The sequence below is a fragment of the Hippopotamus amphibius genome, chromosome 15 (assembly GCF_030028045.1).
Source record: "Hippopotamus amphibius kiboko isolate mHipAmp2 chromosome 15, mHipAmp2.hap2, whole genome shotgun sequence".
NCBI classification, from domain to species: Eukaryota; Metazoa; Chordata; class Mammalia; order Artiodactyla; family Hippopotamidae; genus Hippopotamus; species Hippopotamus amphibius.
This window is the reverse complement of record NC_080200.1, coordinates 13,613,693-13,685,781: the sequence shown is the minus strand read 5'-3', so window position 1 is coordinate 13,685,781 and position 72,089 is coordinate 13,613,693. Positions and strand designations below refer to the sequence as shown.

Below are 72,089 nucleotides of genomic sequence, written 5' to 3'. Positions count from 1 at the left end.
AGAGGTGTGGATGAGTGACTCCCTTTGTCTTCAACTGAAACCAACAATGAGGCCACCTATTTCTTCAAAATTTCCTGACACCATCTCTGATCACTCTCTCTCTCTTGCTTAATCCTCTTCCAACACTTACTTCCATTTTTGGACTTGAATAGCTGAAAGTACTGTAATCCTACAGGTCTTTGAAATCGTCATTCCCTCTGCCTTCCCAGATATGCTTGAGGCTCCTACTCTCTCTTCCTTGAGGTCTATGTTCAAACATCACATTAATTTCTTGCCTTTACGAAACACCAATTAAAAAACTAACATTCCTGTGCACTCTCTCCTTTGCACCTGTGTTTACTTTCTTCATTGCAGTTGTCACCATCTGACATATCATGTAATATGGTAATTTGCTTATATTCTTTCCCCATCATTGGACTGTAGTTGCTTTTGGTTTTCAATGCCCTATACTCTTTGTCTAGATAGTGCCTGGAACATGTTCAATGCTCAGTACAAATTCCTCAAATGGGTGAAAGATATTCTCAATAATGTAGTAGAGTGCATGACTTCCTGGGGAAAATGCTGAGAACTGGATACAAATGCTTAATCAGAGATGAAATGGGGAATCTCTTAAAGGGAACTTATCCATACACAAAATACTGAAATAAATTTCTTGAAGGCAAAATAAAAATTGTAATAGTTCACTTATGTGAGTGATGCCATATGTGTGAAGTTTAGTGATATTTATTTTCTCTTTCCTGGTAGTTAATACAAACACATGGAACCAAGCAATGATACAGGAATTTCAGGATTTCTTCTTCTGGGACTTTCAGAGGAACCAGAAATGCAGTCCCTCATATTTGGACTTTTCCTCTCCTTGTACCTGGTCACTGTGTTTGGAAACCTGCTCATCATCCTGGCCACAATCTCAGACTCCCACCTCCACACCCGCATGTACTTCTTCCTCTCCAACCTGTCCTTTGTAGACACCTGTTTCACCTCCACCACCATCCCAAAGATGCTGCAGAACATCCAGATGCAGAGCAAAGTCATAACCTATGAAGGCTGCATCACCCAGATGTGCTTTTTCATAATCTTTTCAGGGTTGGACATCTATCTCCTGGCAGTGATGGCCTGTGACCGGTTTGTGGCCATCTGCCACCCCCTGAAATACATGGTCATCATGAATCCCCGGCTCTGTGGACTCTTACTTTTGGTGTCCTGGCTCACAAGTATCTTACATTCCTTGTTGCAAAGTTTAATGGTTTTGCGACTTTCCTTCTGTACAGAAGTAGAAATCCCTCACTTTTTCTGCGAACTCAATCAGGTGGTTCAACTTGCCTGTTCTGACACCTTTCTCAATAACATGCTGATGTATTTTATGGCTATGCTTCTGGCTGGTGGGCCTCTGGCTGGTATCCTTTACTCTTACTCTAAGATAGTTTCCTCTATACGTGGAATCTCATCAGCTCAAGGGAAGTATAAAGCGTTTTCCACCTGTGCATCTCATCTCTCAGTTGTCTCCTTATTTTTTTTGTACAAGCCTAGGAGTGTACCTTAGCTCTGCTGCTACACGCAGCTCATACTCAACTGCAACAGCCTCTGTGATGTACACTGTAGTCACACCCATGCTGAACCCTTTCATCTACAGTCTGAGGAATAAAGACATAAAGAGGGCTCTGGAAAGATTGTTTGTAATGGAAGCTATAAAAAGGCCAGTTGTCCTGGGGCTGCAGAGGTTCCCATGATTGCAGGACTCAAAGCCTCAGAGACAGAATTCATGATTCTTCATTCAGATTTTGGAATTAGAACTTTCTCCTTTTATTTATTTCTTGGAATTTCGGTTTTTTCAACTTTTCTATATAATTAACTGACTCACTTTATTAACCTTTCCTCGTTCTCAGGTAACCAACATTGTTTCTCTTCATTTTCTTTCTTCCCATTTTTCTCCTAATTTATTCCTAACATTTAATGTGAAAAAATAGGAAATTCCCATTTATCTCATGCAACTGTGTGGGTTTCTTGATAATAATTTCTTCTCAGATGACAAATATCACCCCATGTAATACGTCTTTAGTTTTACTAAAACAATAGTCATGGCTTATTACTCCAATGGAAAAAAAAAAAAAAAAAACTTGGCAACGAGGACATTTTTTTAATTTATAGGAGAGGAAACTCAGAGACCATGGTTTTCCACTTTTATGCCCATCATTCTTTTTTACATCACTTCCTTAACTGGACTTCCTCATAATGCTGGTTTCAACACACTAGTGTGTTTTATAACAGGTCATGGGTTTTATTCTTCTAATTAGGTTTCTGTTCTCTTCTCAGGATGTGTCCACATTGCCTACCATAATCACTGGCAAAACTGATTATCAAATGCAAGTCTACCAGCGTAGTCTACACAGAAACAGAAACTGGAATAAATATGTTGAGTAATATGACCTTAGGCTCAGAGATAACCTTGAATATGATGAAATAAGTTTTAAATTATACTTGGTACTCCTATGCATGACATTTCTTCTCAAGTTGTATACCTACTCATTGACCTGTGGCAAACTAGCATCAATGTATAAAGGGATTTATTCATTGGGGTGAAGGATTGATTAGCCTGTTTTATGTTTTTTATTGAATTATCTTACTGTTCCTGCTTGAAAACTTCCAATGATGCTCACAAATATGACATGATCCATTGTTCTAAATAAAAGATCTCATCCATTCTAAATACTGTCATAAACAAAATGAGCAGTGAATTAATAATATCACCCACTGTATAGCTCCCATATTCAAAGGAATTTCTTCCATTTTAATGATTATACTGACTCATAAAAGAACTTGAAATCCTGCCTAGTCATATGATTCAGGGTCAACAGTTTCTGTACACAAACACGCATTTTCTTGTTAGTTGCCCTCAGTACCTGGAGGAACATAGGTGAAGACTTTTTCATGTGCTTATGTGAAGAAAAAACTAACAGAGTAATCAGAAATGCTGCCTTCAAATATCAAAACACAGTCAAACATAAGATGTAGTAGTTTATTATCTTTGCCCTCAGTTCTAACATTTTGATTACTACATGTGCTAACATCCTAAAATAAAATGGTTTAACATAAAGCATATATTATTAAAAGGGGTAGTATAGTTTGCAGTTGTTCTGAGCTCATGAATCTGTGATTAGCTGTCAGTCTCTACATTGTGTCTCTAGGTTTCATTCGTGAATCTGTGCATATCTATATTGTTCTTCTGTCTTAAACCAAATTATAGTCAGTTCATTCATTTCTATATCTAGATTAATCTAATTTACAGAGGAAAACATGAGCTTATCAAATGTAAATTGCCTTTATTTATCCCACTGCTCCTATAATCATATATAACACTTTGCTTTCTTACCAGTTAGAAGACATACCACCCACACCTGTTCAGTGTGACTCAGCCACCTGTACTTTAGATCTGACCCTGAGTCATGCATCATTAAGTTTTATTCCTTTTAATCAATTTATTAGAGTATGACATGTGATGTACTGCACATATTTAAAAGGTATAGGCAATAGATGGAGTAGAGGGACTTTCCCAGGGTGATGTCAACAAGATGGCAGTATTGGAGTGTCTAAGCCTGCCGCCTCCCAGAAACATCAAATTGAGGAATTATTCATTGGTCAAAATACCTTCACTGAAGTGAAGGATTCCAGGTGAGGCATTACAGCTTCTTGACGAAGCAAAATAAATTTTAAGAGACACATTGAATAGGGTAGGAAGAACAATTTCACATTAATTCTGTCACCTCTGGCCCAAGCCCGGGCATCCCAGGATGACAAGAGACACCTCTAAGTAGGAAAAGTAGAGTGAGGTGAGCACAGATTCACCTCAGACTCTGGTGCCAGGCCCACAGTAGAGCCAGGCTAACTCCTGTGGGTCTAGACTTCACACCAGTTCCTTCACACTTAAGCTCCTGGCTCACCCCAGGAACAAGTTGAACCTCATGGTCTCAGGGTTCAGGCAGACACATGCTCACCTCCCCCACCCCCGGCCAAGCACCAGGCTGGTCCTGAGACCTAACCTCCAGCCCTGGCACCAACCCAGCATATTGGTCCCCAGCCTCTAGGCCATCTCTCTTGAACCAAATATCCCAGCCTTCACCAGGACCAGGCAAGCCTCCGAGGACTGAGATGTCAAGCCCATCCCAGGTGTTTCTGGCACCTGGATAGCAACCCTGGACGAAGGATGCATGCCCGACCACACAGAACCAGCCCTCATGCCCATCACCACAGACTCAAGTGCCAGGACTACCCCCGTGATTCCAGGATCCAGCCCCTTCTCCTTGTGGCCTCAGACACTAGGCCAGACCCCAGGGACCCAAGAACCAGGCTACTGGCTGGGCCAGGCACCAGTCCTTCCCACTCAAGGACTCCAGAATCACCTCCACCTATGGACAGCACCAGTGTATTTTTGATAGGCTGAATGCTGAAGGGCTTTACCTACAAAAGTTGAATCATGATGAAAGAAAAAATTTGAACCGAAAAATAAAGACTAAGGAGAATGAATCAGTTACCATGAGCTCCCCTTGCCACAAAAACAAAAGCAAACAACGACAACAAAAATAAAATAATAAAAAAATGAAACTGATCATTTTACTGGTGAATTCTACCAAGAATTTAAAGAATTATCACCAACTCTTCTCAAACTCTATCAAATTATATAAGATGGTTAACAACACAATAAAATAACCATACATCATGATCTAGTGGAATGTTTTTCCCAGAGTTCAAGGATGGCTCCCTATAAGCAAAAATAACAAATAATTAAATAAATAAATGTGATAAACCACATTGATAGAAATAAAGATAAAATAAACAGAACAATCTCAATAACTGCAGAAAACAGTTTTGAAAATTTAACTTCCTTTCATGATACAAACTACTGAGTCCAACATTTGACCTCCTAATGTCAGATGTGAGATGTGTGAGAGTTTTCTTGGTGGAGAAGACCTCAAAATACTTACATCTAACTTTAACACTGGATCACATCATTGATACTCAGAGTAATCCACACACCAGGGCCTGTAGCATCAACAGATACCACCAGCTAGTTACAAGTGCAGAATCTCTGACACCATCCTAGACCTGCCAAATCAGAACCTGCATCTAAATAAGATCCCCAAATGGTTCATGTAGACATTGATGCTAGAGAAATTCTGGTCTAGAATAGTGTTTCTCACTCTTCCTATGATTGACATTTGGGTAATTCTTTCTGGCAGGGACATCCTGTGCATTGCAGGATGTGGAGCAGCATCCCTGACCTCAACCCATTAAGTGGCAGCAGAACTTTCCCAGATGTGACAACCAAAAATTTCTCCAGACAATGCTAAGTGTCCCTGCAGGCAAAATCATACTTGATGTAGAATCATTGGCCTAGAGTGTGAGATCTGGACATAGCTTGGAGTTTCAATAGAAGTCATCCCTTAGTAATAACTTTAGAAAGATCACTTAACCCTTCTGAGCCCTGTTTCTGCAAATGTAGAATGAGGTTCACAGTAGTGACTATATAGATCAGACTTTTGTAGAAATTAAATGACACAATCCATGTAAGAATCTAAGTTTGTCAATGGTGCATAAAAAGATCTAAATATATCTTATAATTAAGTGACATTTTTCAAATGGAGGAATAAATGGCAGCTTTTAATTTGAGTTAAAAGCACAAAATTTTATTTGACTTGTCAAAAATATCATCAAGCCAAAAGTTATAGTATACATGATTTTGTAGCAGAGAAGCACACCTCTCCCCCTTGTTGAAGAGGGGAATACTAAGTTTGTAGAAATATTGAGAGTTATTTCCTGCCAAAAGTCAATACTGTGGAGGTCCATGGGACTTAGTCAACATGGGTTATTGGTATTAGATTTGGAAATAACATTAAATCAAGGTTGGGATTAGGTGTAAGGGGTTGAGACCTCTGAAAGTTCATGGAGAAAGTGGAATAAAGACTGGATTCACCTGACTTCTAATCTGGTCCTTGGTAACAGAAAATCAACAGAAATAATTTCCTTTGTGTCCAGACCAGTGTCCCACCAGGATATCATGTGCTCAGAGGTGGAGGTAACAATGGAAACAGTGCTTAATGAGCCGCCTAGAGAGCTATAACTACCTCTTCTGCTACAGTCCCACAGTGTGTGCATCCCTGGTGCTGGACAGGGCTTGGTTGTTCCACCTGGAATCCTTATCATAGCTCAGGAATCAGTGTTTTACTCCTCCTTACTGGCCTGTCCAGGAACAGAACTTCAGACTTAATTAACCTTCCAGGGAAAATTCAGACTTCCACACATAGAATTTCCTCTCAGAGACTGAAATCTCAATAGGTACGTAAGGAAAGGTTCAGAGAGAAATGAACCTGAGAGTTTTTACCTAAGGTCACCTAAAAGCCAAACAACCCTAGCCCCAATAAAAGAAATTGTCATGTTTGTTTGCTAGGTACACTAATTAATCTATAATTAATTTATAATACAATAAAAAGAGAAGTGTCCTTTGAACTCAGAAATACAAGGATCAGGGACTTCCTTGGTAGTGCACTGGTTAAGACTCCGTGCTCTCAATGGAGGGGCCCCAAGTTCAATCACTTGTCAGGCAACTAGATCCCACATGCATGCCACAACTAAGAGTTTGAATGCCACAACTAGGGAGCCGGTGAGCTGCAACTAAGGAGCTCTCCAGGCACAACTAAATGAGCCTGCCTTCTGCAACTGAGGAGCCCATGTGCCGCAAACTAAGGAGCTAGCGAGCCACAACTAAGGGGCCCGCCTGCCGTAACTAAGAACCGGCACAACCAAAATAAAATAAAATTAAATAAATATTTTTTAAAAAGATGAGAGCCCTCTTAAAAATTCTTTTTAAAAAAAGGAAATACGAGGATCATTGTTACAACTAAGTGATGGGAAATATAGTCCAGTGCAATGAGAATGAAGAACAACTGTGTTCCAGTAAAAGTAGAACATAAATGAAGAGTTTTATAACTAACAGGAATGATAAACTAGAGTATTACATTAGGAAGTGTGAGCAGTAAAGTGAGGGCATTTTTTAAGTGTTTAAGGTAGAATGTACTTAACCATGTTTTTGTATTTACTACAAAGATCCAGATCAAAGGAGGTAGATATTACATCGCAAGAGCAATTACTGAGAATATATTTCACAGTTGTCTAACATGTTGGGTATTCACAAGGGGAAAAAATGTATTTAATATTGCAAAAAGGGGTACTATAACAACCTTCGCAATTGGTTCATTACCTAGAGGCGGGGAAGCAATGGAGACATTTGAAATGTAGAAGAAGAAAAAAAATAGCCATGTCTTATCACAAGTGATAACTATTCATTTACTACAGGAAGAAACTATGCTGTGCTTTCTACATATATTGACTAAATCTGTTGCATCACCAGGCAATGAATACCACTGTTCCCACTATTTGAATGTGGATATTAATGGTTCTGTTGACTCTCCATGGACAAACAGCTAATATGTGATAGATCCAAGGTTCAAAACTGTTTTCTCAGAATCAGGGACATACAGAATATCCTGGTGGTTGCCAAGTGGGAGGGAGGTGGGAGAGGGTTGGATTGGGAGTTTGGGATTGGCAGATACAAGCTGGGGTATATATATATGTATGTGTGTGTATATATATATATATATATAATATATAATATATCATTAGAATGGATAAAAAAGGTCCTACTGTATAGCCCAGGGAATTGTATTCAATATCCTGTGATAAACCATAATGGAAAAGAATATGAAAAAGAATATGTACAACTGAGTCACTTTGCTGTACAACAGTAATTACCACAACATTGTAATTCAACTATACTTCAATAAAAGTAAATATAAAAAATAATTTTAAAAAGTGAAATATACTACACATGTAATAAAACAAAGAATGCAATAAAATAATCATTGTAACATTTAGGGATTGACTTTTTTACTTAGCATAATTTTCTGGAGATTAGTCCAAGTTTATATATTAATAATTCATTCCTTGTTATTGATAAATAACATTCCTTGGTATGGATGCCCACGTTTGTATAACCATTCACCTGCTGAAGAGAATTTGAGTTGTTTCCTATTTCTGATTCTTATAAGTAAAGCTGCTTTTAATATTTGTGTAAAAAAAAACTCAGTTTTCTTACTTTTCCTATGCTAAACACACATACATATGCTTTTATACATGATTAGCACAAAAACAGAATTGTGCCCATCGTAAATGCTCTTTATGTTTTAGTGCAGTCTTTTTTCCTAGCAGTTTCCACCCTTCCTTCTTACTCAGTAATACCTCATGGCCTCACCTCCAATCCACTAGTGTAATGCTGATTCATTATTTCATTGACTGCATAAAAGTTCATGGTGTAGCTATGCTAGCCAAACTTTGAAAGTTTTATATATTATTTCTCAATACATTGCTATTATAACAACTATACAATTCTTTTTGAGATTGTTTTGTTAAAATTCTGCTTCTCAACCAAAGGCAATATTGTACGCCAAGGGGACATTGAGCAAAGTCCAGAGTCATTTTTGTCTGTCAGCTGGGGAGCTGTCGGTAGAGGCCAGAGATGCTCTAAACCTCCTAAAATGCACAGGACTGACCCTACCACAAAGAATGATCACCTGGCACAGAATGTCAATAGTGCTGACATTTAGAAATTCTGATTATAAATATCTGTATTTTAATGCTTATAGCTGTCTTCAAGTCGTTTCCCCAACATGTAACACTTCACATTTCTGCCACCAAAATTAGAAAATCCTATTTTACTACCTGTTTAAAAAGTCCAACCCCAATCAATGTGAGAGATTTTTTTAAAAAATTTTATTGGAGTATAGTTGATTTACAATGTTGTGTTAGTTTCAGGAGCTCAGAAAAGTGTAAAAACAGGATACAAATATGAGACATCTCTAAGTTATCTCACAGTCTGTTGAATGTGAAAGAGATTTCTTGTTGTTTTCTTAAAGTATTAATCAACTTGAGTAAATACTCATACAGTTGATCACCATGTTCATTATTATATACCCATTATTATTATACATCCATGAATTACAGGCCTTCCACAGTTAGCAGAATTTCAAATGATTTTTACAGATATGATTTATTGACTTTTAGTTGGATATATTGTCCATAAAAAAGTTTTAAGTTTTAAATAGTCGAATATATCTATCTTCTTACATGTAATTTTCTTATCTTAATTATGATGGTTTTGCCCACCTGTAGCTTCTATGTGTACTTCTTTACATACACACCTAACATGTCTTTTTCCATTTACATTGAGGTCTTTAATCCTTCCAAATTTTTAAAACATGTGTGAGGTAGGGAACCACATAATTTCCTTCTAGATGGATAGCTTTATGTGCCAGCTTTTATGAAACAATCGATCTTTACCAACTAAACTGAAATACAACATTGTCATATGTTAAACGTCCATATGTACTGAAAACGAATTCCTGGTTCATTCAACAAATAATAACAGAACATATGCTACATGCCAAAGAGTTCTAGGTACACTTTATGTTATGTTCTCTTACATCAAAGTGTTTGCTTATTTAATTATTAATCCAAGTTGATATTGTTCAATTACTGCTATTGTGCATCATATTCCAGTTAGTTTTTCAAGCTCCTTTCATTTGTTGAATACAGTTGTATGAAACCACTCTACTTGATTTCACTATCTCTGCCAATCATTTTATTTCGTAACTTTTCATTTTCTAATATTTGTTTCCATATAAGTGCACATATATTCACATACCACTATGAAAAATTACAGCAAACAATGCAAGTGAAAGCCCTGCTCCCCTGGAACTTACATTACAATGGTGAAGTCACAACACAATAAAATAAATATGCATATGACATATATTTTCAGACATGAATCTTGTGAAGAAGGTTATTTAGAGTTAGAAAATAGACCACTACGGTGTATGCAAAAGTTCATAGTGTGGTTGAAGGGGGCCTTGGTACAAAGGCCAGAAATAGGACTGGAGTGTGCTCACTGACTGTTTTTTCAAAAAAGATCAAAATACAAAGTCCAGGGGAAAAAGAGAAAAGATGACATATAAGAAAAATAAAAGGGACTTGTCTCACCTCCTATAATGTCATATAAAATCCAATTGGTCAAATAAATATGGAATAGGCACAGAAAAAGCAAACTTTCTACTGCTTCATATGTAACATGCCCAAGTTGGTTGTACTTTGCATATTTCCTTTGGTGACCTGTTGGTTTATTCCCTTGGTATGTTTTTCTGTTGGAGCTTTGAATCTGCAAGTGATTGACACCATAAAGATATCATTATTTTATTCTACTGGCCAAATTTATTTTGCTCCTTTATTTTCTTTCTATGTATCAAGGAGCTACAACAAGAGTTGGAATAACAAGGATTTTTTTTTCTTTCTTGCTATCTCTAAGGGCCCACTTGAGCTCTGAGATCTTTTTCCCTGTTCATTCATGTCTAACTTCTCTCTCTTTCTCTTCCTCGATCTCTCTCTGTCTCTCTCTCTCTCTCTATCTTTCTGTTTGTTGAGCAGAATCTTTATGTTGCTTTAAATACAGGACATAAAATGAGTATGCCAATCTGGATCCTCAATTTTCTTCATCCATGAGAAGCTTACTCATTGGAATTTCAGATAACATTTCTACATTCTTCGGGGAAATGATAATTGATCTTGCCAGCTTGTGTTATATCCACTCATAGGTTAACCACTGGGGTTAGATCTGAGAAAGGTACAGTAAGAACACAGCCCAGCACCTTATCTTTGACAAAGGAGGCAAGAATATACAATGGAAAAAAGACAGCCTCTTCAATAAGTGGTTCTGAGAAAATTGGGCAGCAGCATGTAAAAGAATGAAATTAGTAGACTTCCTAACACCATACACAAAAATAAACTCAAAATGGATTAAAGACCTACATGTAAGGCCAGACACTATAAAACTCCTCGAGGAAAACATAGGCAGAACACTCTATGACATCCATCAAAGCAAGATCCTTTTTGACCCACCTCCTAGAATAATGGAAGTAAAATCTAGAATAAACAAATGGGACCTAATGAAATTTAAAAGCTTTTGCACAGCAAAAGAAACCATAAACAAGACAAGAAGACAACACTCAGAATGGGAAAAAATACTTGCCAACAAAGCAACAGATAAAGGATTAATCTCCAAAATATACAAGCAGCTCATGCAGCTTAATACCAAAAAAGCAAATAACCCAATCTACAAATGGGCGGAAGACCTAAATAGACATTTCTGCAAAGAAGACGTACAGATGGCCAACAAACACATAAAAAGATGCTCCACATCCCTAATCATTAGAGAAATGCAAGTCAAAGTGACAATAAGGTATCACCTCACACCAGTCACAATGGCCATCATCAAAACATATAGAAACAATAAATGTTGGAGAGAGTGTGGAGAAAAGGGAACTCTCCTGCACTGTTGGTGGGGATGTAAATTGGTACAGCCACTATGGAAAACAGTTTGGAGTTTCCTTAAAAAACTAAAAATACAACTACCATATGACCCAGCAATCCCACTCCTTGGGCATATACCCAGAGAAAACCATAATCCAAAAAGAAACATGTACCGTAATGTTCGTTGTAGTACTATTTACAATAGCCAGGAAGTGGAAGCAACCTAAATGCCCATCAACAGGTGAATGGATAAAGAAGATGTGGCACATATATAAAATGGAATATTACTCAGCCATAAAAAAGAATGAAATGGAGCTATATGTAATGAGGTGGATAGACCTAGAGACTGTCATACAGAGTGAAGTAAGCCAGAAAGAGAAAAACAAATACTGTATGCTAACTCATATATACGGAAACAAACAAACAAAAAAAGGTACTGATGAACCCAGTGACAGGGCAGGAATAAGGATGCAGATGCAGAGAATGGACTGGAGGACACGTGGTTGGGGGGATTGGGGGGGCAAATGGGAAGTTGGGACGAAGTGAGAGAGTAGCATAGACTTATATACACTATCAACTGTAAAATAGATAGCTAGTGGGAAGTTGCTGTATAACAAAGGGAGATCAACTCCATGATGGGTGATGCCTTAGAGGGCCAGGACAGGGAGAGCGGGCAGGAGTCGCAGGAGGGAGGGGACATATGTATAAATACAGCTGATTCATTTTGGCGTACCTCAAAAGCTGGTACAAGAGTGTAAAGCAATTGTATTCCACTAAAGACCTTAAAAAAAAAAAAAGGACAAAAAAAGTACTTCTTCTTAGATCTAACTTTTGTAAAAAAAAAAATTAAATCCTAGAAACCCTTTAGGATACTAAGCTAGGATTTTGTGCATAAAATCTTGTAATCAGTAAGTATTTTATAATGAAGGACTAATGATATCTGTGAACTTGTGACAAGTTTGAAATTCATAATTGTTTTGGGAAAAGTATCACATAGCCAAGGAGTTTAGTGCCCAAGGGTTTTTTTAATTAAATAAACAAGGTTATCCTCCTTTTTTAATGCGGAGAATAGTAATTTTCTATATATATTTAGGCTTGTGTCCCCACTAAATGTCAATGCTTTGTATATCCAAAGGGTTAGTGAAGACAAATTCCTCAATATTAGACTTTGCAAAAACTTTAATTCAAGGTTGTGATGAGGTGCTAGAATGTTTGCAGCTCTTGATGACAGAAAGATAATATAGGAGGAGTAATAAAACCTGAATTTCCTGGCTTATCACATAGTGTCCTAGAATCAGAAAATCACCTGGAAACTTTCCTTTGTGTCAAGACGAGTGTCCCAGAGGAAAATATTGTGCTTGGAGTTTAGAGTAACAAAAGGGAAACGTTCTTAATGAGCAGATTAAGGGAGCTGCAGTCCCTGGGCATGCGTGACCTTAATCTGCACAGGACATAGTTGTTTCTTTCGGACTCTTAAATCTTCCTGCGAGATCAGTGCTTGACCCCTTCCTGCTGCCTTGTCTGGGAATCGAGCTTCAGTCTCCATCATCAACCAGCCAGGAAGGAATCTGGACTTCCACACAGACATCTTCTTCTCAGAGTTACTGTCAAGGTGAGTGTGAGATTTCAGTAGATACTGCAGGAAAAGGTCAAAATAAATGGAAGCCTAGAAAGTGAACTGAGGTCACCCCAGAGCCAATTCAGCCTAGTTCTGGGCCCAAAGATCACTGTGGTTGTTTCTTACCTTACTTAATAAATTAATGTATTTATTGACGATGTTAAAAGAAGAGAACTTGAACTCTACAAAGTAATTGTCATTTTTGACACTTAAATGATAGTAGAATATAAGCCTGAGAATCTTTTTAATTAAGGGGAGTAGAACAGTAGAATATTGGTGGGGAAAGATACACAGTGAAATGATGACATTTGTTTTTAAAATGGGGTATAATTGACTATGTTTCCATATTGATGAGACAGATCCAGACTAGGAAATGCTTGCAAATATATCACTGCAGTAACAGTTAAGTGAGACACATTTCAATAGTATCTTCTCTCACTCTGGGTATTCACATGAGAAAAAAAAACATTTTAATAGATTAAAAAGGGGTATGTAAATGAACATTATAATTATTTCATTACTTGTGAGGCAGTATATTTTTATGAGTTAGTTAGCCATTTACTTTCTCTGTTGCTAATTGTATGCATCCTTTGCTTTTGCAAAGGGAGGTCAGAGCATTTTTATTCCACATTTTGGTTGCATTCTTTAAAAAAAGAGTTGTTATTTTGGTCAGCAGTCTGATAGTGTTAGTTCTTTTATGTATGTGTCGAAGTACTTGTGGGGATGGTATGAGAGTTTATAAATTGTGTGGTCAATCAATCAGTCAATTTTACTGTGTTCTATCTATTGCTTTTTTACTGACATATATGAGCTATTGTTTCCATTTTTTTCACCTGTGAAACTTTGTTTTAAATAAAAATGACAGTGAAAGTTCTTTGCAACCTTGAGGGTGATAAATCACTCTTTATACATATTTCCACCTGGCTTTCATATCTCTGTTATTCCTTATTTTTTTTCTTGGCATCTTGGTATTAGATCTATTTCTAAAAATTACAGTAATTTAGGCATTTGGAAGGCGTTCAACCATAGAAAGACTTTTTTTTACCATATGCTAAAGATAACCAATACCTCAATAAACATGTTTGAGTCTTTATATAAATAACCCCCCCACTTGAAAAGCTTTTGTTATATTATGTCCACATCTATGATAATTTAGTCTTGAATTAGTGACCTTCATTGATGTTATTAAATTATTACCATTTTATGTCTTTATATAAATTATATGTAGATTTTCATTTGATTTGTTACAATTGTTTTTATTTTTTAAATTTTTTATTGGAGTTTACTTGCTTTACAATGTTGTGTTAGTTTCTGTTGTAGAGAAAAATGAATCAGCTATATGTATACATATATACCCTCTTTTTTGGACTTCCTTCCCAATGCTAGAATTCCCTGTGCTATGCAGTAGGTTCTCATTAGTTATCTATTTTACACATAGTAGTGTATATATGTTTTAAATGAAAGTAATAACATGGAAAAATGTCAGTGAGAAAGAAATTAGGTTAAGTATACTGGGTTAAAACAGTTGTTTGGGAGATTGGGATTGGCAAACAATTGTTTTAAAACCACTCTGCTTAACCTAATCTCATTCTCACTGACATTTTTTTTCATAAGTTATTCTTTTCATTTAAAACTCCTGTTTCTATACCAGGCACACATACTCATTCATACAGTTTTCTACAAATGCATGAATAGGATCCTATGCACATCATAGATGCTCTTTATGTTTTCAGGAATTTTTTCACCTTGTCTACATTTCCTTCTTGCTGAAACCTTACAAACTTTCCTCTGATCAACTAGAGTAATGATGATTCAGTATTTCAATGACTGCATATGTCATGGTGGGACTCTGCTACTCATAGTTTTGAAAGTCTTTTATATTCTCTCTTATTACATTGCTATTATAACAAGGCTACAAAAATATTGTGGGATATCAAATTCAAACTGTGGTTCTAACCAAATGCAATTTTCCCCCAGGAGACATTGAGCAATGTTTGGAGAACTTTGTCTGTCACACTAAAAAGGGGTGAGTGAAGGCCAGGGATGTTCTAAACATCCTACAATGTACAGGACAGACACACCACAGAGAATGATCTGCCCTAGAAGGTCAATAGTGCTGAGATTGAGAAACCTTGAGTTAAAGAACATCTGTATTTTAATATCTATACCATTCTTCAGTTTGTTTCCCCAAACTGGTAAAACTTTTTAGTTCTGCCAGAAAAAAAGAGAGTACCCCATTGCTACTTGTTTAAAAGTTCCAACCCCAATCAATGTCACAGCTCTTTAAATTTTTTCCCAGGCTATGAGTGTGAAAGAGATTTTTGTTGTTTTCCAAACTATCACTGAGTTTGAGCACAGATCCATATATTTGATCACGATTTTCATTTGCCTGTTATTATTATATGCCCATATATTATATGCCTATTATTCAATTATTATCAGCCTTTCAAATTATTTTTTTAATTATTGTTTTTCTCAACTGACTTTTGGGGGATGATTTGACCATAAAAATATTTTACATTGTATTTAATTAAACATGTCAATCTTCTAACTTCAAAGTTTCTTGCCTTAGTTAAAATAGTTTTGCCCTTCCATAGATTTTAACGTGTAGTTTTCTAGATGTTTACCTAAAAATATTGGTTACTTTTACAGTGAATAGGTAATCCCTCTGATTCATTGTAATAGAATGGTTACATGGTTTTTATGGTTACATAAAAAGCAACTGATCAAATAAATAATGGATAGGCACAGGGAAAACAAGTCTGCTTCTTTTCGATAGTAAGAACAGCCAATGCATGTTGTATTTTGTATGTTACCTTGTGAGAATTATTGGTTTATTTTCTTTGATCAATTTTCACTTCAGGCGTTCAATCTGTAAGGTGTTTTACATCATAAAATTATCACCACTTTTGTCTTTTAGACCAATGTTTTTTCTCTATCATTATTTTTGCTTAGCATCAGATGGAGAAAATCAGGGTTGGAATGCTGCCAAAACCAATGAAGCTTTAACTTCCTAAAAGTCTTTCAGGGGCCACTTGAGCATAGGAGATATTTTCTTTCTCTTGTCCATTTCAGTCCTCGCTCTATACATATGTTTATGGAACAGATTGCTTGTGTTTATTTAAATACAAAGCAGAAAAATAGACATACCAATACATAGCCCCAAGTTTATTTGTCCGTGGGTGATTTAAGATAGGACTTTCTGTGTAACATTTCTAAGTTCTTTAGAGAAGGAATACTTAATCTGGACAATTTGAGTTGTATCATCTACACACAGCTTAAACAGTGAAACAGTGTGGGAGGGAGTGAAAAAGATATGGACATAACGCTGATGAGGAGGCCTGGGAATGCTGTGTGTGTGTGTGTGTGTGTGTGTGTGTGTGTGTGTGTGCGCGCACGCGCGCGCGCCTCGTGAACTTAAAGCAGTCCTCAGAGTACCTGGAATTATATACTCCAAGGTGATTCATGATAAAGGGTCCATAACTCAACCAAATAAAATACTAAGGAAGCGATCATTTTCAATTCACTGGATGTCTTTGCAATGAGATTAATAAAGTGCAATATGTACATAGTGTGGACAATCGATTCCCTGTATCTTGAAGTCTGAACAGCAGTAGGCAGGCCACCTCTTTCCTCAGCATTCTCTATCATCATCTCTTTTCATTCTAGGCCTTGTTCATTTCCCTCCACTCACTGGCTCATTCTGAGCCTTGGTTTTCTAAAACAGACATCTTCCCCAGGGCCTTTGCACTGGCTGTTCCTTCTGCCAGGCACATATTTCCCCAATAACCTTGTGTCTCTCTCTCATTTTTCTTTGAGGTGTCTTTTAAAGTGTCACCTTGTTTGCATGTCTTATTTGACCTCCCAATAGAACAAACACCTTCTGTTCAGTATCCTTTATACATACTTTTTCTTCATTGCATCTGAGCTATCAGATGTTATATTCTTTTTATTTGATTGTATTCTTTCTTCACCATTAGATTGTATAGACATTTTTAACTATCCCTATGCTCTGGCCATGCCTGGAACATGGTCTATATTCAATATATATTCCTCAACTGCATAAAAGATTTTCTCAAAAAACAGTAGTATACATTGTGCTTGGATAACAGGTTGACAGTGGAAAGGAATTTCTGTAACAATGGACTAGGGATGCTCTTAACAGGAACCAGACTATACACTGAATATGGAAATTGATATTGAATCTAAAAAATAAACAGAGGCTTTATTCTAGGTTATTAATGCTTACTTATGTGAAAATTAATTTTTCTGGTAGTTACCTCCAAAATATGGAACTGGGGAATAATACACAAATTTCAGAATTTATTCTTCTGGGATTCTCAGAGAAACCAGGACTGCAATCCCTCATGTTTGGACTTTTCCTCTCCATGTACCTGATCACTGTGTTTGGAAACCTGCTCATCATCCTGGCTGTAAGCTCAGACTCCCATCTCCACACACCCATGTACTTCTTCCTCTCCAACCTGTCCTTTGTAGACATCTGTTTCACCTCCACCACCATCCCAAAGATGCTGTGGAACATCCAGACACAGAGCAAAGGTATAACCTATGAAGGCTGCATCACCCAGATGTATTTTTATATACTCTTTGCAGTAGTCGATGACTTCCTCCTGACAGTGATGGCCTATGACCGGTTTGTGGCCATCTGCCACCCCCTGCACTACACTATCATCATGAACCCCCAACTCTGTAGACTGCTGGTTCTGGTGTCCTGGATCATGAGTGTCCTGAATTCCTTGTTTCAGAGTTTAATGGTGTTGGATCTGCCCTTCTGTGAAGACTTAGAAATCCCCCAATTTTTCTGTGAACTCAATCAGGTGGTCCAACTTGCGTGTTCTGATGCCTTTCTTAACAAAATGATGATATATTTTACATCCCTGCTTCTGGCTGGTGGTCCCCTCACTGGGATCCTTTATTCTTACTCTAAGATAGTTTCCTCCATACATAGAATTGCATCAGCTCAGGGGAAGTATAAAGCATTTTCCACCTGTGCATCTCACCTCTCAGTTATCTCCTTATTTTATTGTACGTGCTTAGGAGTGTCCCTTAGCCCTTCTCTTACCCACAGCTCAAGCACAAATGCAGTTGCCTCGGTGATGTACACCGTGGTCACACCTATGCTGAACCCCTTCATCTACAGTCTGAGGAATAAAGACATCAAGAGGGCTCTGAAAGCATTCTTTGGGACAGCAGCTATAAATGGGATACTTGTCCTGAGTCTGAAGATGTGCCCTTAATAAGCAACTCAGCCAGAAATTGCTTTTCCTAGATCCCATTGTGGAAGTAGAACTTGTTCTTTCTATTGATTTCCATGAGTGTCCATTTTCTTTGACTTCAACATCTGTATACAATCTAAGTAACTCAATTTGTTATGATGCCTCCTCAGCCTGAAAAATAAACAGTTTTCCTGTTTATTCTTTTTGCTACCCCACAAAGATTTTTCCCCATATTTTGATGAGAAATACTCATAAATTTTCATTTCTTTCATTGGGCAGCAACGAGTTCTTAAGAATAATTTCTTATCAAATGATATACATTATCTCAAGTAACTTTCCTGTTGTTTTCCTGAAAGGGTAGTCATGATTTCTGTTACTCATATGAAAAAAGAAACTACATTTGATCACCAAGGAAATTCATGTAATTTAACAGTAGGGGGAAATCTAAGACCACATTTTTTCACATTTGTGTAAATCATTCATTGTGTGTCACTACCTTAACTGCTCTTCCTGATAATGTAGAATTTCATAGTGTGCCCTATGGCTTGTTGTTGAGTTTTATTTCCTCCTTATGGTTATGTTTTCCTATTCAGCTCTGTGCCCACAATGCCTACCATAGTGACTGGCAAAATGATTACTAAGTACATGTCTGCAAGTGGATCCTACAGAGAAACACAAATTAGAATGAATAGATTGAATTTATATTGCCTCTGTTAGAGAACTTAAATACAATGAAATGAAATTTTAAATTATATTTTATATTACTAATTAAAATATTTATTTTCCTGCTATACTCTACTCTTTAAGTATAGAAGACATATTCATGTGTAAGGGAGCTTTTCATTGAGTAAGCATTGATTGACATGTTTATGCTGTTTTAATTGAATTATCATTTTGTTTCTGCTTGAAAACTTTCAGTGCTACCTACAAATATCATCCTTTCATTGCTCTAAGTGGATTATTTCCCCTTTTCTAATTTTGTGATAACCACCCAGTTGGCAGTGAATAAACAATATAAATATGGTCGTATACTACATATACCATATGTATAAGATATCATAGATAATGATGATATTGATTTATATTATATTATATCCTCATGACCAAAGGATTACTTAATAGAGAGCTTAAATTCTTGTCCAGTCATGTGATTCAGGGTCACAGGGTTTGCTCAAACATGCATCTTTTTCCAACCTCTCCTGTTTACCTAGAAGGCACCTCAGTGGAGTCAGTTTTAAAACAGATATCTGAAGAACACTTCAATAACAGAGTTCTATTTTCAAAAGTCAGAACAAGAGCAAAATGGTAGTTATGCCGCCTTCATCATCAAATGGGATTCTACAGTGAGGAATGGTTCTGATCTCTACTGGACTCCTCACCTGTGTATATTCAGCTGTGATTTCCGACCTTGTGCTTTTTAATCTCATCCATGATGTGTGAATCTATGATGCACTTCTCTTCAACCAATGGATGGTAAGTTTACTTCATCTGTATATGTAGCTCAATCTTCTAGTTTACATAAGAAATTATTTGTCAAATGTGAATTGCCTTAATTTCACTGTTTCTAAATACATAAATAACATTTTGCTTTATTTTCAGTGGTAAGATGTGTCATCTCCCCACCCCTGTCAATGGTGACTCAGCTACCTGTGTTCTAGTTCCAACCCTGAGTCATGCACCACTAGAATTCGTAAATTCTAATTAACTAATTGGAGTACAATTGCATACAATAAACTTTACATTTTAAAAGTGTCCAATTTTCTGAACTTCTGAGCTATACAAAATTATGACACTTTTCCAAAGAAGACATACAGTGAGCAACAGGTATATGAAAAGGTGTTCAACATCACTCATCATCAGGGTAATGCAAATCAAAACCACATTGAGGATAGGATGGAATAGCCCTGAAGTATTAAAATTTAACCTTAGCAGTCTTCACCTTGAACTAGTAGCTGAGAAACACTGTCCAATTTAAACCCTAGAATTGTTCCTTGAAATATTTTGTAATGAAATTATGTATGTATATTTCATAATCCAAGGTTGATAATACACAGGTATTATTATCAGATATTATTATATCTATTTTGAAGTTATAAAAGTTATTGAAAATTTAGTCTTTAACACTGAACAAATGTACTAGAACATTCAGATTGTCACCTAGTGTCCAGACCAATGGAAATAGGATTATTCTCTCAATTTCTCCATATCCTAAAATCTAAGCTTATAAGAAGCTTAGAATTTCCAGCCAAAGAATTAGAAACAAAAAAGATACTTCCTCCAAGGATTTCACTTCGATTTTTAAAAATTGACTTAACCTTATCAAAAAAGTTTAAAAACCTCATAAATGATAGCAAAGACTGGAATAACTTTAATGAAACATAATTACATTTTTTTCACATGGTTATGAGTATTTTGATTTTTCTTATTTTTGGTTATCTGAATTGCTTAAATTTTCTGCAATAAATGTATATTACCTTTTAAAAAATGTAAAAACAAAAGTTCTGAGAAAAGGGCTTCCTAGGTGGTGCAGCAGTTAAGAATCCGCCTGCCAATGCAGGGGACACAGGTTTGATCCCTGCTCCAGGAAGATCCCACATGCCATGGAACAACTAAGCCCATGCACCACAACTACTGAGCCTGCGCTTTAGAGGCCATGAGCCACAACAGTTGAGCCCATGTGCTGCAACTACTGAAGCCCATGTGCCTAGAGCCTGTGCTCTGCAACAAGAGAAGCCACAGCAATGAGGAGCCCGCACACCACAATGAAGAGAAGCCCCCACTCACTGCAACAAAAAGAAAGCCCACGCACAGCAAAAAAGACCCAACACAGCCAATAAATAAATAAATTTAAAAGTATGTAAATATTAAAAAAAAAGTTCTGAGAAAAAAACAAACAAAAAAACCATATTGAGATATCACCTCACACCTGTTCAAATGATTTTATCAAAAAAAGAAATAACAAATACTGGCAAGGATGTGGAGCAAAGGAAACACTTGTGCATGGTTAGTGGGAATGTAAATAGGTGCAGCCACTATGGAAAAAAACAGTATTGTGGTTCCTCCAAAAAAAATAAAAATAGAACTACTGGAAGTTGAGGAGCTGTCAAGATGGCAAAATTAGAGGACCTGGGTTTCACTTTTCCCCACAAGCACATCAAGAATACATCTACAAATTGAACAATTTGCACAGACCACTTGCTGAACACAGCACAGGACCTTGGACACCTAGAAGGACAAGAAGGGATGCCTGCATAACTGGGTAGGAAAAAGGAGAGAAAAGGAAGAAAAAGAACAGAGGAAACAGGATGAGACCCATACCCCTTGGGGCAGGGGAGCTGAAGGAAAGGAGAGGTACCGCACCTGCCCCCTCACCGGTGGCAAAATATTCTGAAATTGGCAGGGGTGGGGGGATGGAGAGACTTCACTTACCGGCACTGGGAGGAATTCCCAACAGAGCAAGCACCCAGGTCATATCTGCTTTATCCCCCTCCGAAGGGAGGCCCACATGCAGAAGTGGGGCCAAAACAAGACTGAGCCCCAGGTGCTGTGCAACTAAGGAAGAGAAACTCAAATCTCTCAGTGCAACTGCTCAGATTAAACCCTCATGATCTGCCTGGTATATCCAACACCTGTGGAACATCTAAATGGATGAGTGCTCCCACAACTGAGACTAGTTTAGTTTTAGCAGCTGTGGACTTTGGGGTCATATGCACGCAGGCGTTGGGCCAGGTCAGAGTCTGAGCTGCACCCACGGTGCCTACACTGTGTCCAGAGACCTATCTAGAGGTATTGGAGGGCCTCCTGGGTAGGTGGGGGTTGGTTTTGGCTCACAGTAGGGGCAAAGACACTGAGAGTGGAGGCCCCAGGAAATTTTTTTGTCTTGTTTTGTTTTGCTGTTGTTTTTTTTTTTACTTCTTTAAAATTTTTATGTTTTTTATTGGAGTGTGATTGCTTTACAATGTTGTGTTAGTTTCTGCTGTACAATGAAGTAAAGAAGTGAGTCAACTATGTGTATACATATATACCTCCCTCTCTTACCTCCCTCCCACCCCCCACCCCCCACCCCACTCATCTAGGTCATCACAAAGCACCGAGCTGACCTTCCTGTTCTTTATAGCGGGTCCCCACTCGCTATCTATTTTACCTACAGTAATGTATATATGTCAATCCTAATATCCCAATTCATCCCACCCTCCCCTTCCCCCTCTGTGTCTACATGTCTGTTCTCTACATCTGCATCTCTTTTCCTGCCCTACAAATAGGTTCATATATACCATTTTTCTAGATTCCACATATATGTGCTAACATACTTCACTCCGTATGGCAGACTCTAGGTCCGTCCACATCTCTACAAATGACCCAATTTCATTACTCTTTATGGCTGAGTAATAATCTATTATATATATGCACCACACATTCTTTATCCATGCATCTGTCATTGGACATTTAGGTTGTTTCCATGTCCTGGCTATTGTAAATAGTGCTGCAATGAACATTGGGGTGCATGTGTCCTTTTGAATTACGGTTTGATCAGGGTATATGCCCAGTAGTGAGATTGCTGGGTCATACGGTGCTTCTATTTTTAGTTTTCTAAGGAACTTCCATACTGTTCTCCACAGTGGCTGCATCAGTTTACATTCCCACCAATAGTGTGAGTTCCCTTTTCTCCACAGTCTCCCGGATTTACTGTTTCTAGATTATTTGATGATGACCATTCTAACCAGTGTGAGGTGATACTTCTTTGTAGTTTTGATTTGCATTTCTCTAATGATTAGTGATGTTGAGCATCTGTTCATGTGTTTGCTGGCCATCTGTATGTCTTCTTTAGAGAGGTGTCTTCTTTAGATCTTCCACCCATTTTTGGATTGGGTTGTTTGTTTCATTGATACTGAATTCCATGAGGTGCATGTATATTTTGAAATTAATCCTTTGTCAGTTGCTTCAAGGCAAATATATTGTCTGATTCTGAGGGTTCTCTTTTCATCTTGTTTATGGTTTCCTTTGCTGTGCAAAAGCTTTGAAGTTTAGGTCCCATTTGTTTTTGTTGGTTTTTATGTGTATTACCATAGGAGGTGGATCAAAACATCTTACTGTGGTTTATATCATAGAGTATTTTTCCTATGTTTTCCACTAAGAGTTCAATAGTGTCCAGTCTTACATTTACATCTTTAATCCATTTTTACTTTATTTTTGTATATGGTGTTAAGGAGTGTTCTCATTTCATTCTTTTACATGTGGCTGTACAGGTTTCCCAACACCACTTTTGAAGAGGCTGTCTCTTCTCCATTGTATGTTCTTGCCTCCTTTGTCATAGATTAGGTGACCACAGGTGCAGGGACTTAATCTTTGGGCTTTCTATCCTGTACAATTAATCTATATTTCTGTTTTTATGCCACTACCATACTCTCTTGATTACTGTAGCTTTGTAGTATAGTCTGAAGTCAGGGAGCCTGATTCCTCCAGCTCCATTTTTCTTTCTCAAGATTGCTTTGGCTACTCAGGGTCTTGGGTGTTTCCATACAAATTGTAAAACTTTTTGTTCTAATTCTGTGAAGAATGCCATTGGTAATTTGATAGGAATTGCATTGAATCTGTAGATTGCTTTTGGGTAGTATACTCATTTTCAAAATATTGATTCTTCCAATCCAAGAACATGGTATATTTCTCCATCTGTTTATATGATCTTTGATCTCTTTCATCAATGTTTTATAGTTTTATGAGTACAGTTCTTTTGCCTCCTTAGGTAGGTTTATTCCTAGGTATTATATTTTTTTGTTGAAATGGTAAATAGGAGTGTTTCCTTATTTTTTCCTTATGATCTTTCATTGTTAGTGTATAGGAAAGCAAGAGATTTCTGTGCATGTTTCATATCCTGCAAATTTACCAAATTCATTGATTAGCTCTAATAGTTTTCTTGTGGTATCTTTAGGATTTTCTATTTATAGTATTATGTCATCTGCAAACAGTGACAGTCTTAATTCTTTTCCAATTTGTATTCCTTTTATTTCTTTTCCTTCTCTGAGAGCTGCTGCTAGGACTTCCAAAATTATGTTGAATAAGAGTGGCAAGAGTGGACATCCTTGTCTTGTTCCTTATCTTAGAGGAAATGTTTTGAGTTTTCACCATCGAAAGTGATGTTTGCTGTGGGTTTGTTGTATATGGCCTTTATTATGTTGAGGTAGTTTCTCTCTATGCCCACTTTCTGGAGACTTTTTTTCATAAATAGGTGTTGAATTTTGTCAAAAGCTTTTGTGCATCTATTGAGATGGCCATATGGTTTTTATCCTTCAATTTGTTAATATGCTGTATCACATTGATTGATTTGTGTATATTTGAAGAATCCTTGCCTCTGTGGGGTAAATCCCACTTGGTCATACTATGTGATCTTTTTAATGTATTGTTGGATTCTATTTGCTAGTATTTTCATGAGGATTTTTGCATCTGTGTTCATCAGTGATATTGACCTGTAATTTTCTTTCTGTGTGATATCTTTGTCTGGTTTTGGTATCGGGGTGATGATAGTCTCATAGAACGAATTCAGGAGTATTCCTCCCTCTGCAATTTTTTTGGAAGAGTTTGAGAAGGATAGTTGTTAGCTCTTCTCTAAATGTTTGATAGAATTCACCCGTGAAGCCATCTGGTCCTGGACTTTTGTTTGTTGCAAGATTTTTAATCACAGTTTCAATTTCAGTGCTTGTGATTGGTTTGTTCATATTTTCTATTTCTTCCTGATTCAGTCTTGGAAAGTTATACCTTTCCAAGAATTTGCCCATTTCTTCCAGGTTGCTCATTTGGTTGGCATATAGTTGCTTTTAGTACTCTCTTATGATCCTTTGCATTTCTGTGGTGTCAGTTGTAACTTCTCCCTTTTCATTTCTAAATATATTGCTTTGAATCCTCTTCCTTTTTTTCTTGATGAGTCTAGCTAAAGGTTTATTAATTTTATTTATCTTCTCAAAGAACCAGCTTTTAGTTTTATTGATCTTTGCTATTGTTTTCTTTGTTTATATTTCATTAATTTCTGCTCTGATTTTTACAATTTCTTTCCTTCTACTGCTTTTGGGTTTTCTTTGTTCTTCTTCATCTACTTGCTTTGGGTATAAAGTTAGATTGTTTGAGTTTTTCTTGTTTCTTGAGGTGAGATTAAATTGCTATAAACTTCCGCCTTAGAACTGCTTTGCTGCATCCCATAGGTAATGGGACATCGTGTTTTCACTGTCATTTCTTTCTAAATAGTTTTTGATTTCCTCTTTGATTTCTTCAGTGATCTCTTGGTTATTTAGCAGCTCAGAATTTAGCCTCCACATGTTTCTTGTTGTTAACAGTTTTTTCCTGTAATTGATTTCTAATCTTTTAGTATTGTGGTCGGACAAGGTGCTTGATATGATTTCAATTTTCTTAAATTTTCCAAGGCTTGATTTGCAACGCATGATGTGATCTATCCTGGAGACTGTTCCATGTGCACTTGAGAAGAAAGTGTATTCTGCTTCTTTCAGATGGAATGTGCTATAAAGATCACTGAAGTCTCACTGTTCTGATGTGTCATTTAAGGCTTGTGTTTCCTATTAATTTTCTGTCTGAATGGACAAGTGTGGTGTTGAAGTCCCCCACTATTATTGGTTATGTCAATTTCTTTTTTTTAATGGCTGTAAGCATTTGCCTTATATATTAAAGTGCTCCTATGTTGGTTCCATAAATATAAATATTATGTCTTTTTCTTGGATTGATCCCTTCATCCTTATGGTGTATCCTTCCTTGTCTCCTGTAAGAGTCTTTACTTTAAAGTCTATTTTGTCTGATATGAGTATTACTACTTCAACTGTGTTTTGATTTCCATTTGCATGGAATACCTTTTACACCACCTCACTTTCAGTCTGTATGTGTCCCTAGGTCTAAAGTGTGTCTCTTGTAGACAGCATATATATGGGTCTTATTTTTGTACCCATTCAGCCAATCTGTGTCATTTGGTTGAAGCATTTAATCCCTTTACATTTAAGGTAATTATCAATATGTATGTTCCTATTACCATTTTCTTAATTGTTTTGGGTTTGTTTTTGTAGTTCTTTTTTCTTCACTTGTGTTTCCCACCTAGAGAAGTTCCTTTAGCATTAGTTGTAAAGCTGGTTTGGTGGTGCTGAATTCTCTTAGCTTTTCTTGTCTGTACAGCTTTTGGTTTCTCCATCAAAACTGAATGAGATCCTTGCTGGTAGAGTAATCTTGGTTTTAGGTTTTACCCTTTCATCACTTTAAATATATCCTTTGGGACTTCCCTGGTGGTGCAGTGGTTAAGAATCTGCCTGCCAATGCAGGGGGCAAAGGTTTGATATCTGGTCCAGGAAGATATCACATGCTGCAGAACAACTAAGCCCGTGCACCAAAACTACTGAGCCTGCACTCTAGACCCCGTGAGTCACAACTGCTAAACCCATGTGCTGTGACTACTGAAGCCCATGCACCTAGAGCCTGTGCTCTGCCACAAGAGAAGTCACCACAATGAGAAGCCCACACACCATAATGAAGAGTAGCCCCTGCTCATTGCAACTAGAGGAAGCCCATGTGCAGCAACAAAGACCCAATGAAGCCCAAATAAATAAATAAATATATAATATAATATATATTATATTATATATATATATATATAATATAATATATATGTAATCTCCTGACACTCCCTTCTAGACTGCAGAATTTCTGCAGAAATATCAGCTGAAAACATTATGGGGATTTCCTTGTATGTTATTTGTTGCTTTTCCCTTGCTGCTTTTAATATTTTTTCCTTTGAATTTAAATTTTGTTAGTTTCATTAATATATGTCTTGTGTTTCTCCTAAGGTTTATCTTGTATGGGACTCTCTGTACTTCCTGGACTTGAGTGACTATTTCCTTTCCCATGCTAAGGAAGTTTTCAATTATAAACTCTTCAAATATTTTCTCAGACCCTTTCTCTTTCTCTTCTTCTTCTGGGACACCTATAGTTTGAATGTTGTGCAATTAGTGTTGTCCCAGTGGTCTCTGAGACTGTATTCAGTTCTTTTCATTCTTTTTTCTTTATTCTGCTCCTCAGCAGTTATTTACACTATTCTGTCTTCCACTCACATATTTGTTCTGCCGGTTGTTCTGCTATTGATTCCTTTTAGTGGATTTTTAATTTAAGTTATTGTGTTGTTCATCTCTGTTTATTTGTTTTTTAGTTATTCTAGGTCTTTGTTAAACATTTCTTCTATTTTCTTGATCCATGCCTCCATTCTATTTCCAGGATTTTGGATTATCTTTACTATCATTACTCTGAATTGTTTTTTAGGTTGGTCACCTATTTCCTCTTCATATATTCGGTTTTACCTTGTAGGTTTTTACCTTGCTCCTTCATCTGTAACATATTTTATTGTTGTCTCTATTTTTTTTTTTTTACGCTTGGGACTGTGTTCCTGTCTTACTAGTTGGTTGACCCAAGGCTTCCAGCACTGGAGTTTTCAGGCAATTTGTTAGGTCAGGGTCTTGGTGCTGAGATGAGGACCTCCAGGAGACCTCAATCTGATTAATGTTCCCTGGGGTCTGGGGTTCTGTTAGTCCAGCAATTCAGACTCTGTGCTCCCACCACAGGAGCTCAGGCCTGACCCCTGGCCCATGAACTAAGATCCTGCAAGCCACTTGGCATGGCCAAAATAAAGGAGCTGAACAATAACTAACAAATAAAAGTAAAATAAAATTAGAAAACTAACAGATATATTAGAAAAAATAAAAATATAAATGAAACAACTACCAGAATGTAAAACAGAACCATAATAGCAAAAAAAGAAAAAAGAAAACAAAAGTTGGGAAAGCTCTTGGCTGTTGGGGGTGGAGCTTAGGCAGGGGCAAGGCTTAGGCAGAGGTGGGGTTTAGGCAAGGGTGGGGTTTAAGCTCAAGACCAACTAGGCCAGAAAAGACACTGGGAGATGGGATCAGAGCTTAGATTCAGCACAGCCAAATGGGGCCCTAGATGTCTCTGATCTCAGAGTGTGGAGGATGAGGCCTGGGACCTCAGCAGGCTCACAGGGGCCCAGGTGGGTGTGGGAAACATTAATCACATTGCACCCCCCCTTCTCCAACCCCCAGGGTCTCTCCCCATTTGCCTCTAAACTTACTGCCTCACTTCCTCCCTCCCATGCCACCAGGGCCCATGTGGCTGAAGCTGCACTCCAGCTGGTTCCCCAGGGCCTGAGTGAGCATCCTCTGATCCCAGAGGGTTCCTCCCCATTTAAGTCTACTCTTCCTCCTCACCCTCCCTACCATAACCCCAGGACCCACACAACTGGAGGGGGTCTCAGGGGGCAGAGGAGGAGGTCCGGGACCCCAGCAGGCTCCCTGGGCCCAAGTAGGCAGGGGAAAATCTAGCTGCACTCCCCTCCAATTCTCCAAACCCATGCAGGTTGCTACCCATCCCTGTTGATCCCCTCACAGTGTGTGGGCCTCTCCAAGAATGGGAACCCCTCTCCTCCCCCAGCCACCCTTCAGGGACACCAGGCCCATCCCACCTCCACTTCTCACCCCTCACTCCTCCCCACATTCTACCTTGTCATTCAGGTGTTCCTCCCATCCCTTTCAGTGTCGAGATCCCCCATCACAGTCTGGTAGGTGCCCTAGCTGTGAGGAGACACGAAATTCATGTCTTTCTGCTCTGCCGTCTTGACTCCACCCTCTTTTTTACTTTTATTAAATTTTTAATATGCTTTTCATTTCCCAATTTTGTTTTTGCTGTTTTTTTGTTTTCTATTTTTCTTGATTTTTGTTTTTGATATTTTTTCAGTTTTTTAATAAATTTTGCTCATTGATTTGTTTTCTTGTCTTTTTTGTGTTTCTTTTTTGTTTTCTTTGCCTTTTGGTTGTTTTTGTTTTGTTTCTTTTTGTTTTTGTTAGTTTTGTTTTTATTGTTTCTTTTAGGTCTTGGATTTTTTTGGTTGTTTTATTCTTTTATGCTTTCTTTATGGTTTATTTTGGGGAGTTATTTTAATTTTTTGTTTTTGTTTTCATTTTTGTTTTCTGAGATTGTTATTGGAGTATAATTGCTTTACACTCTTTTGCCAGTTTCCACTGTACAAAAAAGTGAATCAGCAGTATTTATATGTATATCCCCATATCTCCTCCCTCTTGAGCCTTCCTCCCACCCTCCCTATCCCACCCCTCTGGGTCATCACCAGTCATCAAGTTGATCTCCCTGTGTTATGCAGCAGCTTCCCAATAGCCACCTATTTTACATTTGGTAGTGTGTATATGTCAATGCAACTCCTTCAATTTGTCCCAGCTTCCCCTTTCCCCCACCATGTCCACAAGCCTGTTCTCTACATCTGCATCTTTATACTTCCCCTGCAACTGGATTCATCACTATCATTTTTTTTTAGATTCCATATATATTCATTAGCATACAATATTTGTTTTTCTCTTTCTACCTTATTTCACTCTGTATGACAGTCTCTAGGTCCATCAACCTCCCTACAAAGAACTCAATTTCATTCCTTTTTATGGCTGAGTAATATTTCATTGTGTATATGTACCACATCTTCTTTATCATTCCTCTGTTGATGGACATTTAGGTTGCTTCCATGCCCTGGCTATTGTAAATAGTGCTGCAATGAATATTGTGAGATATGTGTCTTTTTTGAATTATGGTTTTCTCAGGGTATAAGCCAGGAGTGGAATGGCTGGGTCATATGGCAATTCTATTTTTAGTTTTTTTAAGGAATCTCCATACTGTTTTCCATACTGGCTGTATCAAGTTACATTCTCACTAATAGTGCAAGAGGGTTCCCTGTTCTCCACACCATCTCCAGCATTTATTCTTCCTGGATTTCTTGATGAATGCCATTCTGACTGGTGTGAGGTGGTACCTCATTGTGGTTTTGATTTGCATTTCTCTAATGAATGGTGATATTGAGCATCTTTTCAAGTGTTTGTTGGCCATCTGTATGTCGTCTTTGGAGAAATGTCTATTTCGGTCTTCTGCCCATTTGTGGATGAGGTTGGTTTTTGTTTGTTTGTTTGTTTGTTTGTTTGTTTTCCCTGATATTAAGCTGATTGAGCTGCTTGTATATTTTGGAGATTAATCCTTTGTTAGTTGATTCATCTGCAAATATTTTCTCCCATTCTGAGGGGTGTTTTTTTGACATTTATTGTTTCCTTTGCCATGCAAAACCTCTTGTTTCATTAGGTCCCATATTTTAATTTTTGCTTTTATTTGCATTATTCTAGGTAGTGGGAGAAAAAGGGCCTTGCTGTCATTTATGTCATAAATTGTTCTGCTTATGTTTTCCTCCAAGAGTTTTCTAGTGTCTGGCCTTACATTTAGGTCTTTAATCCATTTTGAGTTTATTTTTGTGTATGTTCTTAGGGAGTTTTTTAATTTCATCCTTTTGTATGTAGCTTTCCAGTTTTCCCAGCACTGCTTATTGAAGAGGCTGTCTTTTCTGCATTGTATATTCTTACCTCCTTTGTCATAGATTAGGTGACCATATGCACATGGCTTTATCTCTGGGCTTTCTATCCTGTTCCATTGATCTATATTTCTGTTTTTGTGCCAGTATCATGATATCTTGGTTACTGTAGCTTTGTAGTATAGTCTGAAGTCAGGAAGCCTGATTCCACCAACTCCATCTTTTCTTCTCAAGATTGCTTTGGCTATTTGGGGTTTGTTGTGTTTTCATATAAATTGTATAATTTTTTTTCTAGTTCTGTGGAAAATGCTATTGGCAATTTGGTAGAGATTGCATTGAATCTGTAGATTGTTTTGGGCAGTATAGTCATTTTCACAATGTTCATTCTTCCAATGCAAGATCATGGTATATCTCTCCATCTATTTGTATCATCTTTTATTTCTTTCATCAGTATCTTAAAATTTTCTGCATACAGGTCTTTTGCCTCCTTAGGTAGGTTTATTCCTAAGTATTGTATTCTTTTTGCTTCAGTGGTAAATGGGAATGTTTCCTTAATTTCTTTTTCTGATTTTTCATTGTTAGTGTATAGGAATGCAAGAAATTTCTGTGTGTTAATTTTGTACCCTGCTACATTCCCAAATTCATTGATTAGCTCTAGTAGTTTTATGGTAGCATCTGTAGGATTTTCTATAAATAGTATCATGTTGTCTGCAAACAGTCACTGTTTTACTTCTCTTTTTCGAATTTGGATTCCTTTTATTTCTTTTTCTTCTCTGATAGCTGTGGCTAGGACTTCCAAAACTATGTTGAATAATATTGGTGAGAGTGAGCACCCTTTTTTTGTTCCTGACCTTAGAGGAAATGCTTTCAGTTTTTCACCATTGAGGATGGTGTTGATTGTGGGTTTGTAATAAATGGCCTTACTTATGTTGAGGTAGGTTCCCTCTATGCCCACTTTCTGGAGAGTTTTTATCATAAGTAGGTGTTGAATTTTATCAAAAGGTTTTTGGCATCTATTGTGATTGTCATGGTTTTTATCCTTCAATTTGTTAGTATGGTGTAGCACATTGATTAATCTGTGCATATGGAAGAATCCTTGCATTCCTGGGATAAATCCCACTTGATCATGATGTATGATCCTTTAAATGTGCTGTGGGATTCTGTTTGCTAGTGTTTTGTTGATGATATTTGCATCTATATTTATCAGTTATAATGGCCTGTAATTTTCTTTTTGTGTGACATCTTTGTCTAATTTTGGTACCAGGGTGTTGGTGGCCTCATGGTATGCATTTGGGGGTGTTCCTCCCTCTGCTACATTTTGGAAGAGTTTGAGAAGGATAGGTGTTGGCTCTCCTCTAAATGTTTGAGGGAATTCACCTGTGAAGCCATCTGGCCATGGGCTTTTGTTTTGGGGAAGATTTTTAATCACAGTTTCAATTTCAGTGCTTCTGATTGGTCTGCTCATATTTTCTACTACTTCCCCATTTAGCCTTGGAAGGTTGTACTTTTCTAAGAATTTGTTCATTTCTTCCAGGTTGTCCATTTTATTGGCATACATTTCTTGTAGTAGCCTCTCATGATCCTTTGTATTTTTGCAGTGTCATTTGTTACTTCTCCTTTTTCATTTCTGATTCTTCTACCTTTTTTTCCAGATGAGTCTGGCTAATGGTTTATCAATTTTGTTTATCTTCTCAAAGAACCAGCTTTTAGTTTATTGATCTTTGCTATTGTTTCCTTCATTTCTTTTTCATTTATTTCTGATCTGATCTTTATGATTTCTTTCCTTCTGCTAATTTTGAGATTTTTTTGATCCTTCTTTCTCTAATTCCTTTAGATATAAGATTATTTTTGTTTATTTGAGATTCCCCTTGTTTCTTGAGGTATGATTGTATTGCTGTGAACTTCCCTGTTAGAACTGCTTTTGCTGCATCCCATAGGACTAGGTCATCATATTTTCATTGTCATTTGTTTCTAGATTTTTTTTATTTCCTCTTTAATTTCTTCAGTTATGACTTGGTTGTTCAGTAGTGTATCATTTAGCCTCCAAATACATTTGTATTTTTTACAATTTTTTCTTGTAATTACTATCTAGTCTCATAGCATTATGGTCAGAATAAGATGCTTGATACGATTTCAATTTTCTAAAATTTATTGAGTCTTGGTTTGTGACCCAAGATATGATCTATTCTGGAGAATGTTCTGTGCATTCTTGAGAAGTGTCTTCTGTTGTTTTTGTATGGAATGTCTTATAAATATTGATTAAGTCCATCTGGTCTAATGTGTCACTTAGAGATCGTGTTTCTTTATTTAATTTCTGTTTGGATGATCTGTCCATTGGTGTAAGTGGAGTGTTAAAGTCCCCTACTATTATTGTGTTACTGTCAATTTCCCCTTTTATAGATGTTAGCATTTTCCTTATATGTTGAGGTGCTCCTATGTTGGATGCATAGATATTTACAATAGTTATATCTTCTTCTTGGATTGATCCCTTGATCATTGTGTAGTGTCCTTCTTTGTCTCTTGTAATAGTCTTTATTTTAAAGTCTATTTTGTCTGAGTATTCCTACCTAGCTTTCTTTTGATTTCTATTTGCATAGAATATCTTTTTCCATCCCCTCACTTTCAGTCTGTATGTGTCCCTGGGTCTGAAATTTGTCTCTTGTTGACAGCATATATATGGGTCTTGTTTTTGTATCCATTCAGCCAGTCAATGTCTCTTGGCTGGAACATTTAATCCATTCACATTTAACGTAATTATTGATATGTATGTTCCTATTACCATTTTCCTAATTGTTTTGTGTTTGTTTTTGTAGGTCTTTTCCTTCTCTTGTGTTTCCTCCCTAGAGAAGTTCCTTTAACATTTTTTGCAAAGCTGCTCTGGAGATGCTTAATTCTCTTAGTTTTTGCTTGTCTGAAAAGCTTTAGTTTCTCCATCAAAACTGAATGAGATCTTTGCTGGTAGAGTAATTTTGGTTGTAGTTTTTTCCCTTTCCTCAAATTAAATATATCTGTCACTCCCTTCTCACCTGCAGAATTTCTAGAAAAGATCAGCTGTTAACCTTATGGGGATTCCCTTGTATGCTATTTGTTACTTTTCCCTTGAGGCTTTTAATATTTTTCTTTGTATTTAATTTTGATAGTTATTAATATTTGTCTTGGTGTGTTTCTGCTTGGGTTTATCCTGTATGGGACTCTCTGTGTTTCTGGAACTTGACTGACTATCTCTTTTCCCATGTTAGGGAAGTTTTCCACTATAATCTCTTTGAATATTTTCTCTGACCCTTTCTTTTTATTTTCCTCTGGGACCCCTATCATTTGAATGTTTGTGTGTTTATTGTTGTCCCAGAGGTCTCTGAGACTCTCCTCAATTCTTTTCATTCTTTATTCTTTATTCTGTTTCACTGCAGTTATTTCCACCATTCTATCTTCCAGGTCACTTATCTGTTCTTCTGTCTTAGGTATTCTGCTATTGATTCCTTCTAGAGTATTTTTAATTTCAGTTGTTGTGTAGTTCATTGTTTGTTTGCTCTTTAGTTCTTCTAGATTCTTGTTAAATATTTTTTTCATTTGCTCAGTCTGTTCCTCCATACTCTTTCTGAGATCTTGGATCATCTTTACTATCATTATTCTGAATTCTTTTTCAGGTAGACTGCCTATCTCTTCTTCATTCATTTGGTTTCGTGGGTTTATACCTTATTCCTTCACCTGCTTCATCTTTCTCTGTCTTTTCATTTTGCTTAACTTACTATGTTTAGGGTCTCCTTTCCTCAGTCTGCAGGGTCATATTTCTTAACTCTGTTTCTGTCCCCAGCGAGGAGATTGGTCCAGATTGGCTTGTGTAGGCTTCCTGGGGTGGAGGGAAATCCATACCTGTGTTCTTTTTGTGTGGAGCTGGATCTTGTACTCCTGATGTGGAAAGCCACATCCAGTGGTGTGTTTTGGGGTGCCTGTGAGCTTAGTATAACTATACTAATGGGTGTAGTCATTCTATCTGCTAATGGGTGGGGTTGTGTTCTGTCTGTCTGCTAATGGGTGGGTTTGTGTTCCTATCTTGCTAGTTGTTTGGCATGAGGTGTCCAGCACAGGAGCTTGCTGGCTGTTGGGTGGAGCTGTATTTTGTGTTGAGATGGAGATCTCTGGGAGTGCTCTTTCTGATTATTATTCCTTGGGGTTGGGAGCTCTCTGATGGTCCAATGTCCTGGACTCAGCTCTCTCACCATGGAGGCCCAGGTCTGATCCCCAGCTGGGGCACCAATACCCTGCAAGCTGCACAGCACAGAAGAAATGGAAGAAGAAGAAAAAAGGAAGAAAGGAAAAGAACAGAAAAAGAAAAACAAGACAAATGATAAAAGCAAAACTAAATAGACAAAATCACACAAAGAGATACACACACACACACTCACAAAAAGAAAAGAGAAAAAAAAGAGAGAGAAAACAAAGAAGAGAACAACAAAACCAATAAACAAACCCACATACAAAAATATACTCTAAAAACTAAAGCAACAAATTCATAGACCCAGAAACAAGTCAAAAGCAGAAAGCAAACCAGGACGTCCTCCAATACATCTAGGGAGGTCTCTCCACCTGCTGTGGGCACTGTGGTGTCAGCTCAATCTCTGATCTGGCTTTACTCCCTCATGAACTTGCCCCCAAAGTCAGCAGTTGCCCCCAAAGTCCACAGCCTCAATTGAAGGAACACTCATTCTCTATTCAGTTATTCCACAGATGCAGTGTCTACCAAGCTGAGTGCAGGTATTTAATTTGATATTCCTGCAGCTGTATGAAGAGGTTTACTTTTTCTTCTTTGGTCCCACAGTCCCCAGAGTTCAGTTTTTGTTTTGGTCTGCCTCTGTGCATGGGCTGCTGTCAGGCATCAGTTCTCCACCCAGGCAAGAGAGGGCAAAAGTAGTGGTTATTTAGGCACACTTGCTCACTCAGACTGAGGGATGGAGGGATATGGCAGTCCAATTGAAATGTCCAGGGAGTGCCTGCAGCAGCAGAGGTCAGGGTGAGCCTGAGGTGCACCATGCATTCTCCAGGAGAAGTTGATCCCAGTACATGGTACCCTTGGCAGTGGCACAGCAGGCAGATTCTTTGTCACTGTGACACCAGGGAAGTCCCTATTTTCATTGTTATAATACCCATTATGCAGTTGAGCAAACTGAAATTCACAAGGTGAAGTAACTAAAGTCATACAGTAAGTGGAGGGTCTAGGACTCAGATTTTGGGTTGACTTCAAAATCCACTCTCTGCTTGTATCTTCTAAAACAAGTAGAAGAGTAATCCTGTGAAAAAAATCCTTGAACAGCAAGCTGATTTCTACCATTGTCTGAGTCTGGACAAAAGCACACCAACCTGAGGAATTTCTCCTTTGAGATTTATCCTCTCCACTGGGAGAGATTGCAGATTCTAAGATTTGTCCCTGTCATCAGCTGTCTGCCTATATTCTGGCTTACCTGTAGACATGTGGTTCCAGGGGGGCCATGACTGTTGGTGACTGATGCCTTGGGGAATCCCAGGAGCTGAAGGGGAAAAGTTCCATGAAAAGGGAAGGAGCCTGGTGCAGGGAGCCCCTAGGATCCTGCTGGAAAGCTGTGGGCTGCAGGACCAGAGTTACCTAGAGGAGAGGCAGTGGCCTTGGGGACAGAGGTTGAAATTGGAGCTCTACTCTACTTTCTGTCACCCCATCTTCCTGCCCCAGGGCTTTCTGTGATGCTGATATTGCCATTGGGAATTGTAGCCCTGAACCCTGAAGGTGAGTCTGCCTAGCCAGACACATAAGTGATGGAAGCTAGGGAGTGCATCCTGCAGTCTGCACACCTTCACCAACAAGGGAGTGTAGGGGAAAGGAGGCTTGCTCTGCAAATCGACCCTCAAAAACACTCTTCCCCTGGGGTTAAGAGAAAGAGTTTCTTTCTCCACAGATTCCCAGAATTTTCTGAGCACTTTCCTTTTGGACAGCAGCAATCCCTCTCCTCCTCCATTCTCCAGTTCCCAGCTGGCAGCTGGCATCCTCCGTTCCTTGGAGCTTCTGACCATGTTTTCTGTCTCCAAAGTGTGCTGTGATTGGAGGTGCCCTTCTTACTCCACATGCTTTGGTGCCTCTGCCTGTCGCTGTTATCCTGGATTCATATCTCCATATGGGGAGACCTTTATCAATCCCACAATGGGCTGTGAAGCCACAAAGGCTTGAGGGTGGTGGACAGCCACATCAGAGATTGTGGGGCACCTGCAGAGTTAGGGAGCAGCACAGAAGCACTTTGTCAAGGGAACACAGGCCAAAGGAAGAGTGAAGTGAAAGGGGCAGTGGTGCTGCCAAGAGATGTAGAGTGAAGAGCTCAAGCTGTAGAAGTAGAGGCCACCAGACACCAGTGATCTCTCTCTTTCCACATAGAGAGGAAAGGGTCATATGAGGACAGAGTGAGAAGGGGGCCTTGTACAAGCCAGGAGAGAGCTTTCATCATAAACCAACCCTGGAACTTCCCTGGTGGTCTAGTGGTAAAGAATCTGCATTCCAGTGCAGGGGACTCAGGTTCCATCAATCCCTGGGTAGGGAACTAATATCCCACATGCTGTGAAGCAACTAAGCCCATGTACCACAACTACTGAGCTTGCACACCTCTATTATAGAGCCTGTCTGTCACAAACTACAAAGCCCATGCACTCTGGACCCCTGGCACCACACCTACAGAGCCCATATGCTCTGGAGCCTGTGTGCCACAACTAGAGAGTGAAAACCCACATGCCACAACTAGAAAATAGCCTGCACACTGCAACAAAATATCCTGTGTGCCTCAACAAAGAGCCCACATGCCGCAACTAAGACCTAATGCAGCCAAAAAAATTTAAAAATAAAATAAATAAATACTTTAAAAAACTCCATTCTCAGTTTAAAAAGAAAAAAGAAAGAAAGAAACAAACCCTGCCAGCACCTTGATCTTGGACATCCAGCTACCAGAACTGTGAGAAAATAAATTTCTGCTGTTTAAGCCACTCAGTCTATATACTATTTTGCTGTGGCAGCCATAGCAGGCTAATACACATAACCATGTATAAAGCAAAGCAAAGCAAAAGTAAAAAATGCAAACAAATAAAATTACCATAATTCTACCACACAGACTCTTGGAAAATTTGAGAGGTATGTTTTTCTTATCTTTAAAAACATATCAGGAATATTTTCTTTTGTCAACAAATGTGAATATCAGACTACAGTCTTGTTGAAGAGTAAAAATCTTAGTTTTAGACCTGCCAGGGATTAGGGGTATTGGGGTGGCAGGAGGGAGATCTTTGTGGTGGTGGAATATTTATGTATCTTTATTGCAGTGACAGTTAGAGGAATCTGCACATGTGATAAAATGACGTGGAATTATACACACACATTGTACCAATGTCAATTTCTTGGTTTAGATATTGGACTATCATTACATAAAAATGTAACCTTTGCAGGAAAAAAATGACTGAAGCTTTCTCAGGACTCCTTGGTATTATTTTACAACTTCCTCTGAATCTATATTTCAAAATAAAAACTTAAAAATAAATGTCTTTTAATATATAGTAAATAGATAGTTCTAGTCATTCTGAACCAAGGTCCTCATAGGGGCAAAAAAAATGATAGAATTATTCTTCATGTTTGATATAGGAGGTCTTCCTAAATAAATATATATAAACCACCCTTTAGGAGGCTTGCAGTACAAATACTAGTAATGCTATGCACATACTTAGAATTAGAAATTTGAGAGATGTAATCATCAGGCAGAACAGGGGAAAGAAATCACCCAGACCAGCAGTTTCCATTCAGGTCACATAAAACACAAGCCATACTGAAAAATAGAAGTCCTTTGAACACACACAGACCAAGATAAGACATCCTTTGTGGCTGGGCTTGTCGGTCTCTGCACCATGAGAAACAGATATTTAAGTTTGCTGCCAGGTAGGTAGAATTATAACAATGGTGATAGGCAACTAAAGCTATCTGGGACTATTTATCCAGTTGTGAGAATTTTCTCTGTTCTTTGCTTTACTTCTGGCTTTTGCTTTATTTCTGGTTTTCCCACTATCTTCATTAGGAAGAGCTGGGAAGGAATTTCAATAAGGGTGTTAACTCAATTATATTAGGTTCTCAAAGGAGAAATTTGGTGACACTTATTCCTAGGGAAACCTGAGGACTTAACATAGATGTCTCATTTTACCACCTGTGTTAGTCCAGGTTCTCGAGAGCAACAAAACCAATAGGATATACATAGAGAGGGAAAGAACGGGATTTACTTAAGGAAATGGTTCACGAGATTGTGGGAGTTGGAAAGTCCAAAATCTGCAGGACAGGGGTACAGGCTGGAAACCCAGGATGACTTGATGTTGCATCTCAAGTCTGAGGGCCTCTGGGGTCAGATTTTTTTCTTTCTTGAAGGACGTCAATTTTTTTTTCCCTGTAAGGCCCTCAATTGATTGGAGGAGGCCCACCCAGATTATGGAGGCTGATACACTTTATTCAAAGTCTCCTGATTTAAATGTTAACTCATCTAAACACATTTACAGCTACATCTAGCCTAGTGTTGGACCAAATATCTGGGTCCTGTGGCTGAGCCACATTGAATCATAAAATTAACCATCACGCCACCTGTGCTAACTTTTTCAGACAGATCCACAGCCAAACTCTCTAAAAATTCTAATGCTCTATGAAAAACACTGTCCTTTGGTTTTGTGCTTTGTATGGGTCATGGAGTGATTGGAAGTACAATAACAGTATAATAACCCGGTATCAATGAAGTCAGCCTAAATCTAATCAGTCCTTATTTCCTTCAATGCTTAGGATAATACCTGTTCCCTAGTAGGTTGGGTGTTCCTTTTTTCAGATTAACTTTTATTACAGTATTGTTGCTTTACAATGTTGTGTTAATTTCTGGTATACAGCAAAGTGAATCAGCTGTATGTATCAGATATCCCCTCTTTTTTCTTGGATTTCCCTCCCACTTAGGTTACCACAGAGCACTGAGTAGAGTTCCCAGTGTTAAACAGTAGGTTCTCATTAGTTCTCTATTTTATACATAGTAGTGTATATATGTCAATCCCAATCTCCCAGTTCATCCCACCCACCCCACCCCCACTTTCTGTCTCTATTTTTGTTTTGCAAATAATTTCATTTGTATCATTTTTCTAGATTCCACATATCAGCAATATCATATGATATTTGTTTTTCTCTTTCTGACTTACTTTACTCTGTATGACAGTCTCTAGGTCCATGCACATCTCTGCAAACTGCACAGTTTTGTTCCTTTTTATGGCTGAGTAATATTCCATTGTACACATGTACCATATCTTCTTTATCCATTATTCTGTTGATGGACATTTAGGTTGCTTCTATGTCCTGGTTATTGTACATAGTTCTGCAATGAACAATTAGGGTGTATTTATTGTTTCAAATTATGATTTTCTCTGGATATATGCCCAGGAGTGTGATTGCTGGATCATACTATTTGAAGTACAATAACACTGAATTATCAAAAACCAGTATGAGTGAGGTCAGCTTAATTCTCATTAGTCTTTATTTCCTTCAATGCTTAGGATAATACCCATTCCCTAGTAGGTTAGGTGTTCATTATACATTGTCCTTATTCATTGTAATTTGGTTTTTATGAAAATAGCCATATTTCTTATCATCTGATTGTGGAACATGGTGTTTTTAAAAACTGGGCACATTTTGGAGGGTCTAACGTAAGATATGCTGTGGGCAGCTAAAAGAAATGAATAGCAAAGTTAGTTGCTTCAAGATATTTACACTTTTAGGTGTGCATGTACAATATACTCAGAAGACTAAATGACTTTATTCATACACATGGGACAGTAGGACTCATTTGATCCTACTTTGGATGCCACACTTTAGAACATGGAAGAGGCATAGTTGATATAGCACCTGAGACGTGAAATACCTAAACAACTCTCCCAAGGGGCAGCTCCATGCTGGGTTTTGGACTCAGGCAGTCTGGCCCTGAAGCCTGGCTCTCTTTATCATTGGAGAGAGACCTAAGAGAAAAGGAACATTTCATGGGTAAAGAGGGAAGAGTAAAAGTCTGGAACTCTGACCCTGAGAGAACCAAGGTAAGCGTATAATCCTGCCTGACCCCGGAGTCAAATGCAGACACAAGTATGTCTCCATTAATGGGAAAGTAATGGGAAGGTACTAGAGGAACTGGAGAGAATGTCTGCTCTGCATGTTCTTTGCTCTTCTTTTCTTTTTCCCCACTTCCTTCCTTCCTTCCTTCTTGCTTGCTTCTTTTACTTTTATTTGCATTAATTTTTTTGCAGCATTTATTCCTGGGTCGTAAGTTTTTGTTTCTTCAGTTTCTTCTGGGATATATTTTTCTTCTGCACAACCTCCTCTTCTGGTTTAGGTACAATCTGTTCTTTTTCAGTGAGGATCATCTCAATGTGGCAGGGAGAGTTCATGTATGAGTTAATCTGACCATAATCTCTGTAAGTCCTGCACTGCATCTTGGGGGCTTTGTTCACCTGGATGGGCTCAGTGATGGGCTCTACGTCTAAGCCCTTAAATTCAGCATTACTCTCTGCATTTTTGAGCTCGTGCAGTAAAAATTCAGCACTCTTTTTGGGCCACCCACCCTGCATCCAGCCCCACTGTTTGGCCTGGGCACACCTACCAGCTCCACCATTGTAATGAAGGAATGGCACACATTGCTTCTTTATAGTGACATCCTTCCAATTCTTGGTAGATTTTCAGATATGCACATTCTTAATGGCCTGGGCAGTTTCACAAGTGCTCTCAGTCAACATGAAGATTTGAACCTCTTGATTTGCAAGATTTTGTGAGGTTTTCTTGGTCAAGTGATTAGCGAACCATTTTTAGAGGTTGCCTCAGGCCGCTTACCAGAAAAGCTTCACTTCCTTCTTTTACTCTTTCTTTCCCTTTTGCAGACATGCGTTGCCTGTTTGCTCTGTGCCAGGCACTGTGCTAACCCCTTAGTAGTCTTCACTCATCCACAACCATAATAAAGCTCATCCTATTATTAACACTGTGTTCATTTTGCATTGGGGGAAATTGTGTTTCAAAGGATAGGTGGCATTTCCAAAGACGCATGGCCACCAGGTGGAAGTTTGGATGCAGACTTGGGCATGTCTCCAAATGCATTCTCCATCAAGGTATTTTGTCACATAACACAGTGTTGAAATGGCAGTACAGCCTGGAAGAGGAATTCATTTTTGCCTTTGCCTGAGAAGAAAGATCCTGTAAAGGTGCACAGATCTGAAAAAAAATTAATAGTGGTCATCAGCTCACCTGGATGGGTAGACTGGGTATTGCCTGTAGGGTAGATTTCATCTCTTTGCACCCACAGGCCTATTGCTGTTAAAGATTCATTTCTCAGGCAAGAACTGAGGATAGAGGGGAAAATCTGTGCCCTCAATGTACTGTAGGAGGACCAGGAGCTCATTTAGAGGGAACCATAGAAGCCATGAGTGCTGAACCTAAAGAGGTCACTAAACCAGTGTATAGTGGCTTTACCTGCAGGTGCCTTAGTTCTCATATCTCACATATCCTCAACTCCCCCTCTCCTGATTACAGGGTTCCATGCCCTGCTGACATCATTGTGACCTAGGGTTCAAACTTGGGGCTTTCTGACTCCAATACCCATGCTCTTCTTGTATGCCCTGAAACATGTATCTTGGCCAGGAGGAATGCTCCTGGAGAGAAATCCTTAAAGCAGATGTCTGCCATTGCCAGAGAACAAAGAACCTGAGTATAGATAAAGTCTTACCAGTCTGAGGACTTTCTCCTTCAAACGTGCTGCCTCCTTTGGGAGAGGTTGTGGTTTCTAAGATATGTCCACTTACATGTAGTACCTGAGGTTCCATGAAGGCTGTGCCCGTCATTGACTGATTCCTTGGGGAGTCCAGGGAGGTGGGAGGGAAAGGCAGAGTCTTGGATTCTTTGCAAAGCATAGGAACCTTGGGGATGCTGCTGGAAAGTGTTGGGCTGCAGGGCCACAGCAACTTCCCCAACAGGCAATGGCTATGCAGAAACAGATTGCAGTTGGAGCTCCACTTTCCTATCTTTGTCATCTCTGTCTTTCTGCCCCAGAACTCTTAGTGCTGCTGCTGTTTCCAATGGGACCTGCAGCCCAGAACAGTAAAGGTGAGTCTGGGGAAGGTGGGGAGTGCATGCCAGGGTCTAGGTCCTCTCACCAACAAGTGGGAGAAGGTGGCTTATTTTCAAGTGAGGTTTAGAAATGGTTCTCTGGGAATAAGAGAAGTTGTTTCCTCCCCAAATGCCCAGTGTATTCTGAGCTCTCCTCTTTTGATGGCAGTCATCTCTTCCCCTCCCACCCTCTCCCTTCCTCTGCCCTTGGACCCCCAGGTGGAAGCTGGTTTCCTTTATTTCTTGGATCTTCTGACCATGGTCTCTATCCCCACATCTGTCCCCCACAGCTTGTGCTCAGTGGTACCCTGTGAACTCCTCATGTGTCAATGGCACTGCCTGCCTCTGTGCTCCGGGATTCAGTTCTTCATCTGGGGAGATCTTCACCAACACCTTGGAGAATTGTAATGGTAGAGTGGCTTGGGGGGGTGGTAGTGGGACATGAAAAGATTGTAGGGTACATCCCAGTGCCTGTTTGAGATACAGATGTTTGTTGGGGGCCTCAGTCTTTGTCCTCAGAACTGTCATCATGAACAGAAAAAAAAATGTATAAGGAAAAGATATGAGATAGAGAAATAAGAAGTGAGTGAACATGTCTTTGTGGAAAGGAGCTCGGTCTCCAGGAGTCTGGAGTCTGTGCCTCAGTTTGTCCTTTTAGGACTGAAGAGGGGGATACGGAGCTTCTATCCACCCCCCATTTCAGCACTTCCCATTGTGTCCAAATCTGGGGTACCAGCCAGAGGGCCAAGAAGAGCAGAGCTGACTGCACAAGCTTCAGGGATGGCTTGCTCCAGCCACAGCTCAGCCTCAGCAGTATTGCCTAAGAATTTAATTCTTTCCAAAAAGACACTGATTAAGCATCACACCAAATTCTGGGGAGTCAAATGGGGATGTGGATCTCTACCCTGATGGAACTCATGTCTTTGGGAGGTGACCCTTTGCCCTGTTGTGTTCCAGATATTAATGAGTGTGCACCACCCTTGAGAGTGTCCCATGGAAGATTAGCAGACTGCCAGAACATGGCAGGGGGCTGCCTCTGCACATGCATCAAAGGATATGAGCTTATTTCTGGGGCAACAGTGTTCAGGAATATGAGTGAGAACACATGTCAAGGTAAGACTGACCCTGCATCTTCCACCTCTCCATCCATGAGGTTTGTGGTCACCACATGCTGAGTCATTCCTGCAGCATCCAGAGGTCAGGGCCTTGGTTACAGGTGTAGCACCCAGGTCTGAGTTGGGGCAGGAGTACCTGTGCCTGTCCTACCTGCACAGAAATGCTGGGTGGCATGACCCAGGGACCCAAATCCTGGCATTGCCACCTGTTAGCTGTGTGTGTGTGACACTGGCCAGTATACTTATTCAGAAATCACTGTTAACATTTGAGATGTGATAATACTATTGTGATTTTATGTGCATTTTTTTTAGAGTCCCTATCTTTTACAGACAAAAATAAAAGTAGCTTTGCCTTTTATTAACTGTGTGATCTTGGAGAAGTTACTTTGCCTTTCCATGCCTCAGGTTACCCATCTGTAAAAAGGGGTGACCATGGTACTTAACTCACAGAATTGCCAGCAATGTAAATGAGCTCACAAAGCATAAAGCAGTGATGGCTGTTGGATTTTAAATTTATAATGATTATGATCTAATGCACCCTCTCCAGGATGGGCATCCCTTGGGGTCGTGCCCCAGAGTAGGTGTTCAGAGAACAGCTGTCCCGGTCCATCCACTCACCAGGAGTGGACCCAGGAGGAGCCAGGAATCCACACATCACCAGGCTTTACCCCCTTTCCAGGGGGAGCAGGCAGTCAGGGGAAGGGGGAGATGGAGCCAGCAGTGGCCAGATGGGAGCCATGACTCCAGAGAGGGGGTTAGAGTTGAATAGTGAGAACAGGGAGGGGAGAGGAGGAGAGCGAAGATGAGAGGTGAGAAAGAGGCTGAGTCCAGGGTCCAGAAGACTCTGAAGAGTGTCCACAAGCCCACTTTGCTTCAGAGAGCAAAGCCCACAACTTTTGTCCCAGTCCCTTCCCTCCTGCCCTGCAGAGGGAGGGATAGGGGATCTGCATCTGTGTGGAGACTCTGCTGGTCCATAGGGGCCTCTGTGGGTGGATGTTGTATTTGAAACATGTGGCCTGGCCAGAAGATAGAGCCTTCAGGTGAATTGGAAAAAGGTCCATCATCTCTAGGTGAATATTCATCATACATTTAATGACATCCACACAAACCAAATAGAATGAATGGTGGAGGTACCCAGCTGTACCAGGCATTAATTCTTTTGAGGCTAAATATGAAAAGATCTGGGGGGTCCTGGGGAAGGAGCTGGGGTACCAAAGAGAAGGCTCCCAGGGACCCCAGGCAGCAGATAATTACTAGCTGGGGAGAAAGTATTTCAATATTTCCACAACCTGTATATCTGTACGGAGCTCACCTGTTTGTGTCAGAACTCTGCACACTTCCCATAGATAACCTCAGCGTCCACCACTCCAGGATATGCAGTCATCAAGCGGCACCAACTCCTGAGCAGGGGAGGGGGCACTAATAAGGGGAAAAGAGGGGCAGGGCATGGCGAGGAGAGGGCCCTCATCAGGGCTGGGACAGGGCCTGACCCCCTTCTTCGTGTCTCCAGATGTGGACAAGTGCAGTTCCAGGCTGCATTAGTGTCACAACTCCACTGTCTGCGTCAACACTGTGGGTTCATACACCTGCCACTGCTGCCAAGGCTGGGTACCAAAACCGGGATTCCGGAATAAGCAAATGATCGCCATCTGTGAAGGCAACTGTCCTGACCTGACCCCAAACCCCACCCACAACAAACACAGACACTCTCACACTTAATGGCCCTCTGTACTGTCCCCTGCAGAGATCTCCTTCCCCACCTGGACCGCACCCTCTGGAATCAAGAGCCAGGTGAGTGGCCCCAGTAGATACCAGAGGCAGGAAATCCCTCCGCATAGCCCGCTCATTTCCCCCAAGCTCTCCCACCCACAGTCAAGGCTCGCTGATTCCTTCACGTCCCTCCTCCCCAGACGCTCTCCAGCTTCTTTAAAAGAGTCCAGGATCTGGGTGGAAACTTCAATTCAGCCTCTGTCCAGGGCACTATCCAGGTAAGGGCAGGACCCAGGAAGGCAAGGTGGAGGCATCGCATAGAGGTCTGCTAAAGCTTTGGCCTGGGAGGAAACAGACCCCAAGACAATGGCACACTGCTCCAAGGCTTTACCTGTCCCAGGATGGGTGTGAAGAGTCGACATGCAGGTATTTGTACTCACCGTTAGATACCCACGTGCACCTTCTAACAACATTTACTCTTGCAGTTCCTGACTATTGGGTTTATATCATTCTGCATTCATGAACATGGTTGACCTCTGAGTGCCTGGATTCCAGGGGCAAAGACCACCCAGGGAATCCCATCCCATACCACCTTTATCATCCAAATAGTATCTGGGGTCTGTTCTCTGTGGTTGAATGCGTAACTTCTTCATGCAACCTCTCAGGTGCATGGGCTACTGGTTTTGTGTCGCCACCTCCCTAGGACCTCATACAGGAGGTAGATGATGTGCTGGAGACCCTCCATGACCTAGAAACATTGCCCCACTCAGAGCAGCATTATGTGGCCACTAACCTGCTCTTTGGCCTGGAGAATATCCTGAGAGGGCTGAGCAAGGCCCTTCCCAATGGGTTATTGACCTTCAGTTCATCTACAGGCACAGGTAAGAACATGGGTCTGTCCCCACTCTCCTTCTCTGCCAGTTCCTGGTTCTTTCCTCCCCAACCTCAGTGGAGCCAAGTGACCAGGCTTGTATCTCAGTGTTAATCTCATAAACAAATTAGAATGAAAGATTAGGGTGAACTAGGTAAATGGGATTAAGAGTCACATACTTACAGTGATAAAATGAGTCAAGGGGATGTAATATACAGCATAGGGAATATAGTCAATAATAGTGTATGGAGACAGATGGTAACTAGACTTATCATGGTGACCATTTTGTAATATTTAAAAATACCAAATCATTGTGTTTTACCACAGAAACAAATATAATATTTTATGTCAATTATACTTCAATAAAAAACAGAGAGAAAAAAGGTTAAAAAGAAATGAAAAAAAACTGTAAATAATATACATTTTCATTGTAAAATAAATTTTCAGTAAATGAAATAATTGCAATGAATAATTCAAGATAAAATAGAAACAGTTTCAAAAGTAAACAGATTTTTAAATTTGGAAGGATATAAATTTAGTATTATTTGATATTTAAGTATGATTTGTTTTATTGAAGTAAAATTCACCATTTTAACCAGGGTGTACAATTCAGTGGCATTTAGTACATTCACAGAGTTATACAATCATCACCTCTATTTCTGTATTTTCACTACCACAAAAGTAAACTCAGTACCCACTAAGCAGTCATTCCTTTCTCCTTTCCATAAGTCCCTGGCACCCACTTACCTGCTTTCTGTTTCTATGCATTTGCCATTCTGGACATTTTAGAGGAAATCAAAGAGGAAATTAAAAAAATACCTAGAGACTAATGAAAATGAAAACACGATGATCCAAACCTATAGGATGCAGCAAAAGCAGATCTGAGAGGGAAGTTTATAGCAAATACAATCTTACCTCAGGAAACAAGAAAAATCTCAAACAGCCTAATCTTACACCTAAAGGAACTAGAGAAAGAAAAACAAACAAGGCCCAAAGTTAGTAGAAGGAAAGAAATCATAAAGAGCAGATGTAAATGAAGTAAAGATTAAAAAAATAGAAAAGATAATGAAACTAAAAGCTGGTTCTTTGAAAAGATAAATAAAATCAATAAACCTTTAGCCAGGGACTTCTCTGGTGGTCCAATGGTAAAGAATCATGGGTTTGATCTCTGGTGGGGAACTAAGATCCCGCATTCTGTGGAGCAACTAAGCCTGTGTGCCACAACTACTGAGCTGTGCACATCAACTAGAGAGCCCATGTGTCACAAACTACAGAGCCCACAAGCTCTGGAGCCCATGTGCCACAGCTACAGAGCCCATGTGTCCTGGAGCCCATGCACCACAACTAGAGAGAAGCCCACACACCACAATGGAGGATCCCGCATGCCTCAGTGAAGATCCTGTGTACCATAAAATATAAACACATAAAAGATAAAAAATCTTTAGCCAGACGCATCAAGGAAAAAGGGGGAGGGCCCAAATCACTAAAATCAGAAATGAAAAAGAAGCTACAACCAACACCACAGAAATACAAAGGATTGTTAGAGACTACTATGAGAAACTATACACCAATAAAATGGACACTCTCGAAGAAATGGCCAAATTCTTAGAAAGGTACAATCTCCCAAGACTGAACCAGGAAGAAATATAAAATACGAACAGACCAATCACAAGCACTGAAATTGTATAAAATATAATCATACAATATTTGTATATGGATACACCACTTTTTGTTTATCCATCCATCCATTGATGGACATTTGGGTTGTTGCCACCTTTTGACTGTTGTAAATATTGCTACTGTGAATATTTGTACACAAGTATTGGTTTGAATAACCATTTTCAGTTCTTTGGGGGCACATACTGTTGCCGTGAAATCCGTCTAGGGGGGCGGATTCGTGATCTCCGGAAGAAAAGACTTTCTCCTGGGATCAATAATAAGCTGCTGCTCAGGTTTAAGTAGCAGAGTAACAGTTTATTAGGGAGAGAAAGTACAATAGCTTCTGGCACAGACACCAGAAGGGGGTGGAGAGACCCATGATCGAGTCATACATGTGTCTTATATGCCCTAAAAATAGAGGAGTTAATCATAACCCCCACCTAGTTCCCTCTAACAATAGGAATTTACAACAGCAATGGGTTGATTACTAAAAACAATGACTTTAGCCCAGGATTAAGGGTTGATCATCCCCAGAAGGGTCATGATATTCATCAGAATTTAAAATTTCTTGACTCAGCCCTTAGCTTACAATCAAGATTACAAAGAGGAGTTGCAAGAATCAACCTTAAAGGAAGAAGGAGTTTTAAGTTTTAAATCACATGCTCAAGTCTTCTGCCCTTCCCCCAGCTGGTCAGGCCAGGGAGGTCTCACTGAAGCTCTCAATACGATGGTGTGGAATTGCTGAGTGATATGGTAGTTCTATGATCAACGTTTTGAGAAACTACCAAGCTGTTTTCTCAAAGTGACTATTTTTCCATTTTCCATTCTCAACAGCAATGTACTAGTGTTCCAATATCTTCATCCTTGGGAACACTTGCTACTTCCATTTTGTTTTGATTTCATTACAGCCATTCTAGTGTACATCAGGTGAATCTCAATGTGGTTTGATCTGCATTTCCCTAGTGCCTAAAGGTGCTTAATATTTTTTATGTTATTGTTGAGCATTTGTGTATCCTTTTTTTGGAGAAATGTCTATTCAAGTCCTTTGCCTATTTTTAAATTCTATTGTCTGGCATTTGGTTGTTGAGCTGTAAGTGTTCTTTATATATACTAATAGTAGACACTGAGATATGTGATTTGCAAATATGTTACCTCATTCTACAGATTCTTTTCACTTTTTTCATAGTCTTTTCACTTTAATGAACAGATGCTTTAAATTTTGATAAAATCCACTTTGCCCATTGTTACTTTTTTTGCTAGTGCATTTTTGCCATAGGTAAGAATCCATTTCCAAGTCAAAGTCCATGAAGATTTACGCTTATGTTTTCTCCTGTTCTAGTTTTAGCTTTTAAATGTGGAACTTTGACTCATATTGAGATAATTTTTGTGTATTGCCTGAGGTAGGGGTCCAACTGCTGTTTTTTTCTGTGTGGATAGCCAGATGTCCGAGCACCATTTGTTGAAGAGGCTATTCTTTTCCCCATTGAAATGTCTTGGTACTGTTGATTGAAAAAAATGCACAAAATGAGAGTTGTGAGTTAAGTTTTATTGGAGGAAAAGTGAGGTCTATAGCCTGGGAGGCAGCATTTCAGAAACCTCTCTGAGGAGGCAGAGAGGAAAATCAGTATATAAGTAATTTTGGGTGGGGGGTGTATGTGCAATCAGGCACACATTTTTGTAGAAGTTTGCTGCTAGTTGTGAAAGTTACTGCTAGTTATGAGGAGCAGACATCACCATGAAGGATTTTAGTGCTTTCCTACATATGAGGAGATGCAAGAATTGAGCTCATAAAATCTCCTGAAAATACCTAACTATCTGAAGGCCTGTTCTGCCAGTTTTTCCCAGAGCACAGAGTGCCTCTTTCCTGATCTCTACCCTGAGCTCCTTTCAAGGGGTGTTGAAGGTCAGTGGTTGCAGCAGCTCATGATTTAATCCTTATAGAGGTAGATGGCAAGTGCCAATCTGTAGTTGGCTGCACCCATTTTGAAAATAAATTGACTGTAGATGTATGGGTTTATTTCTGAGCTCTCAATTCTATTTCATTGGTCTATAAGTGTGTCCTTTGCCAGTACCATACTGTTTTAAATACTGTAGGTCAGTAGTAAGTTTTGAAATCAGGAAGGTGAATATTCCAACTCTGTTTTTCATTTTTAAGATTGTTTGAGTATTTGGGCTTCTTCAATACTGTGTGAATTTTAGGATTAAATTTTCCATTTCTGCAAAAATAACAAAATGATGTTGGGATATTTTTAGTATTGCATTGAATCTGTAGATCACATTGGGGAATATTGCCATGTAAAAAATATTGTCTTCCCATCCATAAACACAGGATGCCTTTCTATTTATTTAGGGTGCTAAATTTCTTTAAAAAGTCTTTGATAGTTTTCTGTGTACAATTTGTGAGCCTCCTTGGATAAATTTTTTCTTAATATTTTTTTGAAGATTTTTGCATCTTTGTTCATAAGAGATATTGACCTATAGTTTTGTTTCTTGTGATGGCTTTCTTTGGTTTTGTTTTTAAGTAATGATAGTCTCATAGAATTATTTAGGTCATGTTTCTTCTTCTTGTATTTTTTGGAAGAGTTTACAAAGGATTCACATTAATGCTTCCTTAAATGGTTGGTAGAATTCTGATCTGGGCTTTTAATTTTGGAAAGTTTTGATTTCTGATTCAATCTTCTTACTAGTTTTAGGTCTGTTCCTACTTTCTGTTTCTTCTTCAGTTACTTTTGTAGTTTCTGTATCTGTAGGAATTTGCCTGTTTGAGCTAGGTTAATGTTTTGTGCTGGTCTCAGTCCATCAATAATCAATGTTGTGGTTGGGTTGGCCCTTGTGGTTCAGTTACTGAATCAAATTTGGGTCAGTTCATCCTCTCTCAGTAAAGTCAATCTACTGACACCAGGTTGTGGTGAAGGAAAGTGCAGCATTTATTGTGAGGTGCCAGACAAGGAGTCCAGGGCAGCTAATGCTCAAAACACCCAAACTCCCTGATGGGTTTCAGGGATGCATTTATAAAGGCAGGGTGAGGGAGGGGAGTGTCAGGGTGTATGATCAGCTCATGCACAATTCTCTGATTGATTGATGGTGAGATAACAGGGCAGTGTCACAGGGGTTAACATCACTCTTCAGCTGTCTGGGGACTACATGCTCACGGTCATCAAGTAGTTAACTTCCTCCATTTGGTGGTGGTTTAAGCAAGTGTAAAATAGCTCAGAAAATGTGCATCAGATACTGTTATCTAGGTTCTCAGAAAGGAACTAAAGCAGAGGATATGGGGGGAGGGGTCTGTCCTAGGATGGCCCCATAGGGTCCTGCTCCATTACGGTTCTTATTATGATTGCAAAATGCCCTTCAGCAATAACCATTAGTAAACTTTGAAAAAATAATGTTTATTATTTATAAGACCTGGAAATTACACAGCACACCTGGAGACACATAGTGAAGTCACATATAGATAGAGAGTGCATGGGCCTGGGTTTCTGCTTTTATTGTGGTGGAGGGTGGGGGTCCAGGGCTTGGGGTCACTCTTTGTTGGTGAATTTAAAAAATAAAGGCCAGAATTTAAAGTGCAGAAGAGATAAAGGCAGGTAGCTCAAATGGACGTTATTGAATCAATGAAGATCTCTGAAACAAAGGAGATCAGTAGGGGGAAGAGGCCTGGCTCATTATCTAGTCTCCTGGCTGGCAATGTGTTTGTCTTTGAAGTGGATGTTTCTTCTTTTTTTTTTTTTAATTTAAGTATAGTTGATTTACAATATCAAAAATAAACAAATGGGGCCTAATGAAACTTAAAAGCTTTTGCACAGCAAAGGAAACAATAAGCAAAATGAAAAGACAACCTACGGATTGAGAGAAAATATTTGCAAACAATGTGTCTGACAAGGAGTTAATTTCCAAAATATACAAATAGCTCATATGACTCAATATAAAAAAAACAAACAACCCAATCAAAAAATGGCAGAAGACTCAAATAGACATTTCTCCAAAGAAGACATACAGGTGCCCAACAGGCCCATGAAAAGATGCTCAACATCACTAATTATTAGTGAAATGCAACTCAAAACTACAATGAGGTAGCACCTCACATAGTTAGAATGGCCATCATCAACAAGTCTACAAATAATAAATGCTGGAGAGAGTGTGGAGAAAAGGTAACTTTCCTATACTGTGGGTAGGAATGTATATTGGTGCAACCACTATGGAGAACAGCATGGAGGTTCCTTAAAAAACTAAAAATAGAGTTACCATATGATCCAGCAATCCCACTCCTGGGCATATATATGGAGAAAACACTAATTCAAAAAGATACATGCTCCCCAATGTTCATTAGGAGCAGTATTCACAATAATCAAGACATGGAAGCAACCTAAGTGTCCATCAACAGATGCATGGATAAAGAAGATATACAATGGAATACTACTTAGCCATAAAAAAAAACAGATGCCTCTTTTAAATGGATGCCTTAGCATTCAAAGTTTGTCAAGCACTAGCATTACAAAAATAGAATATTTACATAATACTATATACAAAATAGATAGCCAATAAGGACCTACTGTGTAGCACAGGAAACTATACTCAATATTCTGTAATAACCTACAAGAGAAAGAATCTGAAAAAGAATATATATATCTGTATGTATATATGTGTGTGTTTATATATGTGTATACATATATATAACTGAAACACTGTGTTGTACACCTGAAACTAACACAACATTGTAAATCAACTATACTTCAACTGAAAAAATTTGTCATGGCTTACACTAGTTATATAATTTGCTCATAGTTTCTAACAATCCTTTGTAAATTCAGATGCTATAATATATATATACCATTATTATGTATACCAAATATTATGTGTAATGTTATAATTTATATAAAATAATAGCCTTATTTGGTATACATAATAACATTTTACATAATATGTAGTTATGTTATGTAAACCTTACTAACAGCTACAGAAAAATAAAGGACAATGATGTTATCTTTTTAGCTCATTTTAACAGTCTTCTATTTTGACTCTTGCTAAATAAACTCATAAAATTGGGATTGAACCAGCATTAACTGTCATTACACCAGCATTTTAAATTATCTGAATGAAATTATTGAAGCAGGTTTTGCAATAAAGGTCATAATTAAACAGATGAACTATAAAAATGGTATTATGGCAACCACTATAGCTACAATTACTAATCTAATTCCCTTTTATGAATCCCACAACCCTTAGAACTGTCCCTGAAGGTGCTGCAGGAAGGAAAAGGGAATATCACCTTAATTCAGAATCAGACAAAGATGCTGCTGACCTTGGATATAGTGAACGAATCTTGTGACTCAGGTAATAGCTGAGATAGGGAGAAGGTCACTGACACTTCACAGTGGGTCTAAATGCCCAAAGATGTGACAAATAGAGAATTGAATATTAAAGGGAAGTGTAGATTATGGTGGGTCAAAAGGAAAGAATCCATCTGAAGAGGAAAGTGTCCTATTGGGCACCCCAAGATGTCAACCTTGCCCTTCTTGTCCTGCAGGTCCTACTGTGGTGGGCCTTCTGTTCACTCCAAGGATGGGTAAGTTTCTGGCTGAGATCCGCCTGGTCCTGGATACTGAGGAACAGGCAGTTCTGCATGACACACACCAGGGCTTGGTGCAGGAAATCTCGCCTGTCCTGCTGTCAGATATCATCTCTGCCTTTATCAGCAACAAGGACACCCAGAACCTGAGGCTCCCAGTCACCTTTGTCTTCCAACATGTGAGTCCTGGTGGGATGAAGCTGTGGGTGTAAAAAAGGCCTGACTCCTGGGCACAGCCTTGGGCTTCAGGGGGCCCCCTTGTGGGTGCATCATATACCCAGGAAATCCCTTCATGAACCAGCTTTGAGTCAGCATTTCTGAGCTACAGAAACAGCATTTCACACCTACTTCCTGTTCCTACAGTCAGTTATCCCTGAGCCAAGGAAGATGGTATACTGTGTCTTCTGGGAGCATGGCCAGAATGGAAGTGGTCATTGGGCCACCAGAGGCTGCAGGATGGTGGGCACCAGACACAACAGCACCACCTGCCAGTGCACCCATCTCAGCACCTTTGCCGTCCTCATGGTCCACGACGATGTGCAGGTGAGAGCCCTCAGAGGGGCCACATTCAATGTCAACTGCTGTGTAAAAATTCCCACACATGTAGAAGCTTAAAAAACAAATTTATTACCTCATAGTTTCTTCAAGTCAACAAATAGGCATGGTGTAGATGGGCTGTCTGTTCAGGGTCCTACAAGTCCTACAAGCCTTTCCTCAGAGATTTGGGGTCCTCCTCTAACCCCCTGATTTCTGGCAGAATTCAGTTCTTTGTGGCAGTAGGACTGAGGTCTCATTTTCTTGTTATCTGTCAGCAGGGCACCAGGCTCAGCTTCTAGGGGCTGCCTGTAATCCTCCCTTTCTGGGCCCTCTCACAGTGCATCAGTGTCACTATGTGGAGATCAGTAGAAAAAGCTCCCTCGTGTCAGAGCTCTCTCACACTTTCAATCTTTTTCTCCATGAAGAGCCCAGATCTTCTGAGGGCCCACCTGATTAGGTCAGGTCCACTCCCTCTCTTTAAGTCAGTTGATGGAGGACTTGAATTCCACCTGAAAAAATTTCTTCCCAGCAGCACCTGGATTGGCATTTGATTGAACACCTGGAAGAAGATGGGGGTGGGGTGTGGTTGCCAAATTAGACTTCTGTTTACCACAGGGCTTTTCAGGAGAGGGGTGCTCAGGGGCTGCAGAAAGGAAGATTTGGTGATGGCAGATGTCAGAGGGGGCCAGGGGAGCCAGTGAGTACAGGTGGGTCAGAAGCCATCTTTGCCTCCTACCCTGGCTAGGTGAGCTGGTTATTTCCTCTGGATCATCAAAACCAGAGACTCACTCAGGTCACCTCAGAGCATCCACAGGAAAATTAGCATGAAAAGGTTCTTAGCCAAATGGCCAGACTCTTAGGAGTCCCCAGGAGTTTGAATAATTCTCCAAGGTGGTGTTTCTTCCTGCCACATTGCTAGATAACACAATATGAATACTTTTATTTATATACTGTTTTATATTTATTGAAGAGTGAAAATACTTGTGTTTCATAATTGAAACAGAATAAGGGAGGAAACACTGAAGATTCTCCATCGTACCCCTAACCCCAGACACCTGCTTCCCCTTGCCTCAGGCAACCAAAGTTGTTAGTGTTGTCTACACTTGTCTTTGGCTATTTTATATATTTAAAACAAATGCATGTACTTTTCTTGGTCCCCCATTTTTTCACTCTCACAGTGGCATTTTTTCACTGTTGTTTTTATTTATTACCTCAGAGAGATCACGCTGTTTCCATCCACAAAGAGACTCTTCCATCATTTTTACAGCCACATTGCCTTCTGTTGTGTGAATGTGCCATTTGTTACATATCAAGGCTCCTCATACTGAGCGTTTTTTTTTTCTCATCATTTGCTAACATCAGTAATGCTGTAATGATTTATGTATACTTCATTGTTCTCATGTTTGAGTATACAGTTAGGGTGTATACTAGGTGACATTCATAATTGTGTGTTGCTAGATAGTTCTGTTTTTCAACTTATAGAGGCTGCACCTCTGAATACTACCTGCAGCATTTTTAAAAAAAAAATAAGTAATTAATTAACTTTATTGTGGTGGGCAGGCTTCTCACAGTGATAGCTTCTCTTGTTGCAGAGCATGGGCTCTAGGCGTGTGGGCTTCAGTAGTTGTGGTGCGAGGGTTCAGTAGTTGTGGCTCATGGGCTTAATTGCTCCATAGCATGTGGGATTTTCCCAGACCAGGGATTGAACCCATGTCCTTGGCATTGGCAGGCAGATTCTTAACCACATTGCCACCAGGGAAGTGCCTCCCTCCAGCATTATATGAGGGTGTGTAATTCCTCATGCCTTTACTGCAAGATATTTTCAAAGTTTTAGATCTTTACTCATCTGAAAGGTCAATATATCCAGGAAAGATTTTGTGTTTTTCTTATTATGAATGGAATTGGGCATTTTAATTTGAGCCATTAGTATTCCTTTCTCTGGAAACAATTTATTCACATTCTTAGTCCATTTTTGTATTGGTTTGGTGATGCATTTTTTAAAATGTGTTTGGGGGGTTCTTTATGTAGTAGGCAAAGCAGGCTTATGTTATTACATCAAAGATTCTAAAATTTAGTGTGCATCAAAATCACCTGCACAGCTTTTGGCTATTTATTTTTTAATGTTTTATTCAGAAAAAATTTCAAGCTCTCAGATATGTTGCAAATTAAAAACAGTGTAAATAATACTCACTTGCTGTTTATCCAGATGCACTTCCTTTGAATGTTTACTTCCATTTTCTTTATCATTTGCATTTCTCTCTGTCCCTCATTCCCTCCCTCCATCTCTCCCTCCCACTCTCACTCTCTCTACCAGTTACACAGAAATGGAATTGGTGTCTTTTTTTTTTTCATTCTCTGCATAGATTTAGGATTATTTGCAAAAAGAGGGAGGATATTATGAATTTTAAGATACCGCCCTTGTCAAAGTGTAGTAGTTTTCCTCCTTTAACCAAGGATCCAGTTCTAAATCTGTAGGGATTAGTGACCAGCCAGGAACACATATTGCAGGGATGAGGTGAGTGGAGTCCATGGTGGGGAGTTAATACCTGGACATTGAGCCTCAGGTACACACTCTGTCACACACCATCACATGATGGGGATGGAGGATGGTGCTCAACATGGAGCTTCAGGCTTCTGTGAACCTCTCGTGGTGACCTAAAAGCTTAGTCATGCCCAAAAGTCTAAAGGAAAATGAATGCTTGTGAGTTCCAGGGCTGGGTCTTGACTAAGGACTCCCCTGTCCTGCAGTCCTTCCAAGGTCAGAATTAATTGTTTGGATCCCATAAAATTCTAACACTCAGAATCTGTAGAAAGTTATCCACAAACATAACAAATCTACCTGAATCCTCCATTCCTGATTTTTTTATGCCTAAAAATAAAAACAACAGTGGTGGGTCATTCCCCCAGAGCAGGAAAGTGTGACTGTGATCTCCTCTCTGCTGGGTCCTAGGTGAAAGATCCTGCACTGACTGTGATCACCTACATGGGGCTGAGCCTCTCTCTGCTGTGCCTCTTCCTGGTGGCCCTCACCTTCCTGCTGTGCAAAGCCATCCAGAACACCAGCACTTCCCTCCACCTGCAGCTCTCGCTCTGCCTCTTCCTGACCCACCTGCTCTTCCTAACAGCCATCGACAGAACTCAGATCAAGGTACTTATAGTGTCCCAGATTACCCTTGCCCTGCCCCAGGGGATGCTGAGTTCTTGGGGCCGTGATGCCTTGGACATCTTAATAAAATGCCCTGGGTTACAGGTAAGGTGAGATGCGTAAGTAACCAAATTCACATTGACTGACACAACTAGAAGATGAACACTCCATTGACCACTCCTTCACATACATCAGAATCTTTCCAGAGGCAAGGTATAGAAGAGGTCCAGGGGTCATGCTCTACCTTGACAGTCCCTCCTGGTGACACCTTCCTCCTTCTCCAGGTGCTGTGTGCCATCATCGCGGGTGCCTTACACTACCTCTACCTGGCCTCCTTCACCTGGATGCTGCTGGAGGGCCTGCACCTCTTCCTCACTGCACGCAACCTGACGGTGGTCAACTACTCCAGTGTCAACAGGTTCATGAAGAAGCTCATGTTCCCAGTGGGCTATGGAGTCCCGGCTGTGATTGTGGTCATTTCTGCAGCATCCAGGCCCCATCTTTATGGAACAACCACCAGGTAAAAGTAGACTCCCACTGTTCTTATCTCTTCAGCACAATTGTGGTATTATAGGACCCATGGAGCATTTTACTATGCCAGTGCATAATATAGAGCAATACTAACTAATAATCGCTAAGGCATCTTTGTAGTGGAAGGTGACAATAATTAAGGAGAATGCCTTTAATCTCTGTCCTTAATATAGCAAATATGAAATCAAAAGAAATGCTTAGGACATCATTTAGAAAAATCTAACCTGCTTCTTTATGCTGATTCTGTAGGATGTCCCAATTTTTCGTTTGTAATAGTGGAGCTGATTTAAATAAGCAAATAATAAATTGTATCATAGTTAAGATTTAAAAGGGGCATACTTTGTGCCAGACATTTTTCTAACCATTTTAATATGTGTTAATTGAATTAATTCTCACACCAATACTATGAAGTACATACTGCCATTCATCTCAGTAAACTGAGGCACAAATAGTTTAAGTAAATGCCCAATGGTGCACAGTTAGTAGGTAGCTGAGCTGGATTCAAATCCAGGGAGTCAAGCTCCTTAGCTTACACTCTTTTATTTTCAGCTTTTAATACTAGGTTTATTGTTTTTATGGAAATATATTTCACATACCATAAAATTCACCCTTTTAAAGCATACAGATTAGTGGTTTTTAGAACAGTCACAGAGTTGTACAGCCATCACCACATCTAATTTTAGAACATTTTCTACTCCCCCAAAGAATCCTCATACACAGTAACTTTCACTCCTTATTCCTGCTACCCATTCCTCTGCCCCAACCTGTGACAATCACTAGTCTACTTTCTGTCTATGAGTCTGCCTATTCAAGGTATTTCACATAAATGCAATCATACATGTGGTCTTTTGTGACTAGATTCTTTTACTTAGCCTGATGTTTTCAAGATTCATTCATGTTGCCGCTTGTATCATGACCTCACTCTTTGTTGTTTGTTTTTGTTGCTGTTGTTTTGTAAAGAACATTGCATTGTCTGGATATGCCACCTTTTATTTATGCATCCATCCATTGATAGACATTTAGATTATTCCCTTTTTTAAAAAGCTATTACAAAGGATGCCACTATAAACATACATGTACAAATCTTTGTGTGGACACGTTTTCATTTTTTCCTGGGCATATATCTACAATTAGAATTGCTTGGGTCAAATGGAAATCATACATTTAGCATTCTGACAAAACCACTACCTGTTTTCCAAAGCTTCTGTACCATTTAACATTCCCACCAGAAATATAGAAGGGTTTCAAATTCTCCACATCATTGTCACACTTATTTTCTACATTTTAAATTTTGGCTGTACTGATGAGTATGGAGTGATATTTCACTGTGGTTTCAAGTTGCAGTTTCTCCAATGACTGACCATGTTAAGCATCTTTTCACATGTTTATTGACCATTTACATATCTTCTTTTGAGAATTACATATTTACATATTTTTCCTGTTATTTTTTGATGCCTTTGATTTTATTAGTAATTGTCATTGAAAATATTACATAATGCTTTTTCAGAAACATGAAGTTGGATTGTAATTAGCAAAGCCTAACATAAAAATATCTGCCAAAGGAGAAATGTCTATAGGGTCCAGGTGAAGGAGTACAAAGCAGAACAAAGAAGGATGGAATGGCAGCTAACAGGCAAAAAGTTAATAACTGGTACAATCCACCCCTTTGGCTTCTTAGCACAATGTACACCTCTCTGCACATATTTGAAATCCCATCATCAACAACACATTGTATGTTTCTACCTGACAAGGTGCAGCCATCATCAATAAATAAAATTGTTTTTCCCTCTTCCCAGACTAGAAAGTCACATCATCCCAACAGTTATTATATTAATTACTGGCTACATCAATTATTCTATAATTTCTTTGTTTTGTTTTGTTATTTAAATTGAAGTATAATTGATTTACAATGTTTTGTTAATTTCTGTTTACAGTAAAGTGATTCATTTATGTATATACACACATTTTAAAAAATATTATTTTCCATTATGGTTTATCATAAGATATTGAATAAAGTTCTCTGTGCTGTACAGTAGAGCCTTGTTCTATATCCATTCCATATATAATAGCTTACATCTGCTAACCCCAACCTCCCACTCCATCCCTCCCCCAAACCCATTACCAACCACCTTGGCAACCACAAGTCTGCTCTCTATGTCTGTGAGTCAGTTTCTATTGCATAGATAGGTTCATTTGTGTCATATTTAAATTCCACATATAAGTGATATCATATGGTATTTGTCTTTCTGTTTATGACTTACCTCACTAGAATGATAATCTCTAGTTGCATCCTTGTTGCTGCAAATGGCATTGTTTCATTCATTTTTTTTGGTTGAGTAGTATTCCATTGTATGTATGTACCATATCCTCTTTATCCATTCATCTGCTGATGGACATTTAGGTTGTTTCCATGTCTTGGCTATTGTGAATAGTGTAGCTATATATGCACCCCTATATATGAAGTTATATATAGGGGTGCATATATATCTTTTAGGATTAGAGTTTTATCTGGATATATGCGCATGAGTGGGATTGCTGGATCATATGGTAATTATATTTTTAGTTTTCTGAGGAACCTTCATACTGTTTTCTACGGCACCAACATACATTCCCACCAACAGTGTAGGAGGGTTCTCTTTTCTCCACATCCACTCCCATATTTGTTTTTTGTAGAGTTTTCAGTGGTCATTCCAAATTCATTAATTCTTTCTTTTGCCAGCTCTACTCTGCTGTTGAACCCCTCTGGTGATTCTTTCATTTCAATTATTGTACTTTTCAACTCTAGAATTTCTCTTCTCATTTCCATCCCTTTATTCATATTTTATTTGGTGAGACATTGTTGTCAAACTTTCCATTAATTTTTTAGACATAGTTTATTTTAGTTATTTTAATATATTTATAATTACTGATTTAAAAACTTTGTCTACTAAGTCCAAAATCTGTTCCTCATCAGAGACAGTTTCTTTTGGCTGATTTTTTTTTCTCATATAAGTTGCATACTTTCCTGTTTATTTGTATATAGCACAAGTTTTTGTTGAAAACTAGATGTTTTAGGTAATACATTGTAACACTCCAGTTATCAGATTCCTCTACCCTCCGAGGTTGGTTGTTTCTAGTGGATTTTTTTTTTTTTTGAAAAATTTATTTATTTTTTTGTTTTGGCTGTGTTCACTCTTCATTGCTGCAGGTGGGCTTTCTCTAGTTGTGGCAAGCGGGGGCTACTCTTCTTTGCAATTGCAAGCTTCTCTTGTTGCACAGCACGGACTCTAGGTGTGCAGGCTTCAGTAGTTGCAGCACACGGGCTCAATAGTTGTGGCTTGCAGGCTCTAGAACACAGGATCAGTAGCTGTGACACATGGGCTTAGGTGCTCCGCAGCATGTGGGATCTTCCTGGACCAGAGATCGAACCCCTGTCCCCTGCATTGGTAGGCAGATTCCTAACCACTGTGCCACCAGGGACATCCCTCTAGCTTGTTGTTTTTTGTTTATTTAGTGACACTACGGGGCTAATTCTGTGTATTAATCATTCCCTGCTGTGCATGGCCTTTGAATTCTCTTCCAGTTTTGGTTCTTGTTTTCAATTTTTGTTCTGGGTGCCAAGGGACTCATATCTGGTTCAGTAGAATCTAGTGGCCACAAAATGTTTCCCCATAAGATTTCCTCAAATGCCTTGCGTGTGTGCTTTGCACTCTTCAACAAAGGCGTCGGTGTGAAAAGGCATATCTTCAAACTTCAGGAAGTTTACTTAACAGTTTGGGCTTTCACTTCCTGATTGCACATAATCTCTAGATCACCCACAGATGAGACTGATGTCTTCTTTTTTCCCACGGCCTTTACTGAGCTTGGGTACATCCTTTTTCATCCTTAGATTTCTGGGAATATTTCAGAGCTTTTCAAAATTCCCTATGTCGCTTTAGTTCTCTAGTATTTCCTTCTAAATTCCCAGACAAGTTCTTGTTGACTCCACCTGAAATCATAGCTTTTGGTAGCTGCAGATGTGACAGTAGTTTGCTATTGTTTTGCTAATGGCCTAAGGGTAGACTTTTTTTTTTTTTTTGTCCCCCACTGAGATAAACTCTCAGTCAAATCAAATAGCCACCAAATTTGGAGAATAAAGAATTCCAGGGGAGCTGAAGGGTCAGAAAAAAAGTATTGACTGTGCTCTGGGGGTAATGCCAGTGGTGCTGCTTTCCATGGAGCTCCAGGATAGTCAGATCTCTCTGTTGTCTGCAGTGCTGTTGCTTTTGGCTGCTGCACCACTAAGCTGGAGAGAGAAGGAATGGAAATAGCGCAAAGTTAAAATGTTACAGCCTTTTTCTTCCCCCATCTTATCAAGGTCCCATAGTTTCTCTTGAATTGACTATTTTCAGTTTGTTGGGTGGCTTTGTATAATTGCCAGGATTTTGAAATGGTTGATTGTAGTTGCTTTGCTTATATTTTTGTTGTTGTAGGAGGATATCAAGTTTACCAAAGTCCTGAGTCTTCTATTCAGGAAGTTAGTCTCCCAGAACATACACTCTTAACCACAACATGCTGCTAAAGTTTATGCTCACTGGCATCAACTGTGCTCTTTCCAGCTGTCCTTCTTGGACACTTCAGTTTTTTTCTTGCTTACTGCAATGAAGCTTACTTCATTCTTCTCAGTCTCTACTGCATAGTCCTGAGATGTCCCACCACACTCTGTTACCCTGAAATGTCTTGCCTCACTCTCTGTTTTACCCTAATCTTAGATCAAGAGTGAATTCTGTCACTGTCTATTCATAACAACTTGAGCAATAGACTTAAGCTGTTTATGCTTCTATTTCCAATCAGTTACTCAATAAGAGAATTTCTGCTTTTCACTGTTGTTAAAATTAAATTGAATAACTCAACAAGAAAAGACAAATAACCCAATTAAAAAATGGACACAACCTTTGAGTTTTGGGAGAGAAGAAAGTCTCAGGACCTCATAAGAACCTCCCCTACCACATCCTGGCTATCCGCCCATGATCCCCACCCAGACTATCCCAGGATGGGTCCACTTTCCAGGTTTATGGCAGAAACACACTCTCACTCCAGACCTGACACTGCTGGAATCAAAGACACATTAACCCACCAGGCTCTGTGGACATGCTCACTTTTATTTGCAGGACTCTTCCTGGTTGGGACTCAGAAAGGTCAAGTCCACCTTGGGTCTGACTCTAGGTCTGCCTCTTCAGGTTCTCTGCCTGTTTTCTAGTGATGACCCTCTCCTCAATCTGGTTAAGTATTCACGTCAAGTATTGTTCTTCTGAAAATAGAATTTCTAGCTCTAATATCAAGTTCAACAATGATTCCCTTGTGCTTAATAAAACACTCTCTCTGTAAAAAAAAAAAATGGATACAAGTTTTGAATGGACATTTCTCCAAAGATAGGCAAATGACCATTAAGTGCATGAAAAGATGCTCAACATCATTAGTTATTAGGAAGATGCAAGTCAAAACCCACAAAATGAGATAACACTTCATACCCTTTCAATTAAATGATTAAAGAAAATAAAGACTGATGATAAAAAGTGTTTGCAAGGATGTGGAAAAAATAGAACTCTCAAAAATTGCTGGTTGGAATGAAATTAGTGCAGCCACCTGTAGAAATTAGTTTGACAGCCTCTCAAAAGGTTTAATATATAGCTACCACATGACCCAGCAATTCCACTCTTAGGTGTATACCCCAAACACATGAAAACAGATGTCCATACACAAACTTACATGAATGCTCATAGCAGCATTATTCAGAATAGACGGAACTGGGAATGACCTAAATGTCCATCAACTGATGAATGGATAAAAAAAATGTAGCATAGCCACAGAATAGAATATTATTCAGCCATTAAAAAAGAATAACAAAGACTTTTCATCCATAAAAGCATGCTGCACTGACACTTATACACTACCAAATGTAAGATAGATAGCTAGTGGGAAGCAATTGCATAACAGAAGGAGATCAGTTCAATGATTGGTGATGACCTAGAGGGGTGGGATAGGGAGGGTGGGAGGGAGGATCAAGAGGGAGGGGACATGGGGATATATGTATAAATACAGCTGATTCACTATGTTGTACAGTGAAAACTGGCACAACAGTGTAAAGCTATTACACTCCAATAAAGATTGAAAGGAATAAAAAAGAAAGAATATATATATGTATATATATACACACATATATATGTCTATGTATAAGTGAATCACTTTGCTGTACACCTGAAACTAACACAACATTGTGAATCAACTATATTTCAATAAAATATTTTTAAAAAGAAAAAAAAAATGCTGCAATTTGGATGAACCTTGAAAACGTGACACTAAGTGAAAGAATCCAGACATAGAAGACCACATAGTGTATGATTCCATTTATGTGAAATATCCAGAATAGGCAAATCCATAGTGATAGGAAGGAGATTGCTGGTACCCTGGGGCTAGAATTGGGGCTGGGGTGCATGGAAGTGGGAATGAGGATTGACTGCTAATGTGAATGAAGTTTCTTTTTGAAGAGTTGAAAATGTTCTATAGTTAGATTGTGGTGATGGTTGCACAACTGTGTGAATATCCTAAGTATGGTTGAACTGTACAGTTTTTAAAAAATAAATTTATTTATTTATTCATTCATTCCTTAGTTCATTCATTGGCTGCATTAGGTCTTCATTGCTGTGTGGGGCTTTCTCTAGTTGCAGTGAGCAGGGGCTAATCTTTTTACAGTGCGTGGGCTTCTCATTGCGGTAGCTTCTCTTGTTGCAGAGCACAGGCTCTAAGCCTCAGGCTTCAATAGTTTTGGCACGTGGGCTCTAGAACACAGGCTCAGTACTTGTGGTGCACAGGGCTTAGTTACTCTGTGGCATGTGGGATCTCCCCAGACCAGGGATCGAACCCATGTCCCCTGCGTTGGCAGGCAGATTCTTAACCACTGCACCAACAGGGAAGTCCCTGAACTGTAGAGTTTTAACGGGTGAATTTCATGGTATGTGAAATTATATCTCAATGAAAACATAAAGTTAAAAATAAAAAAACTCAGTGGATGGGTTTTGCAGCAGATAAAAAAGTAAATTGAATAGTGCAAGAAAGGCCCTTAAAACCATGTTAGGTTCACAGGACTCTCAAAAACGTACACATTTACAGACTTCTTCCCTGCTTCAACACTGTTTATATCAGTAACATCTACTCATTGTTCATGTCTCAGCTAAAATATTTCCATTGGGAATCTTCCCTAACCATCCTAATTCCCTAGACCCAAAACTAAGCATGACATTCCATGATACATTCTCATAGTCTCCCATTTCTTTTTAATTGTCAAATTGTGTGTCTCCTACTGATGTGAGATTTGTGGGGTTTGAGAACATGTGTACTTTCTTCACCACTAGAAAGCGAACCACAGAGCCTGTCACATAAGAGACACTCAATATATGTTGATGAATGAGTGAATTTACGTAATTGTTCCAGATCCCTAAGGACAAATGCCTTCTTAAAATTAATTTTTATTGGAGTGTAGTTGATTTATAATGTGTTAGTTTCTGTTGTACAGCAAAATAGAATCAGTTATACATATACATATATCCACTCTTTTTCAGATTCTTTTCCCTTATAGGTCAGTATTGAGTAGAGTTCCCTGTGCTGTACAGTAGGTTCTTATTAGTTATTTATGTTATATATAGTAGTGTGTCTATGTCAATCCCAATCGCCCAATTTATATCCCCTTTTCCCCCTTGGTAACCATAAGTTTGTTTTCTATGTCTGTGATTCTATTTCTGCTTTGTGTTGATAAATAAGTTCATTTGTACCATTTTTAAAGATTCCTCATATAAGTGATATCATATGATATTTATCTTTCTCTGACTTACTTCACTCAGTATGACAATCTCTGGGTCCATCCATGTCACTGCAAATGACATTATTTCATTCTGTTTTATGGCTAACATTCCATTGTATATATATATACCACATCTTGTTTATCACAAATGCATTTTTAATTTTCTCCCTTGCCCAGATGCTCGTTCCAACGAGAAAAGGGATTTAAATGGGGTTTCCTTGGACCAGTCTGTGCTATCATCTCTGTGAGTGATGACATCAAAGCATCATTAATGCTCAGCTGAGGGTCATTAGAAGAGCAGACCTCCAAGTGGGGGTTGGAGAGGTGACAGGAACAGGAATGTTCCTGGGTTGTCATGAGTTTGGTTTGATTTTCTAAGACTGTTCCTAAAACTAAACTTTCTAACATTGTTACTAAACATGGAAACTACTTAAGTGTGGAATTGATGCTGGGGAGGCTGGATAACACATTGACATTTTATTCAATAAATGTTTCATGGTTTTCTGAAGGTCAATTTAGCTTTCTTTCTGATGACCCTCTGGATTTTGAAAAGCAAACTCTCTTCCCTCAACAGTGGTGTGTCCACCCTCCAGAACACCAGGTAAGATGGAGAAGAGGCTGACAACTCCACAGGTGTGTAGTCCTGAGAGCAAAGCCATGTGCCTGAGCACTTCCTGATGTCCCTTCTCAGGTTTTTCTAGGGGAACCCAGAGTAAAACACATGCAGCTGTCCTATGGCAGCCAGTTCAGATCCAGGTGTGTGCTCTGTTCATCTCTAATCCCAGCTTGTGACTCTCCCAGCAATATTCTTTGAACTTTTGTCAGCAGTCCTATGACCAAGTGCAGAGAAGAATTATGTTCCTGTGAAACACTTAGAAAAATATGTGACTGCTCCCACAAGCCAGCACACTTCCATACCCCACCCACATTTCAAGCACCTTCTCACCTCTCTTCTATTCCTCTCTTTGGAAAAAAATCCTAATCAACATCAAACCTCCTAGGAGGCTTACTTAGGCAGTCCTTTGTTCCAGGAACCCTTGTGAATATTTGATGCTCTTTCTTCCATGTTTCTATCATTATCCTTTCCAAATTTTACATCTTATTCTTTGGTTGTATTAGTCATTTGAGTACATTGTGAGCTTTATGAAAATAGAAATCTCGCCTTTGTTATTTTTGATGCCCAGACCGCAGCAAAGAGCATGATGCATGGTACCTCCTCAGTAATGTTGGTTGAATGAAATTAGGGATCTCCATGGAGCATAAAATTTTTGCAACTTAAATTATGAAGTGTCACTACCCTCTTCAGCCCAAATCCAAATGCCACCCTGGACCTGGGTGGGATTTCTATTGTGGAGAATCATTGACAGTAAAGAGGAAAGCCGATCACAACTCAGTCTGAGAACTCATTACCAACAAGGGAAGGAAGGAGCATCCGTGGGGTGAAGATGAGAATGGCTTTGATTGTGTTGCTCTGGTTCTATCAGGAGCTTCTTTTCTTCTCCTACCCAGGATTCTGACATTTAAAGCCACAGCTCAGCTCTTCATCTTGGGATGCACATGGTGTCTGGGAATCCTGCAGGTGGGATCAGCTGCCCACATCATGGCCTATCTCTTCACCATCATCAACAGCCTGCAGGGTGTCTTAATCCTTCTGATGTACTGCCTCCTCAGCCAGCAGGTACCACTGTCTGCATCCCACTCAGGACTCTTCCTAGCCCCACTCCTCTCACTGATCTGATCTAGAGCATGCCTTGCCTCTGCAGGTCCGGGAGCAATACAGGAAATGGTTCAAAAAGATCAGGAAAATCAGAGCCAAATCTGAAAAGCACACAGTCTCTAGCAGGGACATGTCTGATGCCTGCACACACAGTGATGTAAGATGATGCACTGCTCCCAGAGCACGTCACTAACTGATCCACTTGTGCAGCACATGCCTGTGACACTGGAAAACTAGGTACGAGCCGTTGATGTCCTGGGATGGCTCACACTCGGTTTACTACTTGACTCATTGTCCACGAGCAGTGGTCTCAATTTGTTTAAAATATATATTTCACTCTTATTCCTTATGGAACTGTGTCTATCTTGACACTTATATATCAGCACTCTTATTGAACACCTACTATGTGCCATGGATGGTTAACAAAATAAGCAAGAATCAATGATCTGAAGTGGTGAGGCTCATTCTACCCAGAACCATATTATCCTATCCTTTTCCTCTACATCTACCTCTGTGTAAGAGTCACTGAGCAACACCCCTCAAAAATGCAGAACTAGGGGGGGGTTAGGTACTTATTTATGCATTAAATGGAAATGTGTTAGCTGGCATTTTAGACTTTCTTAACAAGACTGCCTGATATTTTTGGCACCCTCTACCCACTGCAAAACCAGGAAGGAAAAGCAGCAATGGCATAGGATAATTCGTGGCAATGATTACCAAGAACCAAGGCTTCCAGGATTAGACTTACAAACTTTTTTTGCTGATGTTCTCTTACCTTTTTATCTTTTGTTAAATCCCCTGAGTCTTTCTTCCCTTTTAAAGATGCCTACTCTATGCCTAGAAGTCCTTCTGCATTTCTCTCATTAGCTTGTCCACCTAACCTCCATAAACACTGGTTCCACCACTGAATCTTCAACCTTTTCTCTCTTTCTCAGCAAATGTTCTCACCACTTATTTCACAGAGCAAATCAAGGTCATCCTGATGACAGTTTGTGAACTCCATGACATCCCAAACATCAGCCTGCATCCTCTTGTATCATTGAGACAATTTTCCTTCTGAAAGGAAGGTTAAAGACGATGCTTCCACCTGCACTTCGAATCCCACCAGTCATACTTATCAATTATCCTTAAATTATTGTTCACACATATTCTCTCTCTCTCTCTCTCTTTCTTCCCCCTTCCTTTCCTCTGTGCTTCCTTCCCCATCCCTCCCTTCCTTCCTCCTTCTCTCCCTTACCTTCTCAACAGTATTCTTCCCATAGTCATGGAAACATATTTGGTTCTCCTCTATCTTACAAACATGTACTACTTGTCCATCTTCTGGTGACCAGCCAAGAGTTGATTTTTATCTCTGTCTCTATTTCTTAGCCTTAAACTTACTCATTTCAACCCATGCAAATATTGTTTCTCCCACCCACCACCGCCAATCTGATTTCACCAAAGCAAATATCACTTAGACCTACAATGATCTCCATATTTCCAAAAGTCTTTTCAGAAACTTCTGATTATTCATCACTCCTTTCCCATGAAACACTCGATCCAAATCCCCTCCAGATTCTACTTATACAACCCCCATGTCTTTCTTCCATTTTCCCTTGCTTTTCTCTTTTGGTCTACTTTATAGTTCTAGCCAATGGATTAGTTCCAGAACAACTTCAATTCCCATTAAATTCTTTCCTCCTAGACAATAACATTCATTCCTTAGATTCAGCCACCATCTGGATGCAAATGATGGCCATCTATGTTTTATTTATTTATTTATTTATTGGCTGTCTTCATTGCTGTGCACAGTCTGTCCCTCATTGCGGTGAGCAGGGGTTGCTCTTTGTTGTGCTGTGCAAGCTCCTCCGTGCAGTGGCTTCTCCTGTTGTGGAGTATGGGCTCTAGGCATGTGGACTTCAGTAGTTGTGGCATGCAGGCTCAGTAGTAGTGGCTTATGGGCTTAGGTGCCCCATGGCATGTAGGATCTTCCTGGACAAGGGATCGAACCTCTGTCCTTTTCATTGCCAGGCAGATTTTTAACCACTGTGCCACCAGGGAAGTCCCATGTATGTTTCTTTACCTCTGACTTCTCCTCTGAGATCTTGAGGAGTATTGGCATCTTTGGTATCTCAAAGACATCTTCAACTCAGCCTTCCAATATAATCTTTACCCTAATCCAATCCTATTGCATGGTGTCCTTCTCCAACTTCATGGCACCACATCCATCCTGTGGCATAAGTTTGGAATCTGAAATTTACTCTCAACAATTGTCTTATTTCCCATCACAACCTACACATTTTCAATCCTTTTGTTCTTATCTTCTCAATATGTCTCCAATCTGTCCAGCTGGCTTAACCTCCATCTCCTCCTCCTTAGTCAGGCTGCCACCTTCATTTACCTGAACAACTCCAATATCCTCCTAACTGATTACTCTTTCCACCTTTGTCACCTCCCTATGCATCCTTTACACAGAAATCAGAAGGATCTTTTCCAAATACAAATAAAATCATGTCACTTCTTTGTTAAACCCATAATGTGCAGGATCAAAACCAAGAGCCATACATCAATGAGAATGTGTTTGGGTCATCTCCTGCTTACCTGCCCAGCTTCATCTACCACATACTCACCAGTATTCCAGCCACATCAGTTTTCTTTCAATTTTCTAAATTCACGGTGCCTCTCTGGGACAAAGGCTTTGTACATATTCCCTCTCCTTGAAACACTCTTTTGTCTTCTTTAAGTCAAAACTATATAAGCTGTTAGATCTCAGCTCCTATGTTGATTCCTCTAAGAAGCCTTTTCTGCCTGCTCAGGTTAGGTCAGGTTCTCATAATTTTCACTCTAGTAGCCCCTGTACCTTTCCTGCAGAGCATTTGTCAGAGTCACTGTGCTCTTGGTTTCCACTCTTTGATTAACATCTGTCCCTCCATGATCCTGAGTCAGCTCAGCCTCAGCAAAGCCATAATTGTGTCCCTGGAAGTCGCTGAACAGGATCTGAGCTTCCCTCACTCCAGAATCCCAGAAAACCGATGCTTCCAAATTTATGCTTCAATTGTGTGTTTCCTATTGCTGTTGTAACAAGGTACCACAGACCTGCTGCTAAAAACAAACACAAATTTATCATACAGATCCAGAAGTCGGAAGTCCAAAGTGGGTCTTATGTGACTAAAATCAAGGTCACCAACCTTTTTGGCCCCAGTGACTGGTTTCGTGGAAGACAATTTTTCCATGGACCAGGGCAGTGGGGATGGTTTCAGAATGATTCAAGCACATTACATTTATTGTGCACTTTATTTCTATTACTATTACATTGAAATATATAATGAAATAAGTATACAATTCACCATAATGTAGACTCAGTGGGAGCCCTGAGCTTGTTTTCACTTGCACTCCCTAATAGGGTTTTGATATGAGTCTGCCAGCAATTGACTTCTTATGGTCTCTGTGCAGTCAGACCTCTCTGCTGATGATCATCTGTATTTGCAGCCACTCCCCAGCACTAGCATCACTGCCTCAGCTCCACCTCAGATCCTCAGGCATTAGATCCTCATAATGAGTGTCCAGCCTAGATTCCTCGCATGCCCACTTCACAGCAGGGTTTGCTCTCCTGTGAGAATCTAGTGCCCCCGCTGATCTGACAGGAGGTGGAGCTCAGGCGGTGATGTGAGCGATGGGGAGCAGCTGTAAATACAGATGAAGCTGTGGTTGCTCACCCACCACTCACCTCCTGCTGTGTGGCCTGGTTCCTAACAGGCCATGGACCATTAGCGGTCCATGGCCCAGGGTTGGGGACCCCTGCTCTAGGGGACTATCTGATTCTTCACCTTTTTTAGCTTCTAGAGGCTGCCTGCATTCTTTGGTTAGTGGCTCTGTGCTCCAATCTTCAAAGCCTTCAAGTCAATCTTTTTCTCTCTCTCCTCTGCTCTGTCATTATATCACTTTCCCTGTCTGGCCCTCTTCCCTCTCTCCCTTATAAAGACCCACGTCATTACATTGGCTCATCTGGATAATCCAGGACAATTTTTCCATCTCAAGATTATTAAAATCCATTTTTTTCCATGTAAGCTAACATATTCACAGGTTCCAGAGTTAGGATGTGGGCATCTTTGGGGGATCATTACTCTACCTGCCACATTTATTGTACATAGGTTTGATTTATTGCAGAACCACCCAAATCGGCTTCATATTATACATACTTCAATAAATAAGAGGATGAGTCAAACATTATCCACACTCTGGTTATATAAAACTTGTATAAATTCTACAACCAGAGTGTGGATAATGTTTGACTCACCCTCATATTTACCACTGTCCCCTAAACCCTGCAGAGACGATATACACAGTGAAGAAAAGAAATGTGCTTTCTGTATAGAGAAATACAGTAATGGCATCAAACAGCAATTGAAGGATTCTAAAATTCACATAATCTGGTCAGCTATTTCTACTATCTTTGGGCAAAGGACCAAACAAATCCATTGCTTAAAGTAATTACATCTTTTACTGTCTCCTAAAACTTGGTGGCTCTAGTGTTTCAAAGATGTAGGAATGTCTCCCTATGATTCTGTCATCTCTTCTATGGCCTCCTGAAGTCTTGTTCAAGGGAAACAAAACATTTTCTCTTG

At 39.3% G+C, this 72,089-nt stretch overlaps 1 protein-coding gene and 2 pseudogenes across 1 annotated transcript; all 3 read left to right on the top strand.

Moving 5' to 3' along the window:
• The first annotated feature begins 757 nt into the window (after window positions 1–757).
• On the top strand, window positions 758–1,727 carry LOC130836701 (olfactory receptor 7A17-like; annotated as a pseudogene).
• Window positions 1,728–17,301: 15,574 nt separating this feature from the next.
• LOC130836830 (olfactory receptor 7A10-like) lies at window positions 17,302–18,282 on the top strand. The gene has a single exon (XM_057709417.1). The coding sequence runs from the start codon at window positions 17,314–17,316 to the stop codon at window positions 18,280–18,282; it is 969 nt and encodes a 322-aa protein (XP_057565400.1). The 5' UTR covers window positions 17,302–17,313.
• Window positions 18,283–42,685: 24,403 nt separating this feature from the next.
• LOC130836246 (adhesion G protein-coupled receptor E2-like) lies at window positions 42,686–67,651 on the top strand (annotated as a pseudogene).
• Window positions 67,652–72,089: the final 4,438 nt, after the last annotated feature.

Excerpts from the sequence above, each read along its gene's own strand:
- LOC130836830 (XM_057709417.1), top strand. The coding sequence starts at position 17,314 with ATGGAACTGGGGAATAATACACAAATTTCAGAATTTATTCTTCTGGGA.